Source organism: Tachyglossus aculeatus, chromosome 20, assembly GCF_015852505.1.
Source record: "Tachyglossus aculeatus isolate mTacAcu1 chromosome 20, mTacAcu1.pri, whole genome shotgun sequence".
Classification (NCBI taxonomy): domain Eukaryota; kingdom Metazoa; phylum Chordata; class Mammalia; order Monotremata; family Tachyglossidae; genus Tachyglossus; species Tachyglossus aculeatus.
The window spans coordinates 2,656,042-2,728,130 of record NC_052085.1 but is presented as its reverse complement, the minus strand read 5'-3'; the positions used below and the strand labels follow the sequence as shown (position 1 = coordinate 2,728,130).

Here is a 72,089-nt window from a genome sequence, read left to right as displayed (position 1 = left end):
GGAGACCCTTGAGGGTGGGAGACCCCACGACCCCAAGATCAAGAGAGAGGAGGCTGAACCATCTATTACCAAGTCTGTGGCCAGGACAGCAGTGGGGAAACAGCTGTGGGGCTGCCTCCTTCTTGTTGCTGTTTATCCTCTTTTTCTTTTAAATGTGTTTGTTATGCTCTTACAATGTGATAGGCACTGTACTAAGCGCTGGAATAGATACAAGTTAATCATGTTGTACACAGTCTATGTCCCACATGGAGCTCACAGTCTTAACCCCCATTTTATAGATGAGGGAACTGAGGCACAGAGAAGTGAAGTGACGTGGACAAGATTACGTAGCAGACAAATGGCGGAACAAGAATTAGGACACAGGTCCTTCTGATTCCCAGGCCCATACTCTATCCACTAGGTCCTGCTGCTCCTATAAATTCTCCCATTTATGCTCTTAATTTTTGATGTTGGCATTTTTTTAATGCTTCCTTGGTTTGTGATTTCTTTTCAGTGCTTTATCCCTATTTTCTAGGCCCCTGATCTCCCCTATCCAGATTTTGAGGCCCTTGAGAGACTAGGCCCCTGTTCTATCTGATAATCCTGTGTTTTCCTGTGTTTAGCACAGTACTTGGCTGTTGTGTTTTCTGTGCTATACCTCACTGGAGATGGACAGTACTTGAGAAGCAGTGTGGCCTCGGAGTCAGAAGGACCTGGGTTTTAAGCCCAGCTCTGCCTCTTGTCTCCCGTGTGACCTTGGGCAAGTCACTTAACTTCTCTGTGCCTCAGTTTCTGTCTTGTCTTATGCTGTCGGGTTGTCTCTGACCCATAGCGACTCCAAGGACACATTCATTCATTCAATTGTATTTACTGAGTGTGCAGAGCACTGTACTAAGCGCTTGGGAAGTACAAATCGGCAACATATAGAGGCGATCCCTACCCAACAACGGGCTTTCAGTCTAGAAGACACATCTCTCCCAGAATGTCCCACTCTCCATCTGCAATCGTTCTGGTAGTATATCCAGAGAATTTTCTTGGCAAAAATATGGAAGTGGTTTACCATTGCCTTCTTTCACGCAGTAAACTAGAGACTCCACTCTTGACTCTCTCCCATGCTGCTGCTGCCCAGCACAGGTGAGTTCTGACTTGTAGCAGATGGCCTTCCCCTCTGTAGCCACTTCCCATTCTAGGAATGGAATGGGTATGCCAGTGCCTGACTCTCCCTCCCATAGCTGAGACTGCTAGAGTACTGGAAACTCCCCAGGTGTGATCCTGAGAGGGGGTGCCTCAGTTTACCTCATTTGTAAAATGGGGATTGAGACTGTAAGCCCCACGTGGGACAGGGACTGTCCAACCCGATTTGCTTGTACTCACCCTAGTGCTTAGTACAGTGCCTGGCATATTATAAGCGCTTAACAAATACCACAATTATTAATTCCCACCTGTGTGTTCTTTCTCAGTATTTAGTTTGATTCTGTGCATCCAATAAGTGCTTAAATAAATATTATTACTACTAATATAGAGGGGCAGTACGGCCTAATAGATACCACATGGAACTGGAGCCAGGAGACCTGGGTTCTAATCCTAGTTTGGCCAATGGTCCATTGTGTCCCCTTGGACAAGTCACTTCACCTCTTTGGGCCTCAGTTTCCTCACCTGTTAAATGAAGACCAGAGACATGCTCTCCCTCCCTCTTAGTCAATCATTGGAATTTATTGAGGGCTTACTATGTGTGGAGCACTGTACCAAGCACTTGAGAGAGTACAGTGCAGTACTTTTCACTTCTCTTTACCCTTTCCTGTATTTACACTCCTTGGCTGGTTTTCTTTTTGCTTAGCAAATCACAACTGGTAGGACCCTGCTCTTTTTAATTCAAAGCTCCCTCCAGGTCCTCTGGCAGGACTCCTTAAGACTGAACTCCCTATTTTCTCAAGCCGGGAAGAAGGAGGGAGAGCAGGTCTTCTTCAGAGAATTATTGAGCAGCAAGAGGTGGAAAAAAAGAGGGCTAGCATTCTCCCCCAGAATCTCCACTATCCTTTGGAAGAAGGAAGGTGTTAACATAAGACAGAAGAGAGCTGCTCATGTACCTCACATTAGCAGACAATATTGCCTTGATTGCAGACAACACACATGAATTGAACTGATAAAGGAATCTCACCATAAAAGCCGGAATGAGTGAAAATTAACTTTAACAAAGTAACCAACTATGCTCCGGAGACAGGTGGAAGAAACACACTGCACACTTTGTGGATGTCAGAGACACAAAGTAGCAAACTGTCCAAGCCCATCACCGATACTGGAAGTGATTAATAAACACTTAGGGAGACATTCATCAGGCAGCCCACTGACAATGACTGACAATGATGAAAAAGGAGCATGTTTTTCTTGATAGGTTTCCCTGAAATGCTCATTTAGTCTTTTTTGATAGACTTAAATGTTCAGGTATTCTCTCTCGATAGAAATTGATTCCGGAAAGCAAAAAAAAGACTTGTAGAGATTTAAGCTATTCTGTTCCAGTAGAGAAATGTCCTATTTGTTCCCTTCTTCAATGAATGGATTGAATTATACAATAGTTCCAACGGTCATTTCTTGAAGAGTGAAACAAGATTGTTTAGATGATATCTGGCTGAATTGTCAGTAGAGAAGACAATCCTCCCAAGAAGTGTCTTCTGAAATAAAGTTCTTTCCTAGAACAAATATTTTTTTCACTTAATAACATTTAACAATCACTCTTCCCCCTCCTTCAAAGCCCTACCGAAGGCACACTTCCTCCAAGAGGCCTTCTCAGACTAAGCCCCCTTTTCCTCAGCTCCTCCTCCGGTACAAGTCACCTCGACTCGCTCCCTTTCCTCTCCCCCCGCCCTACAGCATTTAATAATAATAATAATAATGGCATTTTGTTAAGCACTTACTATACGCAAAGCACTGTTCTAAGCGTTGGGGGGATACAAGGTGATCAGGTTGTTCCACACTGGGCTCACAATCTTAATCTCCATTTTACAGATGAGGTAACTGAGGCTCAGAGAAGTGAAGTGACTTGCCCAAAGTCACACAGCAGGCATGTGGTGGAGTCGGTATTCGAACCCACGACTTCTGACTCCGAAGCCCCTGCTCTTTCCACTGAGCCACGCTGCTTCTCTGCTGTGAGATATATACTTCTCACTTAAGTATATATCTATCATTCTATTTATTAACATTGATGCCTGTTTACCTGTTTTTTGTCTGTCTTCCCCCACCCTTCTGGACTGCGAGACCGGTGTGGGCAGGGATTGTCTCCCTTTATTGCCGAATTGTACTTTCCAAGCGCTTACTACAGTGCTCTGCACACAATAAGCGCTTAATACGATTGAATGAATGAATAAAAAAACCCATAAAAAAACCGGTTAAACTATGAGTGAGTTAACTATTTACTGAGTCCCTAGCCAAGGCACTAAAGAGGGGAATCCTGCGGGAAAGCTGGGTCGGGGCAAGTTCATTTCCATACAATAGGATTTGTTTATTCTAGTTTACATACATGCTTTTCCCAGGCAAAGCTCATTAAGTGTGGGGGGGAAGCTGATTAAATGCAAGGAAACCACTCACTGGGGGCTCAATTTGCACGTGCTAATCATCTACCGGAAGCCCACCTGACTTTGGGAAAAGCCAGAGAGGAGATTCAGGAGGAAGCGGGAATAAGGAGGGCAGCCACTTCTGAATGGGAATCTCCCTAGAAAATTGCCGTAGGAGGGGGTAGGCATTTTGTGTCTTGAGTGGGAAGAGTTTCTCTGCTTTCCCTGACTGCGAATGTGGGCCCTCTGAAAGTTACCCTGCTCAGAAACAAGAGTCACCCCTCCTCCTCCAGAAACAAGGACCATCTTATTCCTGAGGTGAAGGCCATAGGAGCAGCCAGGAGGAGTGGAGTTCACTGAGGAGGTGGCAGGATTCCGCGTCTGGAGTGGGAAAAGTTTCCCTGCCTTCCCTGACTGCAAATGTGGGCCCTCTGAAGGCTGCCCTGCTCAGAAACAAGAGTCACCCCCGTCCTCCAGAAACAAGGACCATCTTATTCCTGAGGTGAAGGCCATAGGAGCAGCCAGGAGGAGTGGAGTTCACTGAGGAGGTGGCAGGATTCCTCGTCTGGAGTGGGAAAAGTTTCCCTGCCTTCCCTGACTGCAAATGTGGGCCCTCTGAAGGCTGCCCTGCTCAGAAACAAGAGTCACCCCCGTCCTCCAGAAGCAAGGACCATCTTATTCCTGAGGTGAAGGCCACAGGGGCAGCCAGGAGGAGTGGAGTTCACTGAGGAGGTGGCAAGATTCCTCGTCTGGAGTGGGAAAAGTTTCCCTGCCTTCCCTGACTGCAAATGTGGGCCCTCTGAAGGCTGCCCTGCTCAGAAACAAGAGTCACCCCCGTCCTCCAGAAGCAAGGACCATCTTACTCCTGAGGTGAAGGCCACAGGGGCAGCCAGGAGGAGTGGGGTTCACTGAGGAGGTGGCAAGCTGAAGTGGACTGGCCAGGTAATAATAATAACGGCATTTATTTATTTTTTTAATGGCATTTATTAAGCGCTTACTATGTGCAAAGCACTGCTCTAAGCGCTGGGGAGGTTACAAGGTGAGCAGGTTGTCCCACGTGGGGCTCACAATCTTCATCCCCATTTTACAGATGAGGTAACTGAGGCACAGAGAAGTGAAGCGACTTGCCCAAAGTCACACAGCTGACAATTGGTGGAGCCGGGGTTTGAACTCATGACCTCTGACTCCAAAGCCTGGGCTCTTTTCCACTGAGCCAAGCTGCTTCTCTATTAAACACTTATTAAACATTTATTAAACACTTACTATGTGCAAAGCACTGGGGGGATACAGGGTGATCAGGTTGTCCCACGTGGGGCTCCCAGTCTTAATCCCCATTTTACAGATGAGGGAACTGAGGCACAGAGAAGTTGCCCAAAGTCACACAGCTGACAAGTGGTGGAGCCGGGATTTGAACCAACGGCCTCTGACTCCAAAACCCGTACTTTTTCCACTGAGCCACGCTGCTTTTGAGGTAGGCCCCAGTTGGGTAATCCCAACGGAATGGTTTTAGGAGCCTTTGGCTGAAAGGGGGAATTGAATATGGTAGTAGAAACAGTTTGAGGTTTAGGGATAATTGGCTTGTTTTGGACTCCTGTACTGTTTGTTAACCGCAGGAATTGTGTTGGGCACTTAAAGGACTGAAGTGTAAAAGCTGGGGTGTATTTGAGAAAGAGGAAAGTAGGGAGGGAGAGAGCTGATTGAGTGTTTTATATAATAATAGTATTTGTTAAGTGCTTACTATGTGCCAAGCACTGTTCTAAGCGGTGGTGGGGGATACAAGGTAGTCAGGTTGTCCCACTTGGGGCTCACAGTCTTAATCACCTTAATGAGGTGACTGAGGCACAGAGAAGTTAAGTGACTTGCCCAGAGTCACACAGCTGACAAGTGTCAGGGCTGGGACTAGAACCCATGACTTCTGATCCCCAAGCCTGTGTTTTTTCCATTGAGCCACGCTGCTTTTAAAGCAGTTTTTAAAGCCAGAGGTTGATTGTCTTGTGCTTAGTACAGTACCTGATACATGGTAAGCTCTTATAACACAATTATTATTATTATTACTAATGAAATGAGATCCCTGTCCTCAGGAATCATACAACCTAATAGCATGCCAGCACCCAACTCTCCCAGCCACCTAAAAATATGGCAGTAGCAATATACAATATATCTAATCATAACAGGCATTCATTTCACTTCTCTAAGTAAAATGGGTATATTATAGAAAACATAACTATTTTTCCTTTGTGCTTGAAGACCTGTTGACTGTGAAATCACTTTCTTTGTGTGAAATCGGTCCTAAGTATCCTAACCAACCTCATGCTATGGAATTTCGGCATGTTTTTCCGATGCTGCCAACGCTAACTTGTTTTGTGAGGCTGTCGTCTATGAAAAACACGATTCAAGTTATGGTGTGGTAGAATAACTGAAATTCATATTCAGGTCTTGTGTGGGTGAGTCATGGAGCAGGGGTTGGTTAACCTCCTCCAAGAGGCCTTCCCAGACTGAGCCCCCTTTTTCCTCTCCTCCTCCCCGCGCCCTACCTCTTTCCCTTCCCCACAGCACCTGTAGATATGTTTGTACAGATTTATTACTCTATTTTACTTGTACATATTTACTATTCTATTTTGTTAATGATGTGCACTCAGATTTAATTCTACTTGTTCTGACGATTTGACATCTGTCCACATGTTTTGGTTTATTGTCTGTCTCCCCCTTCCAGACTGTGAGCCCGTTGTTGGGTAGGGATTGTCTCTATATGTTGCCATCTTGTACTTCCCAAGTGCTTAGTACAGTGCTCTGCACACAATAAGCGCTCAATAAATACAAATGAAGGAATGAATGGCTGTGTTGAAGGTGACTAACTTCTTACTGAGCACCTACTGAATGTAATGTTTTGCCCAAAATACTTGAGAAATAGAACTGGAGCTCAAGGTCTGTTCCCATTAAATGGATTGTGAGCCCTTTGTTGGGTAGGGATTGTCTCTATCTGTTGCTGAATTGTAGTTTCCAAGCGCTTAGTATGGTGCTCTGCACAGGGTAAGCGCTCAATAAAATGTCAGCACTTAGAACAGTGCTTTGCACATAGTAAGCACTTAATAAATGTCATTAAAAATACGATTGAATGAATGAATTAAATGGTAAGCCCCTTGTGGGTAGGGGCAGTGCCTTGTGCTTCTGCTATACTTCTCAAGCGCTTAGTATAGAGTATTGCACTCAGTAAGTGCCATTACCATTACTACTAGCGGGAAAGGACCTAGTTGAGGGAGAAATCCTGAGAGGAGGAGTTTGAATAATTATGGTATTTAAACTGTGTCAGGCACTGTACTAAGCGCTGGAGTGGGTCCAAGCAAATCGGGTTGGACACAGTTCCTGTTCCATGTGGGATTCACATTTTACAGATGAGGTAATTGAGGCAGAGAAGCGAAGTGGCTTGCCCAAGGTCTCACAGCAGATGAGTGGCGGAGTCAGAATTAGAACCCATGACCTTCTGACTCCTAGAATGGTGCTCTGTCCACTAGGCCATGCTGCTTCTCAGCTTAAATTGGCAGCCTCAAAGTGGGAAAGAAAGCCCGGGTCCAGGCTCCTTCTTGTCCTATGGAGGAACATCAGAAAATGAAAATCAGCCTTATTAAAAACCCAACTTCCTCCAAGAGGTCTTCCCTGATTAAGCCCTTATTTCCTCTTCTCCCACTCCCTTCTGTGTCAACTTTGCACTTGGTTTTACTCACCCCTTCCTCAGCCCCACGGCGCTTGTGTAACTACCCATAACTTATTTATATTAATGTTTGTCTCCCCCTCTAGTCTGTAGGCACCTTGTGAGCAGGGAATGCGTCTACCAACTCTGTTAAAATGTACTCTCCCAGATGCTTAGTACACTGCACCCAGTAAGTGCCCAATAAATATGATTGATGGATTGAATTGGGGAAGAGAGGAAGTAGTGGCTGTGCTTCAGCTCACCAAGCACGGCCAATGGACATAGAGGCCCAGCCTGGCCCTCAGAGGCATGAAGTCACTGGCCTTTGCCATCAGTGGTCCCCAGCCCTCAAGCCTGGTGCAGAGTGGCAGCGGGACCAACCCACTTTCCCTCCTGGCCTCCGTGCCTGGAGGTATTGTGCTGGCAGCAGCTGCTTCTGCAGCAAATCATTGTGTCGTCCCCCCCCACCCCAGCCCCCCAGCCCCTCTTTTGTCTATGGCAGCAGAACAAGGGAGAGCAGCCAGAACTGTTTTTTTTTTTTTTTTTTAATAAAGGGAGGATCTGAACTTCGGGGTGAACAGCTCCCTGACTGTTTTCAACTTCCTCTTTTTGGTTCCTGGCTCCCCGTGCCAGGAGCCAGGCATGGAGATTTGGAGATTTGGTCTCTCTGTCCCAGGCCCAAGAGCCCAGGGATTTGAGTCGGTCAGTGACAAGATGGACAGAAGCTAAGGCTTCAGCGCTCCTCCACACTTATTCTTTCTCTCCCTCAGGCTGTTTTCCCCCAGCCTGGAACACTCTCTCCACTCCAAAACTGCCATTCCACAGCTTTCTCCATCTTCAAAGCTCCTGAAATCCCACTTCCTCCTGGAAGCCTTCCCTATTCAATTTTCAGCACCCTGCATAATTCATTCAATTGTATTTATTAAGCACTTACTCTATGTAGAGCAGTATACTAAGTACTTAGGAAAGTACAATACAACAATAAACAGTGACATTCCCTGCCCTCACAATGCCAGCCAGAATGCCACCCTTCACTCTTATGTGGATTGCCCCCATTCTCAGTATTTGTATATGTTTGGCCAGTAATTTATACAGCTATCCCATCCTGATCCGTTCAATCAATCAATCAATCATATTTATTGAGCACTTACTGTGTGCAGAGCACTGTACTAAATGCTTGGGAAGTACAAGTTGGCAACATATAGAGATTGTCCCTACCCAACAGTGGGCTCACAGTCTAGAAGAAGTATTCACATTATTTCTTTCTATATCCTTGTCTTCACTCTTGCTTCCACTATTTATAAATAGTCCATCCACCCCACTACGTTGTAAGCTCCGTCATAGGTAGGGAATGGGTGTTTTTGCTTTTAGACTGTGAGCCCACTTTTTAGACTGTGAGCCCACTGTTGGGTAGGGACTGTCTCTATGTGTTGCCAATTTGTACTTCCCAAGTGCTTAGTACAGTGCTCTGCACATAGTAAGCGCTCAATAAATACGATTGATTGATTGCTCCTGTTGTACTTTCCCAAGTGCTTAAAACAGTGGCCCGTAGTCAATAAATTCCATTGGTTAGCTTGCCCACTGCATAGATCATCCACTGAGTGTACTGAAGCACATCGGATGCCCCTTTGCCAACCTACCTCACTCCCATACCCACCACTCACATTCACCAGAATCAGACTGGGGGGCAGACCAGATGAAAACCAGATTGTTTACAGGTGCCCTGAAGATGCTGAGTGGAGGCAGAGGGCGAACAGGAGTGGTGCAGTTTATCACCAAAGGACAGGCCACCTCCATGGAAGAGTCGAGGCATCTTGGTTAAAGTTACTGTTTTCAGAACCATGGAAGAAGGGCCTGGGTTCTAATCCCAGCTCTGCCACTTAGCTGTGGAATGACCTTGGACATGTTACTTCACTTCTCTGGGCCACAGTTACCTCATTTGCAAAATGGAGATGAAGACTGAGCCCCATGGAGAACAGGGACTGTGTCCAAACTGTTTAACTTGTAATCTACCCCAGTGCTTAGAACGGGGCCTGACACATGGTAAGCTCTTAACAAATATGATGATGATGATGATTTATTATTATTAGAATTCTAAGCCTGGAGCTGCTGGGATTTCATAGGATTTTGATCCCAGTTCCTGTCTTCAAAATTCAGGTCTGGGGACGGTGGAAAGGGAGAGGAGAGAAGCAGCGTGGCCTAATGGATAGAGCATGGGCTTCTGAGTCAGAAGGACCTGGATTCTAATTCTGACTTTGCCACTTGTCTGCTGGGTGATCTTAGGCAAGCCACTTAATTTCTTATAGTCTCCTATATAGTGTACTCTTGTCCTGCTGAGAGATACAATACATAAGCTATTTGTATAGCTAAAGGAAAAAAAGGAGGAAACCCCTCCCACCACCAACGTCCCTGCTCAGTTAGAGAAGCTGTGGTGTGGAATGGGGATTGTTGAGAAATGATCTTATCTGCCATGGCTTCTGTTTTCTACGTTCCTGTAACTTGGAGATTTGTCTCTGTCTTTTTTAAGTCCACTTTTTTGATAAATCTGTTCATAATTTAGCATTTTATTTATGCTCGTGCTAGCCCCATCTTAAAAATGATACTGTGGCAGCCCTCTGCCGCAGCTTTGCTTGGAAGATTTAGTGTCTTCTGCGTCCTGGCTGCAACTCTTGTTTGGGAGTCCTGCCCTGATGAATTTATGGCTTCTGCTGTTCATCTGTTGCACATCAGACCCCACCCATATCTTGTTGGGCCAGGGGTTCTTGAGCTGATGCTGAAAATCAGTTTCATGAGATGTGGACTCCATTTCAGTATTGAGTGGGGCAAGACTGTTCCAGAAAGGAGATGATACCTTGAAATTGCATTGGGTGTTTAAAAATGTTCCCAAAGCACTTTCCATATGTTATTCATTCATTCAATCGTATTTATTGAGTGCTTACTGTGTGCAGAGCACTGTACTAAGCGCTTGGGAAGTACAAGTTGGCAACATAACTGGTTTCAGCCTCCCAACATCCCTATAAAGTATGGAAAAAAGGCAGGTATTATTAGTTCTATTTGTATTAATAATAATATAATAATTGTGATTAAGTACTTACTATGTTCCAGGCACAGTCATCATCATCATCAATCGTATTTATTGAGCGCTTACTGTGTGCAGAGCACTGTACTAAGCACTTGGGAAGTACAAGTTGGCAACATATAGAGACAGTCCCTACCCAACAGTGGGCTCACAGTCTAAAAGTCCTAAGCTTTGGGGAAGATCCAAGCTAAGCAGGTTGGACACAGTCTATGTCCCACATGGGCCTCACAATCTTAATCCCCGTTTTACAGATGAGGGAATTAAGGTACGGAGAAGTGAAGTGACTTGCTCAAGGTCACTTGGCTGACAAGTGGCAGAGCCAGGGTTAGAGCCCGGGTCCTTCTGACCAAGGTCACCCAGTGGGTAGAGTTGGAAATTTTATTTTGTTAATTCTGTAGAGCGTAAGGTCTTTGCAGGCAAGGAACAGGTCAGTTCCCTGTACTATGCTTGGTACGAGGCATCACACCCAATGGGTGTTGAGTACATGCTATTATTGTTACCACTACTTCTGCTATTTGTCCCAATTCCATGCTTTTTCCACTAGGCCATGCTGCCACCCCAGAGATGGACAAAACCCATCTTCCAACCTCACCCAGAAGACAGGAGTTCCACCCACTAAGGTCAGTCCTTAGCTCACAGTACCCTGGGCGGATTGGTGGAGAGCGTTGTTCGAAATGCTTTTTGAACAATCCCCCAGGACCCTTAGGTGATGATGGTGTCACATGTGCCATGCCCTCCTCTGCAAAGCTGGGCTTCCCAGTGAAATGGAGGGGCCTCTCGCCAAACCAAGGCCTAGGTTGCTTTTAACTATCTGCAAGGCTGTTCTGCTGTCTGAGTAGTATCTTAGAGGGGAAAAAAAATCCCATCTCCTCTTCCCTATCCGCCCATGCAACTTGCTGCCTGTGCTAGAAGTTGCATATAAAAGGCACACTTCCCACTGTCACATAATAGACGGTTTATTCATTAAATTCCACTTCGGAACCAGAATACAAACAGCAATTGCAATGAATCGCCATGGGCAGAGAGGAGGCATATTTATCAAGAATGCTCATTTCGGGAGCCTGGAAATGCCTCAGTGACCGTGGCTTTCTTTCTTGGGTTTCAAAGTATTTCCCCTCCAGTCAAAAACTTCAGGAAGGAACCCACCACTCCTTCTTACTTCTATGCAAAACTCATCCCTCCTGCATGGGGAAGGGAAGATGGGGCAAGAGGATTCAAGTAGCAAAGTGACTCCAGATTCATTCATTCAATTGTTTGAGTGCTTACTATATGCAGAGCATTGTACTAAGCGCTTGGGAAAGTACAGTATAACAATAAACAGATAAATTCCCTTCCCACAAAGACCTTACAGTCGCCCCCTTCTAGACTGTGAGCCCACTGTTGGGTAGGGACTGTCTCTATATGTTGCCAACTTGTACTTCCCAAGTGCTTAGTACAGTGCTCTGCACACAGTAATCGCTCAATAAGTACGATTGATTGATTAGAGGGAGCCAGATAAAATGAAAACTCCTCGAGTGTGGGGAACTGAATTATCTGCGATTGTTGATTTGGTCGCTTATTGTTCTTGGGCATTCAATTTTAATGCTCTGTGAATCTGTTTACCCTCCCAGTGGACCATGGGCCCATGGACCGAGCCTGTTCTGTTTATCATTACCGCAGCATTTAGCCCAGTGCTGCAAGCATAGAGCATGCTTAATATGTACCCTTAGTATAGTGTATTCTACTCCTGCCCTTGTGACATTTCAGGAGATGAGCCCCGGGAGACCTTTGGGTCTAATTGGGGCCACCTCCCAAGGGCCAGGAGTTGGAGAAATGAACATCGTTGATGATGATACCTCTTCCCTGATTGTCCCAACTCCCCAATTGTAGCCGACTCAACAATCTCCACTAGCCCATCTGTGTTTATAACAGCCCCTTCACTTAAGTATGGATATTAAATTGTACTTTCACTCATCCTTACATTTCATCCTGGCGTAGTTGTTTAACTTGTTTCAGTGATTTGACTTCTCCAGTTGTAAATATCTTTACATCTGTCTCCACTGTTAGAGTCTGAGCTCCTTGTGGGCAAGGAACGTGTTACTTGGTGGCGTTCTCCATCTAAGACAGTGCCTTGCACCCAATATAAATACCCTTACGAGTACCACCTCTATGAGCCATTTGAGCATTACAGCCTCTACATGCATACCAACTTTCCCTGCCCAGATCTTTTCCAAGTGTTCCTGCTGGGGGGCCACTCCAAGGATGCAATTTTAAACACGAGCAGGCCCCCATTTGCTCCCCGAGGCCATTTTTTCCCGAGTGCAGAACTCGAAAAATACACATTTTGGGGGGGAAATCTCCAGATTGCTTAAGAATCAGCAGGACACGCTACCCCGCCACAATAGGGCCACTTTGATGTGGATGCAGTGGCGGGCCAGGATTCCAAGGAAAAACTCTGAATGTGAATTTAGCTAGTTTTGGATAAAGACGCCTTTCAGCGTCAATAAACACCATGAATGCAGCCGCGGCAGAGTTACAACTTAATGAGATGAGGGGAAGTGCACCGGGTCAGATCCTATCTCCCGGCCTCTGTCATGCTAATCAGCTGGGCAGCCTGCAGCTGAAAAACTGCTGGAATTTTTATTTGCATTTCATTTTCTTGGAAGGAAATTGACCCAGATGGCCCACAAAGGCACTAGAAGACTGGCAAACCGCGTAGTGCTGCACACTTTTCCGAGGGTCTGCGCTTGTCTGCCCATCCCTCTTTGAGCGCCCAGTATAAAAGGCTAAAACAGCGTAAGGGAATTGATTTCATGATTTTTTTTTAGATAATTTCCCCCAGATTTCAGAAAGGACCTCGAAAAACTAATTTAATCAGCCGGGAGCTCAATAGAAATTAAGGGGAAGAAAAGCTGAGATAATGAAAGAGGTGGTGGGGATTTTTGCTGTTGCTGGTGGGAACCTTTCTTAATTAGGAAAAGTTTAAAAACTAAATGATGTTAATGGAGGCGAGCATAGGCCTGGATTGTGCGGGCCCAGCACCCCGAGTCAAGCTCGGTGATGGATGGCCAGAGTAGTTAATCTTCCCCAGAGAAAGCTAAAATGTCAGGCCGGGGTCCCCCTGCCCACCTCCTCCCTCCCCCCCTGGATTTCTTTTTCCATCTGTGTGGGACCTAGGGGGAAGGGAGGGTTTGGGGATGAAGGAGAGGCCAATCATCATCATCATCAATCGTATTTATTGAGCGCTTACTGTGTGCAGAGCATTGTACTAAGCGCTTGGGAAGTACAATAATAATAATAATGATGGCATTTATTAAGCGCTTACTATGTGCAAAGCACTGTTCTAAGCGCTGGAGAGGTTACAAGATGATCAGGTTGTCCCACGGGGGGCTCACAGTCTTCATCCCCATTTTACAGATGAGGCAACTGAGGCCCAGAGAAGTTAAGTGACTTGCCCAAAGTCACACAGCTAATTGGCGGAGGTACAAGTACAAGTTGGCAACATATAGAGACAGTCCCTACCCAACTGTGGGGTCACAGTCTAAAAGGGGGAGACAGAGAACAAAACCAAACATACTAACAAAATAAAATAAATAGAATAGATACGTACAAGTAAAATAAATAAATAGAGTAATAAATATGTACAAACATATATACAGGTCAATGGGCGGCCCCACCCCACTGCCGCTTCCAACTAACTTGGAGGTTCTTTCAGGTGAGACTCTGCCCTCAGCAAGCCCCCCGTCAGTGCTTTCAAGTAAAGGAGTTTCAAGTGGATCAGACTTTGGCAATTAGACTAGAAAGACCAAGTGCCCTAGCCCCCTCCTGCCAGCTGACGGGCTAACCTGCCCAAGCACCTCTGAGAGGAAGGGGAGCAGAAGACAGAGGGCATGAACAGTGCTTGGCACATAGTAAATGCTGAACAAATGCCATCATTATTATTATTATCAGTTACGCACCCGCCCAGAGAGCCTTACCGAAGGCACATCTAGACTGCAGACTCGCTGTGGGCAGGGATTGTCACTGTTTATTCATTAATTCATTCATTCAATCGTATTTATTGAGCGCTTACTGTGTGCAGAGCACTGTACTAAGCGCTTGGGAAGTACAAGTTGGCAACATATAGAGACGGTCCCTACCCAACAGTGGGCTCACAGTCTAGTGTTTATTGTTGTGGTGTTCTTTTCCAAGCATTTAGATGGGGTTTTATAGCCTACCTCTTATAGAGGGAGAAGGGAATGGGGTGGAGGGTCACTCTTCAGCTGTAACAGAGGAAGTTCTGACTGCTGTGGCAAGGAAATGGCCAAAAGAATAATGCAGGGGGAATGGCGAGAGTCAACACAGGTGACAAGGAAAGAGATTCGGACAGGAATTTTTTTGGTTGAAGCAGTAAGTGCGGAGGAACTGCAGGACCGAAGAGGCAACCAGAGAAGCATTTGTTCAGCTAAATGAGATTGAACCTGAGTGGGATGCGTGGAGCTGAGATCAATCAGTCAATCATATTTATTGAGCGTTTACTGTGTGCAGAGCACTGTACTAAGCGCTTGGAAAGTACAAGTTGGCAACATATAGAGACAGTCCCTACCCAACAGTGAGCTCACAGTCTAGAAGGGGGAGGACAGAGAACAAAACCAAACATACTAACAATGATCCCAGATCTGGTCTGGGATGCGGGATCTGGTTTGGGAGATGGAGGAAGAGCAAACGTGAGAATTGGAGGCCATTAAGGCCCAAGAGGCCAGCAAAAGGGCAGGAGGAGAAGGGAAAGCTTGGATGCCAGGTTGTCTATTGGACAATGAAGGCAAAGCTGTGTTGGCAGAAAAGACCATGAGATTTTAACAGACGAAGGTGCTGGTATCCACCCCAGCACTTAGTTCAGTGCCTGGCATATAATACCTACTATTATTACTTACTACAATATTATTATTATTATTTTGAATGAGTGGTGGGTTTTTTTGTTTTTTTGAAAAACAAGCAGAGTGAAAATTCAAGGAAAATAGCAAAAGGCATTCTTACAATTTATGGGGATTCATTCATTCATTCAGTTGTATTTATTGAGCACTTAGTGTGTGCAGAGCACTGTACTAAGCGCTTGGGAAGTACAAGTTGGCAATATGTAGAGACAATCCATACCCAACAACGGGCTCACAGTCTAGAAGGGGATGTAGAAGAGCGGAGAAGCAGATGTAGAAAAGCAGCATGGCCTCTAATGCTTAGAACAGTGCTTTGCACATAGTAAGAACTTAAATGCCATTATTAGTAGTAGTAGTAGTAGTAGGTAGGGCATGAGCCTCGGAGTCAGAAGGACCTGGGTTCTAATCCTGGCTTTGCCACTTGTCTGCTGTGTGATCTTGGGTAAGTCACTTCACTTCTGTGCCTCAGTTTCTTCATCTGTAAAAATGGGGATTAAAACTGTGAGCCCCATGTGGGACATGGACTGTGTCCAACCTGATTAGCGTGTATGTACCCCAGCGCTTAGCACAGTGCCTGGCACATAGTAAGCTCTTAAATTCCCTTTTTTTTTAAAGCGTGGAACGGTTTAGTGAACAGCGTAAGGTGGACAATGAGAAGGGCAATGAGAGAATGATGGGAATAGTAGGGGTGGGGGAATGTGTGTCTTGATTTTATGTTTTTATTCATAAACTTCACTGATTTTTATGAACTGATTTTATAGGGTGGTGATTTAAATGGAGACCTTCATTAGGACCGAATAAAGAGCTTTCACCCCTCTGGTCCAGTGGAAGCAACCCGACTTTGGGAATCAAGAGATCTGGAGGTAGGGAACTATCTTCTCAGGCTGTGCCATCAGTGGTCGTGGTTTATGAAAGGAGAACACATTTTGTTTTCATTAACTTCCCCCCACCCTAGCCCCTGACACCTCCCAGAGAGAGAATAAGTGTATGCGTGGAATAGTTAAAGATCTTAAACTGCTATAAATGCCAGTAAGAAACACCACAGAACTTTCAAAATACTTTAATCTGATAAGTCTTCTGAAGTCCGTTTCAGTCAGAGGATGAGAGGAAAGGGATCATGAAAAGAAATCTATGACAACACAATACAGGCGGGCTATTTATCATACTAAAAGCTAGCCCGCACTGCATTCTGTCCTCAGGAAGGGTAAACGGGCTTATTCAGAGAGGAGCTAGGGCGTCCATCAGAGAAAGAACACGCATAAGCCTTCCTTTTCTGCTGGGTCACTAGCTTTCAGTAGGGGTTTGGGAAAGTCACCTTTTTGAGGTCTATTTGTTTCCCCATCTGTAAAATGGGGCTGATGGTCCATTTCCTCTGCACTTCCCAAGGAAGTGAATTAGGTCAAGGCCCTACCTAACTTCTGTACTCATACTTACCTCCAGAGGACAATGTCAAGACACTCAGCTGGTGCCCCAATTAATCACTAATATTGAGTTCCTTTTGCAGTTCGGAGCACTGTGCTGGCCGCCTACTGCCTGAGTGCTTTACTGGGCTCCTGGATGTGAGCACTGTACTGGATACCCACTCTGGGCATAGCGTGCTGTAATTTTTTTATCTGTAATTTATTTGTATTGATGTCTGTCTCCCCCCACTCTAGACTGTAGGCTCGCTGTGGGCAGGGAACATGTCTGTTGGATTGTACTTTCCCAAGTGCTTAGTACAGTGCTCTGCACACACTGAGTACACAATACAATTTAATATATATGAAATTCATTTATTTATATTAATGTCTGTCTACCCCTCTAGACTGTGAGCTAGTTGTGGGCAAGGAATGTGACTGTCGTGAGATTGTATGCTCCCAAGCTCTTAGTACAGTGCTTTGCACTCAATAAATACGAGTGAATGAATGAATGCTCTTTTGAGCATCTAGGAGAGCACTATAGAGGTAAAAGAAACAATTCTTGCCTCCAAAGGAACTTGCAGTCAAACAGGGAAGTCACAAAATAATTTAAAGATAGGCGCAAAAGGGGCATGAAATAGTAGGCAGATAGAATTCACAGGGCTTGAACTGTAATTCAGGCTCTTCCCATGAAGAATTCACCTAGGCTTGCAGATAGGTCGGCATTTATAGGCTTACAAAAAAATGGTACTGCATCATTTCCAGCAGCCCTTTCCACCTTCTGTATGACAGAGACATGGCTATGGTAAAGACTGAGGGGTTGGAAGAACATCATATTCCACAGACCAACCAATGAATTGTATTTATTGAGTGCTTGCTGTGGGTAAAGCACGGTACTAAGAGCTTGGGAGCATACAAGGCCAAGCTGCTCAAATATCTGGTTTCTCATACAGTACTTTTTAAATCTCCAAAGTGCTTTCACGTCAATTCTCATTTTACTCTCAGGACCCCTTTGTGATGGAGAGAAAGGCGTTTTACAGATGAGGAGGTTGAGGCTCCTTCCTCAGTCTCACCATATTCAGCAATTTCTTCAGACTCACCCTCAGAAGAGGCCATATTTTCAATAATAATAAGGATTTCCAGGAAATTTTTCAGAAGTACTACTTAAGGCTTGTGGGGACATGTCCAGGAATTTTTTTTTCCACTAAGCCGTGTATTTGGAAGAAGACTTTAGTTTATCCTGAAAGGATTCTCTTTCTAGTGGGAATCTGCACAAAGATGCACAAGAAATCGAGCATCTTATTAGCAATTTCCATTTTTCCCTCTTTAGAAATGAGCTAGTCTGAGGGATTTTTTTTATTGTGTATGAGTTTTCACACACTTGAGCGTTTTTCTCCCATTTGTGAGGTTTTTTAAAATGTCTGTCTCCCTCGTTAGATTGTAAGCTCCTTTTTGGGAGGAATCATGCCTTCTGCTTCTACTATATTCTCCTAAATGCTTAGTCCAGTACCCTGCACACAGCAGTGCTCAATCAATGCTCCTGAGGGTAGATATTCATTATGCAAGAAAAAAGTGGCTTGTCAAAGCGTGATTATGTGGTAATTCCAGGAGGAAGTGAGAACTGAGATATTAGTGCTCTGTCACTCCAAAACAACAGGCCTATTGAGTTCATAACTTTATGAATTTCTGACAAAGGGCTATACACTGGAGCAAGCCTCTTCAGTGTAGAGCCCAGGCCAGATCAGTTCAAGGTGGAACTGTTTAAAATTAAAAAAAAAAAATTCCTATGGAGCTGGTCAAATCCTTTTACAATGATGTGACTAACTAGGAAGAAAAATCAAGGTCACCCCAAGAGACTCTGTACTTTGATTTTTTTTTTTTTTAACCAAATTCTAACAAACCCCCTAGGCCTCCCAATCTGCTCTGTATGCCGAGGCAAAATTTGGGTGTATCTTTTCCAGCCCCATGTCAGACTTCAAACAGCTTTAAGATGTCCTCTCCTTCGACACCAGATAGTTCAAGGAAGCCGAAAAGTACTCCAGAGAAGATTTTGTATGGGAACTTTAACTTCCCATTCCATTTGACTTTTGGTCTTTAAAATACAGGTCAAATCAATGAATTTAATGAAGGCCATTGAACACAATGGCCTCGCCTTGCATTTTGACCCACATAAAAGAGAGTCAGTCCAGGTCACAAAGCTTTAGCAGAACTTTAAGTGGTTAGTACACAAATGTGACAGAATGTTTAGAATCTCAGAGGCTTGCGAGGGCTACTGACAAGCAGTTAAAAGTATTTGAAATAGCTGCATGAATGAACTTTGATAAGGTAGCACTTTTGTTTTCCACTGTCTCTTTCTCTTCATACTAAAACTCTCCCAAAAGAACAAGTCAATGAATGTGAAATGTGGTGTCAGTTTTACTGGACTCTGGACTTCTTTCAGCCTTGTGGACTTTTTGTGGTGGATTCATGCTATTTAGAAGTCTTCTTCCCTCCAAGTTTCCCCGCTCTCAAACGGCAAAGTTTCCATTTGCTCCTGTCCTGAGTCTTTTTAAAAAGGTGCTCTCGCCACGAAGAGCTCTGTAGGAACTGGCCAGTCCTTCCAGTGAAAACGACCGAGGTGTGATAAAAATTTTTCTTTTTTTGGCCTCTTCTCGACCTTTGGATTTTGCCAGGAGTAACTAATCATTTCTTGATGTAGTGGCTGAAGAGGTCTGGGATGGGGGTGTGGGGGAGAAGAGGAGGAGGAGACGGAGGTGGAGACAAGGGGAAGGTGTCCTGCCCGTCACGAGGTTATTTCCCCTATAGTCTGAGTCCTGTAGAGTAAGCGGGCCTTCTCCTTCCAACCATCCGGGGCCTTCAGATTGGGGGCCCAAACCGAATCGTTGAGAAATGCCAACGGGCACGGCTTTGATGGAAGGCGGTGTCCGAGGACAGGCTCCCCCTCGCGAAGTGCCATCGGTCTTTATTTTCTTCCGCGGCAAACATCAATCCCGCTAGTACGAGTTCTTAAAATTTAACGGGCTGCACTGTGCCCCCACATTGTTTGGGAAAGTTTCCGGACCAGACGGCAGGTGTGCATTGTGACATTTATCAGGGGTGGGCACGTTCAAGGCGAAAGCGGGCCCTTCTAAAGAGCCATGTGTTGGTTTCACAGGGTTTCATAGTTCCGAGATTTGCTAAATATGCTTTCGGGGGGTTTTCTCAGTAAATCTCTATAGATAGATTTTTATTGTATTTTACCCCTTTTGTTTGGTGTTTTTTTTGTGTGTTTGGAATTTCTCCCGTATTCATTGACTAGTAACTTTCTGTCACCCATCTTTGACTTTTCTCCTTACATCTGCATTAAAGCTGTCATTTACTTCTGCCTTCCCCCTCCTCTCGATATTTGACAGCAAAAAGCCTCCGTCCGCTTTTATCCCTTTTTGTTCACATTATGACATAACCTGCGCAGTGTGGCCCAGCTCCCCAATTCTCGTATGTAAAATTTGCAACATTTTTTGAGACGGGTCAATGCCCATTTTGGGGATCCTTTTCTCTATCTGAGTACCGTGTTAAAACTTTTTGCAGATGTGCCCTATTCAGGAGCAGCCTGTGGCTGCATGCAGAGATGGGGGAAGAGAAGAAAAGGCCTTCCTATTTTGTGATTGCCATAGTAACTCAAACATTGCCAATGTGTTGTTCAGTTTGGTAGGCCACTGCCAGCAAATCTGGTTTCCTGTGCAATCAAGCCCTCTACTGGAGATCACGGCTTGGATGACACAGGGTTACGGAGAGGACAGTGTGCTTGTTAGCCTGAAATTAAGCATTTCACTTTAAAATAATACCCATTTGTATCCATTTTGTTCAACATAACAACAGCTGCTGTCCCCGGAGTGACAGACTTGCCTTTTTCACCAAAGCTTCATATGACATTTATGAATGAGGCTGACTCCATTCATTTGCCGTTTGAATTCACAGTCGTTATTTTTTGCCATTTGGTTTTTTTCCCCTAGCATGTGGGTGATATTCAACATTATTCATATAATTATACACACACAGTAGCGAAAGAGGGGGGAAAAAGGCGGCTTTGTTCCTGAAGTCCCTTTATAAGCTTTTTCTGTGGAGAGATTTTTTCAAATAGGAAAGGAAAATACCTTGGTTAGATTTGTTATGACTTGAAGGATACTGTTCTCCTCGAAGAGGCAGGAGCTGGGGGAGGGCAGGTTGGGAGGTAAGTTGTGGATTGTCACTTGGTTATCATTGGAAGCTAGAAAACTCAAATCCAGAGTGGCCAGAAGGAAAGGGGCAGAGGGACTGTAGCGGTATTAAGTGCCTATCGTAGGCAAAGCAATTAGACTAAACGCTGAGAAAAAGTATCCAGAAAAGTGAGACCTAGACTAATAATAATAATAATAATGGCATGTATTAAGCACTTATGTGTTAAGTTCTGGGGTGGATACAAAGTTGTGAGTTTGAACACAGTTCCTGACCCCCCCAGGGTTCCCAATCTATCTTATTCTCTTTTTTCAGATGAGGAAACTAAGGCCCAGAGTGTTTAATCAACCAATCAGTGGTATTTATTGAACACATACTCAGTGCAGAAAACTGTACTAAGTGCTTAAGAAAGTACAACACAATAGAGTTGGTAAATGCAATCTCTGCCCATAAGGAGCCCGCAGTCTTCAGGAGGAACATGCAAACTACAGGATGAAGTGCCTTGCATTGCAGGTAAGTGGAAGAGCCAGGACTGGAACTCACGTCACCTGACTCCCAATCTCAGACTCTTTCCACTTGACCATGCTGCTTGCTAAGGAACGTAACTCTCCTGAAATGGTCATTTAAAAGTTTTTGTCTCCCAAATCCAATTTTTTCCTCCCCAACCTACACGATGTCACCTCGATAAATGGCAAGTTCTTACTGGAAACGGAAACGAATGTTCCGTCACTCAGTACAGGTGGGTCCAGGTTTTTAGAAGGCCCCAAAGAGCCATATTCTTTGCGCTGTTGATAACGGCAGTTGTGATGACTGCTCGTGATCAGTGAAACAAGTGCCTTAGAGAACGTAAGATGGCAGTGGCAGAAAGTGATGCAGTGCTTTTCTCCCCAGAACCCTCGATGCTTCTTTAGGCCCTGCTCCTGCTGAACTAACTTACAAATCAAATAATCCAACACAGACAGCTACAAATTCAGGAAACTGCCATGTAGAAATGCAAAAAAACTAAAGAAGAATGGCAAATGTTTTGAATGAGCTGTTGCATTTATTTTCTCCTTCCAGCTGTGGGCCTGCTGCTTGACATCCATGATACTCATTTATTTATTTTTTTGGATGATATATATAAACCTGAGGCACATTTACAGCCCGTTCCAAAGGTTTAGACCCAGGGCAAGTAGTGTACCCTAAAACCTTCACAATAAAAAAGGAGGCACTTGAATAAGGTGGAAGCAGAGAGATGGGAGCATTGTGCAATGTACCCAGTGGCCCATGATCACGGCAAGTGTATAAATAAAGTGGTGGAGAGGAAAGAGATTTGGAGAGAATGAGACTGGCCAAGTGGAGGGCAAAGATTGTAGAAAAATGATTTCTTTCACTGATTCATTCAATCATATTTATTGAGCTTTTACTGTAAGCAAAGCACTGTACTAAGTGCTTGGGCGAGTACAGGACAATGACAAATAGACACATTCCCTGCCCACAACAAGCTCATAGTCTAGAGGGGAGAGACAGACATTAATTTAAATGAATAGATAAATAAATTAGATCTATACCTATGTGCTGTGGAGTTGGGAGGGAGGATGAATGAAGGAGCAAGTAAGAGCGACGCAGAAGGGAATGGGAGAAGAGAAGGGATTAGTCAGGGAAAGCTTCTTTCTGGTTCTTTACATTTGACTTATAAGGTTTTATTATTTTCACTGAATCCCTGTAGTTGTCTAAAACATTCAGGAGCATTGAAGAAGAATTTTGGAGGTATTGTCATTTCTAAAAAAAATGCCCTTCTTCAGCATTGCCCTTCGGTTTGAAGATGGGTGAGGGTGAGGTTGTATCCATGCTGGTGAAACAAACTCTCTTGCAGAAGGTGCTGGCCTTGTAACTGCAGAGAGGATTAGGCCAAACCAAAAATTTCAAGAGCATCTATCAGAGGAGGTCACTTTGGTGACCCCATTCTGTCAGTCTCCCTAAGGACATGCTAACCTGGGACATATCAACCTTCTTGGTTTTCAAATATCTGCCTGGGCATCTTTGGAAGGTAGACAACATGGCCTAGAGGAAAGAGCATGGCCCTGGGGAACAGTAGTCCTGAGTTCTCATCCTGATTCTTCCACTTAGGAATATTAGTATTTAGTGAGCGCCTACTTTAGGGCAGCACACTGAACAAAGTGCTCAGGAAGTTCAAAACAAACACGTGACACATTGGCCTTCAGAGAGCTTACACTCTAATGTTTCTTGCCTGCTCTGTGACCTTGGGCAAGATGCCTAACTTCTCCATTGTATCTTTTATATTGTACTCTCCCAAGCTCCTAGTACAGTGCTGTGCACACAGTAAGTGCTCAGTAAAAATGATTGACTCTGCCTCCATTTCCTTATCTGTAAAGCCTGTTGTGAGACCAGTGTGGGACAGGGGCTGTGTCTGATCCTGTATTATTCCAGCTTTTTATGCCAGTGAAACTTGCACTAAATGGAGGTTTTTCCAGGTGCAGATTAGTCCATCCTTCCTCTTCTATTACAGTGTTAGTCTCTTAAAAGATTTGGAACAATTTTTTAGTCTCCTTGAGTGTGCACTCAAAGCACAGGTACTGGTGAAGCAGCCCATGTGTGGCAACTCAGACTCAAATGGGCTCATAGGCCATCTTGGCTTTATAATTGCCCTTTGCTGTTTAGCTGCTGTGAATGCCAGGCATTTAATCACTTGGCTCCATTCAGATGATGAAATTTGGGATCACTCTGTGATATTTTTATCTCTCTCCTCTATTAAATTGTAAGCTTCTGAATTGTGCCTTGTACTTAGTACAGCCTAAGTGCTTAGTACAGTGTATCATATACTTAGGCTGTACTGTTTAGTACAGTGTATCATATCCAGTGGGTGCTCAGTCAATTCCATTACTAATATGAGAAATACTGTGCAGTGCATGTAGAAGATCGTGAGCCCCAGTCACAGGGACTGTGTCCAACTCGATTTGCTTGTATCCAACCCAGTACTTAGTACAGTACCTGGCACATAGTAAGCACTTAACAAATGCCACAATTATTATTATAGAAGGCATATTGTACATTCATCATCTCTCAAAAGGCACTTAATTTTGGTATTTGTAAAGTGCTTACTTTATGCCAAGCACTGTACTAAGCACCGGGGTGGGTACAAGATAATCAGGTCCCACATGGGGTTCACAGTCTGAACAGGAGGGAGAACAGGTATTGAATCTCCATTTTGCAGGTTAGGAAACCGAGGCCCAGAGAAGTTAAGCAACTTGCCCGAGGTCGGTGGAAGAGCTGGGATTAGAACCTCGGTCCTCTGACTCCGAGGCCTGTGTTTTTTCCACTTGGCTATCCGCACCACTTAATGCAGCCTTACAGGCACTGATGTTCCCTCAGAAGTCCTTAACCACCAATCAGTCATCATTGTACATGGGACACAAGTCAGAGTGTACCTGGACTGTTTCTTTTAATTTTTATTCCTTTTACCAAGTGTTTACTATGTACTAAGCACTGGGATAGATGCTAGAGAATCAGAAGAGGTACAGTGCCTGTCTTAAATGGGGTTCACCATCTTATTCAGAACAGTCAGAATCTAATTTGTCAGAAAAGTGGGGTTTTAAAAAAAATTTTGTTTATGTGCTAGGCACTGTTCTAAGTGCTGCGGTGCTTGACACATCATAAGTACTCAACAAATACCATAATTGTATAGTCCCCTAGTGATAAAAAGGCTTCAAGTTGGAGGGTCTGAGAAAATAAAAACATTAAAATAGATGAAAAGGGAAATTTTTTCAAGATATTAGGCATTTTGACTATTATTGGAAGTCAGAAGACCTGAGTTCTAGTCTCTATCATGGACGCAGTCTTTCTATCAGCAGTGTGATCTTGGAGCCGAAAGATAACTCTACCACTCAAGGCAAAACAGATTCTATCTTCCGCTTCCCTCAAGTCTAGCAGGCCTGTTGGGTGTCAGAGGGCAGAGTTAGGATAGTATTTTGGGTGTGTTTCTTTACAAAGCTGTGCTAGTGCTCACGTCCTGTTGCACTGCAGTGCTCTCTCCTAATATTCAACTCATCCCCAAGACTTCCGTGAGTTTTTTCAGACATGGTTTTGAGAAAAATTGGGTCACCTTTCTTCAGCCCCTAAGATAACATGAGTCAGGGTCTGCAGGCACCCTGAGCTTGTAGGAGAGACTTTACTTGTTTTTCCTCCCTCCCGTGTGCTGCCTGCGTCATGGACATTAAGCCTAGTTCCACTTTTTTGTGAGTTGGAGCTAAAGATGGAGTTGAAAAACAACATTTTACACCTTACCTGCTTTAAGGGTGTCTTCTCTGGTTAGTCTTCCTTCTCCTCCTTTGAAATGTAGGAAGAATATTTTCTTTTTCCAGTGATGTTTCTGCCCGTTTACACCTCATTTTCCAGGCAAAGCTTAGGCAGCATGGACTAGGGGAAAGGGCAAAGCTGGGAGTTAGAGGACTAAGATTCTAGTCCCAACTTTGGCTCAGTGGAAAGAGCATAGGCTTTGGAGTCAGAGGTCATGGGTTTGAATCCCAGCTCCGCCACATGTCTGCTGTGTGACCTTGGGCAAGTCACTTAACTTCTCTGAGCCTCAGTTACCTCATCTGTAAAATGGGGATTAAGACTCTTGAGTCCCCCATGGGACAACCTGATCACTTTGTAGCCCCCCCAGGGCTTAGAACAGTGCTTTGCACATAGTAAGCGCTTAACAAATGCCAACATTATTATTATTATTATAAACCTGCTTTGTGGCCTTGGCCAAGTCACTGAACCTGTTTCAGCCATCTTTCCTCATCTGTAAATGGGATAAAGTACCCGCTCTCCCTTCTCCTTAGACTGTGAGCCCCTTGGACTCTCACTCCCTTCCATGAAGCCCTTGGATGGGGATTTGCTCCCCTTATTCACCCCTCCCTCAGCCCCATGGCACTGATGTACATATCTCTAATTTATTGATTTATATTACTGTCTATCTCCACCTCCAGACAGTAAGCTCGCTGTGGGCAGGGAACGCGTCTGTCAACTCTGTTACATTGTACTCTCCCAAGAGCTTAGTACAGTGCTCTGCACACAGTAAGCACTCAAGACTGGTTGAGGCCTTGAGCACAGGTTTTTCTTAATGGTATTTAAGTGTTTACTATGTGCTAGACACTGAACTAAGTGCTGAAGTAGATACAAACTAATCAGGTTGGACACAGTCCTTGCCCTACATCGGGCTCACAGATGAGGTGATTGAGGCCCAGCAAAGTGAAGTGACTTACCCAAGGTCACACAGCACCCAAGTGGTGGAGCCAAGATTAGAATTCAAGTCAGAGGACTTGACTCGATCCACTAGGCGATTCTGCTTCTCGTTGAGCTTCTTCTGCCTGTTAGTTTGGTGTATCCAGGATGGGGTTGGGGAGGAGCCTCCGTGAATACCCCATTCATTCAGTCGTATTTATTGAACGCTTACTGTGTGCAGAGCACTGTTCTAAGGACGGATCACTTCCAGTATCTTCACCAACCATTTGGGGTTAGTGTAATGGATCGCAAGTAAGGGAAGAGACTAGAACCCGCCCCCCAATCCTTCCCCATTTGGCCCCCACCCCAGTCCTTTCTCAGATCTAGACTGCAAGCTCATTGTGAGCAAGGAATGTGTTTTATATTGTACTCACCCAAATGCTTAGTAGAGTGCTCTGCACACAGTAAATGCTCCGTGAATACAATCGGCTGACATTTCTTTCGTAGCTTGCTATGGCCACTAAAGGGTTAAATACTTGAGGTGGGATAAACTTCACTGAAACTCTCTGCTGTAGTGAGCAGGGTTATATTGGCACCTGCATTGGCCCCTCTTTTGTTGATTATAATGGCACGTCTTCATTATTGTTCTAATACTCCTTTACAAGGAAACCATAATCTTCCCCTGGTGCAAGTGACAGCCACAATGCTGAGATGTTTTTATTTTATTTTTTTTTTGTCCCCCCACCTCACCCCCTGCCTCTCCCTTCACCCTCTATTGTTGCCATAGTGATGCCGATACCATACTGCTAGTGCGGGGCAGTTTCTGTACTGTACCGCCCCTGGGCTGATTGTTTAAACCCGTATTATTCTACTGTTCTGAAGATTTACATTTTTAATGGCTCATTTATGTAATCCCATAAATAAAGTAGCAGAAAAGCACCCCGCACAAATGAGGGAATCCGGGTTTGAAAAAGACTCCTGAAGCAGGTCACCCAAGGTCTCAGCTGCAGGACCCTTGATTGGTATCGAAGATGTCGCCACCGTGGCAGTGGGCTTAAGACCACCCAGTCTGTTCCAAAATGGTGCGTTACTGAGGAATAGTAGGATGGTGCTAGAGTTCAATCTCCCCTATTTATCGGAGAACAGAGTTCTTCTGCAAAACCCGTTTCAGCCTGTCTCATTTACCTTATTGCTTTGACAGCTGCACCTCTTGCAGTAAAGTTTAGATGATTAGCTTTTTCCCTCCTAGCAGCTGATGTCGGCCCCCTTCTCCCCCCCCCCCCCCCCCTTCTTCTTAACCAGTATATTCCTGGCGCTGCTAAATTCTCTCTAAAGAATCTGTGAATTCAGGCACCTGCCTCAAGAATTTGTTTTACAAACAACAGTGAGGGCAGAGATAGTTTAACAATCCACTGTGTGCTTCTCTCCATCATTTCTCCTTTTTTTTTCTCTTCCCCTGCCTCGTGAAAAAATCCCTAATAAACCATCCCTCCCCTAGGGTGGCCTGAATGAATTAAAAGCAAATGAAGAAAACAGCTAAAATTGTCACACTAGCACCTGTCGATCAATCTTCCCCCTGCTGTCGTCTTCCCTCCCTAGCCCTCTTCCCCACCATAACAGCAGCATCTTGAACTGCTCAACTCTTGTGTGAGTGGATTAAACCATTGCATCAAATGGCTTTTAATAATAATAATAATAATGATGATGGCATTTATTAAGTGTTTACTATGTGCGAAGCACTGTTCTAAGTGCTAGGGGAGGTTACGAGGTGATCAGGTTGTCCCACAGGGGGCTCGCGGTATTAATCCCCATTTTACAGTTGAGGTAACTGAGGCACAGAGAAGTAAAGTGACTTGCCCAAAGTCACACAGCTGACAATTGGCAGACCTGGGATTTGAACCCATCACCTCTGACTCCAAAGCCGGGGCTCTTTCCACTGAGCCACGCTGCTTCTCCGTGGCTCAAATATACAGACTTTTAGAGTCTGTATATTTGGCTGTGCTACGCACTGTCCTAAAGAATAATAACGATCATTCTGCCTTATGCCGGATTCTTCCGGATCTTCCATGGAGTATATTTCTACTTCTGTGGGTTTGTGCTGAGTGTCTTGTAACATAGTGGGCATGTACATTGCTGTATAGCTTGAGCTGTATGTGAGTGTGGTACTGGAATATTACTAAAATACCAGTATGCAGTTATACATCTCTGGGTTTATAGAATATGCTAAATACCTAAAACAATACTAATGCTACTTAAGCAGCATGATTTAACCCCCAAAGTGAGACATGGATATCAATTCCCAACTTGCCACCGAGTGTGTCCTTAGATGATGATGATAATAATAATGATGGCATTTATTAAGCGCTTACTATGTGCAAAGCACGGTTCTAAGCACTGGGGAGGTTACAAGGTGATCAGGTTGCCCCACAGGGGGCTCACAGTCTTCATCCCCAGTTTACAGATGAGGTAACTGAGGCACAGAGAAATTAAGTGACTTGCCCAAAGTCACACAGCCGACAGTTGGTAGAGGCGGGATTTGAACCCATGACCTCTGACTCCAAAGCCCGTGCTCTTTCCACTGAGCCACTCTGCTTCTCTTAGTTCAGCCACTATCTTGGGGCGAAGAGAGCCAAAGCCGGTTGTTGGCTCAGAGGGTTCTGGGGAAAATTGCTGATCTGACTTTAAAGCTTGTCCAGCCATGTAGAAGTGCCTTGCAAAAGCAAAGCAGAATCATTAGTTTGTATTTTTACCAGAAGCGTTCACAGGGCTGGAACAGATGAGACGGAGTCCGTAGAATTCTGAATTTGCCATTATCCTCATCAGTAGCAGTAACAGTGTTTATTCATTCAATCGTATTTATTGAGCGCTTACTGTGTGCAGAGCACTGTACTAAGCGCTTGGGAAGTACAAGTTGGCAACATACAGAGACGGACCCTACCCAACAGCGGGTTCACAGTCTAGAAGGGGGAGACAGACAACAAAACAAAACCTATTCACAAAATAAAATAAATGGAATAAATATGTACAAGTAAAATAAATGGAGTAATAAATATGTACAAACATGTATACATATATATAGGTGCTGTGGGGAGGGGAAGGAATTCATTCAGTAGTATTTATTGAGCGCTTACTGTGTGCAGAGCACTGGACCAAGCGCTTGGGAAGTACAGGTTGGCAACATATAGAGATGGTCCCTACCCAACAACGGGCTCACAGTCTAGAAGAGGCGCTCAATACACGCGATGGTTTGCCCTGCCCGCAGTGATCGCTCAATGGATGCCATTGATTGATTAACAGAGGCCTTCAATCATTGTCGTATTTATTGAGTGCTTACTGTGTGCAGAGCACTGCACTAAGCGCTTTTTTGAGCGCCTACTGGATGCAGTGCACTGCACTAATCCCTCTGGCACCTGACATCCCTTCTCTGCCCATGAGGAGCTTCCTCCCACTCTAACTGGGATTCTGTTTTTCCTGAATGTCTTCTGTGCGTAGAGCACTGAGCTAAGCACTTGGGAGGGTATGATGAAAGGAGAAGACAGTCCCTGCCCAAATCAAGTCACTCAGTTCTGCTGTAACCTATGTTTTCACTGCACGTGTTTGCTAGACCATTGTTGGGGAGTCAGCAAACATTTGCCTGGCAGCGCAAGCCTGCCTGGAAACAGTCCACATATACGTATCCGTGATGCAGTGAATACTACAGCATAAGTTTCCCTCCTGTGTTATAGGAGAACCAAAAGGTCCCTTATTGTACTAAGTGCTCGATAAATACCATTGGTTAACTTTTTTTTTTCCCAAACTGGAGCTATAAACTCCCCGAGGGTAAATCATGCACTCGTCCAAGTGCCTGTATGTTGTTTTGTACACGTCTCAAAAAATACAGTTGTTTGATTGATCCAAGCTTGGAAGAACATAATAGAGTTAATATTTATGATCTGACATAAAGGAGCTTATCACTGCTTTGGACCCAAGGGCATGCAACTTTCTGCAAAATGTTGGAATGTATTTAAGCCTCAGTTTCTCATCTTAGAAATGAGAATCGTAATAATTCTACATAAATACTTCCCAATGGCAGTGTTTGACAGAAAGCGGCTTAACAAATATCACTGAAGAAATGGGCTTGGGGAAACAGTATTCATAAATGATCTGTGAAGAAAAACATTTTAAATGTATTGATTGGATTTAGGAATTCTACCATAATTTACTCCTTTGCAAAGTTCTGAAATGAGGGCTTATTAGAGACCAATTTAATTACATTTTCTTTCAGTTGAACAGCAGGACATGTCTGGCTATCGTTGCGTGCTTTCACTGAGAACCAAACCAATAAGAACATGTTTTAGGAAAGGCCACATCATCTATATATTTATAAGATTTAACTACCTGTAAGTGCTCTCATGCTCTAATTTTCTGGGTTTTTTTTTCTGTTGAGTGTACAAACATTTGCTGTACTTAGAAGAATATTCTTTGGAAACCTTTCCTTTTTTAAAAAATAAAGTAACGTATTCAAAAGCCTGAAATCAACAGATCATGTAAGTGCTTGGATTGTAAGATGCTCCATTAGACTGTAAGTTTCTAGAGGATAGGGCATCTGTGCTTTTTGCTTGTGGTGCACTCTCCCAAGGGGTGAGTACAGTGCACAGTGCTTTGCACACAGTGCTCACTGAGTACCATTGATTGACCAGATATTTTCTAATCGTCCCTTTGGCCATCTTCTCATTCTAGCTGACCTTTTTTCACCTGGATATTTTCATAATTCCTCGTGTTTTCTCTTGGACCTCTTCATTTTATATGTTCTGGGATATTTTCCTTGTATTTTTCAAAGCTAATGGTGTGCCTGCTTTTACTGTTGGTGTTAATCATATTTATTGAGAGCTTACTGTGTGCAAAACACTGTACTAAGCACTGTTCTCAGCTGGTAGTAGTTATGAAGAATTCCCATTCTTTCTGAATGTGGGTCCTCTCCTATTTTAATCTCAACCATCTTGGAGCCACTTCCTGGATGTTAACAACTTCTGTCGTCATCCCCGATACTTCCCACTGTACAGTTTCACTTTTCTATTTTTCCCAAATTTAGGTAAATTAAGCTTGCCATACCAAAGCTTTTCTTTACATTTTCTTGTCAACCAGAGGCACAGTCTGAAGTTAAGATGGGTGTTTCTTCCTACGCCAGACCCCTCTAGGAGCCTGTTGCATCTTGACAAACACAGTTATTTTCTGTGTGCAAAATATAAATGCAGATCTATTCCTGAAAATCATTTGCTCGAAAAGAGCCATTCCTTTCTTGATAGAAGTATGCCTGTCTCTCCTCAGTAACTGACAAAGACCCAGAGGCAGCAATAGAATCCAGGACTTAAAACCCCTTGAGGTTTGCTCCCTCGATCAAACCAATGCCATCTAATAAGGTTATTGATATATCATCAGGTGAGTCCGAAGATGCTACTAACATTCACAGCATTTGATTGTGACCTTTCTTCAGTGGGTAGGCCTGCCTACTATTGACATAACTTCAGTGAGAGTGTTTCTTTGATTTGTATAAACCGGCATTTAATCAGAGAGAGAAAAGTGACTCAAACTGAACAGTAGTAAAGCCCTCCCCACTACCCTGGGGGATAGGCAATAAACAAAATATTTCAAAACTTCCTAATCGAATTCCAGGTACTTTTGCCCTTCGTTTTTAAGAAGGAAAATCTCACTTTTGGAATTTTCCAAATCCTGGGCCGAGAAATTGGACAGCTCCATCAGGCCCTTTTAAAATACTCTAATTTTTAGAGTGATAGTGAGATATGTATCTTGGGCCAGATCAATTTGGAGGGTTCCAGAATCTACCATATTGGAACTTGTTGCTTGAACACAAGTATTATTTTTTGGCTTTTGAACATGTTCTAGGTTTGGGATTTCCTCTGAAGCAGCAGGGCCCTTCACTAGCAGTCAGTTCAAGCAGATACCACCCCAGCATGGACAACTCTTAAAATGCTTGCAACTTGTGTAATGAAAGCAAGTCATTTGAAGCAAGCATTTTAGATGGTAGCGTCCCTTCCTTGTGGGAAAACGTTCTCTTTGTTTCCAGTCCAGGTGTAGAATTGTTACTGCCATTCTGCTGTGGCATCCTCCAAAGGAAATTTGTATTGTGCCATGGCCTTTTTCGTGAGATAAAAACTCCGTACGGTTGGAAGCCACCCTGCTCCTTCCTGGAGAAAGAGGGCAGAGCCTCCCCATAAGCTAACTTGCAGACAAGCACAAAAAACCATTCTGTTGGGGGGGTAGGGTGAGGGCAAGGACGGTTCCCCTCCTGCTACATAGGTCCATTGATCGAGAAGCATTTACATCTTCTTTGTTAACGCATTTGTAGAAGAAATTTCATAATCGTGGGTAACTCTTGTCACCACTGAAACTCTGACCGGACAGCCTGGGTCGTTAGGACCACTGTGTTGAGTCTGCAGCTAGGAAGAAAAGGAAAAAAATCTTTTTCTGCTTTTTTTTTATAAAACTTTCATCGATCATACATCAAATCTGTCAGGTTTTTTCATTGAAGTTCATGGTTTTTAAGGTTCATTGTAAATAACTCAAATTGATTTTACAAAAGAGGAAACAAAGCCATTCCCTGATGTTGAAAATCGCACACTGTAATAATATCCCGTGTTCAGTGCGCTTTCTCAAGTCATTGAGAGGAGGAAAAAGGGGAGGGGGTGGAGGAGTAATGAAGCGTTCATCAAATAAAAATACTCTTTAGCCAAAGCTGATGCTTCGTCCTTGACTAAGGTTTAACTTTTTTTTAAGATAAAGAACTTTTAACTTTCCTACATTAGCAAATGCCACATTGTGTACATAGATTGAAAATTTCCCCTTTATCCCTCTCCTAGTAGGGTAGAAAGGTGTTAAGTATTTCACATCTTCATAATAGAAGAAAGTCACCTGGTTGGATAGGCAGTGAGGAGTCTCTCCACCTCTCCTTGTTCCCTAATAATGGCAGCATATTTTTATTTTATCCCAACCCCCTCAGGAAGCTAGCAATATCCAGGATTGCTCACTAGTCCACGATTATTCGAATCAAACAGTCTCACTGAAGTTATATCAATAGTAGATGGGCCAACACACTGAAAAAAGGTCACATGTTGTGAACATATACTGTTTAAGTGAACATATACCATAATCACCATCATCTTCTCTGGATCAGATATGGTGGTGCCAATCGGTGACCAGATTGTTTTGTTACCAATCCTTTTTGTTTCATTATCGACTCCCTCTTCCCACCCCTCAGCTTCCTCCCCCTCCACCTCCTTTTAAATTCCCAATTCTGCTGCTATCTTTGCTCTTCGGACAGCAGATGGAGGTTAGGAAGTCTCAGGAGCCTCATTACAAAATCCCTCTTGTGCCTAATTAACACTGTCAAGGCTAGTTGCAGAGTGTGGGTAGGTTTGATTGCTCTCTCTTTTGTAACTTTAAAGAAAAGGCAGCACCGTCAACCTCAAGACCACCTGGCAATCCTGGCTTCCTTGGTGCTTTAGAGGTTTAAAGTCAGTTTGGGTATCTAGCTATTGTACTCTTCCTCCTTTTACATAGATCATTGGGGTTTTTGGTTGCCTATAGAGTTGTCCTTTGGAACAGAGTCACTGCTGCTGACTCTGAGACCATAATCCTGGGAGTGAGTGTCCGGATAGAGTCTCATGCATAGTTGCACTTGTGGCCACTAAGGCCATTCAGGGGACCATTGTGCAGATGCCAGTGTCTTAGAGGGACAGCCGACGGCCAGTTGAGTTGTTTGTGCAGTCGTGGTGTTGGTTTGCACTGAGCCATCCACTTTTGGTTGCTCCCGAACCAATCAGTTGTATCGAGCACTCACTGAGTGCAGAGCACTACACTAGATGTTTGGGAGAGTACAACAGAGTTAGTAGACCCATTCCCTACTCACAACGAGGTCACAGTCTAGAGGTGGGGACAGATATCAATATAAATAAATTACAGATATGGACTTAAGTGTGGAAGGGCTGAAGGAGGGGTGAATAAAGGGATCATGGCAATGCAGAAGAGAATGGGGAAAGAGGAAATGAGGGCTTAAGTCAGGTAAGGCCTCTTGGAGATGTGCCTTCAATAAGGCTTTGAAGGTGGGGAGACTAAGTGTTGGATATGAAGGGGGCAGTGGTGGGGGAAAGGGGGTGTGTTTTAGGCCAGAGGCAGGTTGTGGTTGAGAGGTCGGTGGATAGGATTGAGGTACAGTGAGTAGGTCTGCATTAGAGGAGCAGAGTGTGCGGGCTGGGTTTTAGGAGAGCAGTGAGGCAAGGGGATTAAGTGCTTTATAGCCGATGATGAGAAGCTTCTGTTCGATGTGAAGAACCAGGAGGAACAGTAGCCTTGTTATTTGGCTTTCTCTTGGTAGTTTTATTATCATCATCCTCAAAGGCGCTTCTTGAGGGCCTATTGAGTGCAAAACACTGGACAAGGAATCAGAAGGAAAGAGTCTGTTCTCCCGCACTTTGAACACCTCAAATGAAACACATCTGAGGCCTTTCTCCTTATAACGCTTGGATCACACTTTATAGTAACCATAGGTTCAGTGGGAATTAATAGGTTAGGCAGTAGGTGGTTCAAAGATGCCACGTTGACTGAGATTTTTCAGTGCAAATTCCCATATCAGTACTAATCCTTTGCCCACCCTAAACACTCATATGTATTCAATTACATCACAGTGTTTCGAAAAGCAGCATGGTTTAGTGGAAAGACCACAGGCCTGGGAATCAGAGTTTCTGGGTTCTAATCACAGTTTTGCCACTTACCTGCTGTGAGATCTTGGGCAAGTCACTTAATTTCTGGGCCTCAGTTACCTCATCTGTAAAATGGGGATTAAATCCTACTGCCTCCTGCTAAGATTGTGAGCTCCACATGGGATAGGGACTGTGTCCAACACGATTAACTTGTATCCACCCCAGTGATTAGAACAGTGCTTGGTAACATAGCACTAAAGTACCAAAATTATTATTTCATCCTGACATTTGTACCAGTACCATTATATCCTTGCTCTTCCTCCTGTTCTCATTGTCTGTAAGTTATTTTTTTGTCCTTCCTGTCTCTCCCATAAGGCTGTAAACCTCCCCAAATCTGCTAGACCCCGGCTCTCTGTTCAAAGTCCTCCTAAAATCCCATCTCCCATAAAGTTTTCTCCCACTGAATTCCCAATTCCCCAAGTCATAGCAACCCAACAGCCACTTGTAGTGTTTGATTCTACATTCAATTGTTTATTCTCTTTATTTGTAAATATGTTGTATGTCTGTCTTTCACTTTTGAATATAAGCCCCTTTGGGCAGGGCTTCTTTTCTTGCTTCTGCTGCAGTTCCCCAAGTGCTTAGTTCAGCTTAGCAACTCTCTGACGTAGGCACCTTTGACGAACCTTTGCGTTTCAGAAATGGCCTTTCTTCTGGGCAGAATTATTATTTTACCTGCCATTCTTCACCTGTAATTTGGTTTTTGTTCAAAACTGATGTGTAGTGGTCATTATGGATGAAGCAACTTCTCTGAATTTTTGGGTGGATATGAAGTTAGTCATAATTGCACTGCTCTAAAGGTTAGTTAACATGCCCAAGTTTCAGTAATGAAAATATGGAACATATTCAAATGGCATGGTTCAGCTTTATTGTTACTCTTTTGAAACAAGAATCCAAAAAAGAGTTTTCAAACTTTAAACCATCTCCAATAGAAATGTCAAGGCATTTCAACTGAACATAAATTAACACAATTATCTAGCTCTCTGTGCGGTTGCACTTTGGTAAAGTCATACTGACATTCAGAATTGTATCATTAAAAACACGGCAAAATTGGAAAATTGCCTACACACACTTGGCTGAGATACAAGATTGTGAACAACTTGCACTGTGACACTACTTTAAGTTTTCAGAAGAAAAACTTGTAGCGCTGAATGAGAATTCCCAGCAGTGAACAAAGCAGGATGTTTGTAGCTGATGAGGGTTAGGTTTAAACTGCCATTCCCGTTTCCTCCTCAGACTTCTTCTGAAGAAAAATCTGAACCCAGAAAAAATTCTTGCATTTTATGCCTGAAAGTTATATCATTTCCATAGAATTGTTCAGAGGGCACAGGGAGAAAAGCTGAGATGAGTATCCTGTAATTTATCCTAAATTCTAGCTCTAATGTCAACTTGAAATAGTCTCCAATATTTACACGGAGAAATGAAAGTTCTGTTGTCGTCAATCTATTTCTTGGTCAGAGGGGTTGGAGCACTGAAAACTGTCCGAGGCCTAGGAGACTGCCAAGCCTTTTCTCTTCTCCATTTAAAAAAGTCAGAACTGAAAATCAACAATCCAGAATGTAGAAATTCCACCTTGCTCCTCTTAGGCAGGCTTCAACTGACCATATTAAAAATACAGTACTTAGGTACTTCAACTCTGGAAAAACCCATCAAACCTGCATTTGCTGACTTTGAAACTAACTTCCACTGGAGATGGAAAATGAACTACTGAAATACGACGAATTGGCGCTAGGCCCGTTTTCAGGAGGAAGAATTACTAAGTCATTTGAACTTAACAGCAGCTGACTCTTTAATAACACATCTGTCATAAAATTCATTCTCGGGATGGTTTTCCTGCAGCCAGAGACTCACCGAACAATTTTCTCCACTTAAAGAACATCGCTCCCTTCAAAACTGAACTGCAGTTTACTGTGGGTAACAGTCTTGCCTCCTCTTTTCCGCCTCTTCATCGTGTGTTCGATCGCTTTTCGTACTTCTCCTGGCTGTTCCGCTTCCTGGGAGGAGAAGGGCAGACCCTTTGCCGAGGAGGGACGTTGGGCTTATAAGGATGAGTTCTATGTTTCTTTGGGTTTTCTTCTTCCTCCTTCCTGCCCGATCGGGATTCCTCATTGTCTCTCTTCAGCTCGTGGTCTTGCTCTTTCTGGGAGGGCAGTGTGTTTTTAATTGTGTTGATCAGAAATCTTTTATTGGCACCGGCGAGGGGGCACTTCATCCTACAGAAAAAGCCACAAAACAATATCAGGAGACAAAGCACCTTCCCAACAGAAAACATCTTCTACGCCTGAATATCAAAATTGGATATTTTGAATTTTGAGGCGAAAGATTAACCCCTTTCTTCAGGCTTTCAGCTTTCCTTGTATGCCACCTAGTGTAAACTTAGAGTAAAGTGGGCCACGAAAAAAAAAAAAGAGAATATTCAAGACCTTTGGCTTTTATCTCTGAGTCTGTCTGGACAACTGCATTCCTGAAACTGCAGCACATTAATGCAATCAGGAAGGCACACCTGGTCCACAGTCCTTGTAAACCGACATTAAAGTGCATGTCCGATTAGCCGCATCTTTAAACATCTTATCCTTAAGTAAAATTCCCAATCTATCCAAATCTGTGGTTCACATAGAACACTCGTAACATATTCTTTGGGGAAATCACAAAAATTCTCCAAAGAGCCCCTCCAGGATGCTCAAGCAATATTCATTCATTCAATCGTATTTATTGAGCGCTTACTGTGTGCAGAGCACTGTACTAAGTGCTTGGGAAGTACAAGTTGGCAACATATAGAGACAGTCCCTACCCAACAGCGGGCTCACAGTCTAGAAGGGGGAGACAGACAACAAAACAAAACATATTCACAAAATAAAATAGATAGAATAGTAAATATGTACAAGTAAAATGGAGTAATAAATATGTACAAATATATACAGATGCTGTGGGGAGGGGAAGGAGGTAAGGTGGGAGGGATGGGGGGGAGAGGAGGGAGGGGGCTCAGTCTGGGAAGGCCTCCTGGAGGAGGCGAGCTCTCAATAGCTCTCAATATGATTTAGTAGGCCTAGATATTCTAAAAATGTTATTCTAACATTACATCAATTATTTTTTGAAAAAATGATGAAAATTCCATTTAAGAGCAGTTGACTTCCCAGCTCATTGCATTTCCTGTTTCCCACTTTTTAACCTTGTAGCCTTTCCTTTTCAAAAGCTTATTTTGTTTTCTTGAGCAGGCTCTGGGCTTTGTTTCCCATAAATTGTAGATGTGGTGGGAGCTAGGGTAAAATAACTTCACCCAGCAAAGGAGGAAACAGTTGACCAGTGATGCCCTATTTTCTTATTTTTAGCTTTTTTAAAAAATGGTATCTGTTAAGCACTTACTATGTGCCAGACACTTTACAAGCGCTGGGGTAGATACAAGATAATCAGGTTGGACACATGGGGCTCACTGTCTCAATCCTTATTTTACAGATGAGGGAATAAGTTTATGGACTTGCCCAAGGTCACACAGTAAACAAGTGATGGAGTGGGGATTAGAATCCAGATCCTCTGATTCCCAGGCCTGAGCTCCCCACACTCCCCAACATACACACACTCTCTCTCTCCCCCCTTCTCTACCGGATCCCATCTAGCCAGTCTTAAAGTAAAATGGAAAAAAAAGCAGCGTGACCTTGTGGATAGAGCCTGGGAATCAAAAGGACCTGGGTCCCAATCCCGGTTCTGCCACTTGCTGTGTGACATGTGAGACATGCTGTGTGACCTTGAACAAGTCACTTCACTTCTCTGTGCCTCAGTTCCTTCATCTGTAATATGGGGATTAAGACTGTGAACCCTATGTGGGACAATGGATTGTGCTCAACCTGAGGAGCAGCATGGCTCAGTGGAAAAGAGCCCGGGCTTTGGAGTCACGGGTCATGGGTTCAAACCCCGGCTCTGCCAATTGTCAGCTGTGTGACTTTGGGCAAGTCACCTAACTTCTCTGTGCCTCAGTTACCTCATCTGGAAAATGGGGATTAAGACCGTGAACCCCCCGTGGGACAACCTGATCACCTTGTAACCTCCCCAGTGCTTAGAACAGTGCTTTGCACATAGTAAGTGCATAATAAATGCCATCATTGTTATTATTATCTACCCCAGTGCTTAGCACAGTGACTTGGCACATAGTAAGCGCTTAACAAGTACCATGAAACCGCCCCCCCAAAACCCACCTGCACTATATGTAACTGGCCCAGGACTCCCCCCACCCTCTTCAAACCCATGAGGGTCAGTGAGAGGTGGTGGTGGGGAATAATAATAATAGCATTTAAGTGCTTACTATGTGCAAAGCACTGTTCTAAGCCTTGGGGAGGATACAAGGTGATCAGGTTGTCCCACGTGGGGCTCACAGTCAATCTCTATTTTACAGATGAGGTAACTGAGGCACAGAGAAGTGAAGTGACTTGCCCAAAGTCACACAGCTGACAAGTGGCGGAGCGGGGATTTGAACCCATGACCTCTGACTCCAAAGCCCGGGCTCTTTCCATTGAGCCACGCTGCTTCTCTTCTTTGTAGCTGACTTTGTAGCTGAAGTGAGGAATGCTGGGTGTCGGCCAAGGGGCAGATTATCGATCATCATCATCAATCGTATTTATTGAGCGCTTACTATGTGCAGAGCACTGTAATGCCATTCGATCTAATGCCATTCAAACCTCACCCAGTTGGGCAGGGGACAAGGGGTTTCGCTGAGCAGCAGCAGGCATGTGGGAAGGCGTCGTTCCATGCAGCTGGCAATGGAAACCTAAGAGGTGACTCAGGATGGGAGAGAAAATAGGAAAGGGCAGAAGCAGAGCGGGCCACACAGGAAAGTGGTTTCCACGCAAATCAGTCAAGTATTGAGCACTTACTATGTGCACAGCAATGTCCTAAGCGCTCAGGAGAGTACAATACAGACAATTCCCTGCCCATAATACATTCTAGAAGATTCAAAGCGTTGACAGGGAGGGAACTCTGCGAACTCCAGCTTCGACACTGCCTAAATCCACAGTCCTTCCCTGTCATGGATGGGGGCCTGAAGAATTATCATTATTCTCTTAACACTTCTTGAGTCAGGCCAAACCCTACACATGCATCCTCCCCGCCTGCTTCCTTCTCCTCCCCAATGACAATTAAAAATACATGCTTAAAATGTGTGAAGCCCTGTGTTAAGCATTGGGAAGGATGCGTGGATACATTGGTACTTTGTCAAAATCAGTACACTCAATTCTCCTAGAACGCGTTGCAGAATCCTGCTCTAAGGAAAGCTTGCACTGTAATAATAATAATAATATTTGTGGTATTTAAGTGCATATTAAGAGTTCGGGTGTACAGAGTAGTGTTCACCCATCCTGATGATTTGTGGTCACGCATCAGCAGTTGGACAATTCATTCATTCATTCATTCAATCTTATTTATTGAGCACTTACTGTGTGTAGAGCACTGCACTAGGCGCTTGGGAAGTACAAGTCGGCAACATATAGAGACAGTCCCTAACCAACAACGGGTTCACAGTCTAGAAGGGGGGAGACAGACAACAAAACAAAACGTGTAGACAGGTGTCAAATTTGTCAGAACAAACAGAATTAAAGCTATCATCATCAATCATATTTATTGAGTGCTTACTGTGTGCAGAGCACTGTACTAAGCGCTTGGGAAGTACAAGTTGGCAACATATAGAGACAGTCCCTACCCAACAGTGGGCTCACAGTCTAAAAGGGGGAGAAAGCTATATCAATCAGTCATATTTATTGAGCGCTTACTGTGTGCAGAGCACTATATGCACATCATTAACAAAACAGTAAATATGTACAAATAAAATAAAGTAATAAATCTGTACAAATATATATTCAATCGTAATATAAATAAAGCGGGCCAAGCCCAGACAGGGCTCCCACTGTCAGATGAATGATGCCTAATTTCCTAGCTGCAGTCAGCTGCTCTGGGCACAACACTGTACGAAGTTCCTGGGAGTGTACAGCATACAAGATCTCTGCCCTAAAGGAGCTTACCATCTAGCAGAAAGCACTCGCTTTGGGAGAACTGAGTACAGAGACATAAAAATCTGTTTATGCTTGGTTTGAAGATAAGGCCAGCAATGAGAGAGGGAGACTGTGTGTGTGTTTGTAGGGGGGATGGTGGGGAGACTGGGGGCTGAGTGACCAATGGTTCTGACAACAATATGTACATCCAAAGACCGGCTTCTGTGGTAGAATAAAAGCAGCCAATGTCTTTGAGGGGATGCTGAACAAACTGAAAGCCCCCCTCTAAATTTCCTTACTTGCTGGGTGGGAGGGAGAATGCTTTCACATGGCGGTTTGCACTTATAGCCGGCTGTGGCATTCAGATAGCGCTGCTGCCATCATCATTCATTCATTCATTCATTCAATCATATTTATTGAGCGCTTACTGTGTGCAGAGCACTGTACTAAGCGCTTGGGAAGTCCAAGTTGGCAACATACAGAGACGGTCCCTACCCAACAGTGGGCTCACAGTCTAGAAGGGGGAGACAGAGAACAAAACATATTAACAAAATAAAATAAGTAGAATAAATATGTGCAAGTAAAATAGAGCAATAAATACGTACAAACATATATACATATATACGGGTGCTGTGGGGAAGGGAAGGAGGTAAGGCAGGGGGGATGGAGAGGCGGAGGAGGGGGAGAGGAATGAGAGGGCTCAGTCTGGGAAGGCCTCCATCATCAATCATCCTTACTGAAGGCACATCTCCTCGGCGCTTAGTACACTGCTTGGTACTATTCTATTGATTTTATTTTGTTAATATGTTTTGTTCTCTGTCTCCCCCTTCTAGGCTGTGAGCCCACTGTTGAGTAGGGACCGTCTCTATATGTTGTCAACTTGTACTTCCCAAGTGCTTACTTAGTACAGTGCCCTGCACACAGTAAGCGCTCAATAAATACAACTGATTGATCTCCTCCAAAACACCTTCTCACACTAGGCTTCCCTTTTCCTCTTCTCCTCCTCCCTTCTGCATTACCCTGACTTGCTCCCTTTGTTCTTCCCCCCTCCCATCCCCCCAGCACTTATGTACAGATCTGTAATTTTGTCTCCACCTTCTAGACAGTAAGCTCACTGTGGGCAGGTAACATGTCTGTTTACTGTTGTGCTATACTTTCCCAAGGACTTGTACAGTGCTCTGCACACAGTAAGTGCTCAATAAATACAAATGAATGAATGACTCCCCAGGGGTGGTCATGGCTGAAAAGGCTGGTGTGATTGACAGCCATAAAGTTGGTCCTTTGCTGGGCTGTGGCATCTGTAGCACTTGGCCCCGTTTAAATCCTGCCTCTAAAGTTTCACGACCTTTGCGAATACCGTGTTCGATTAGGGCCGCCCGCCACGCCAGGCGCCATCGGGAATGTTACCGGCAGGTACCGGGCCCCCGCAGACACATTCTCCTCCTTCCCAGCTGTCTCCAAAAGGGGGTCTCCTGACTCCTCTTAAAACCTAACCCCCCTCCAAGCATCTTGGACCCCATCCCCCTTGTCACTTCTTAAAAAGATTCCCTCTCCCCTCCCCTCCCTTACCGCTCCCTCCAACCTTTCCGTCCCCTTTGGCTTCTTCTCTTCGGCCTTTGGAAGTCCATGTCTTCCTCCTCCAGAGAAAAACTCGATCCCCACCGCTCGCTCCAGGTGCTATCAACTCATCTCCCTGCCCTCCTTCCTGTCGAAACCACCTGCTGCCTCCACCTCCTCCCCGCTTGCAATTAATTAATTAATTCAATCAATCATATTTATTGAGGGCTTACTGTCACTGTACTAAGCACTTGGGAAGTACAAGTTGGCAACATATAGAGACGGTCCCTACCCAACAGCGGGCTCACAGTCTCGATTTTTTTGCTCTTTCCTGTGACCCTCTGTCCAATCACATCACTGTTTTGCTTCAGTGTACCCCTTTTCACAATTCTGATCTCACCCACAGCTCTAAAATAACATCTGTGGAAAATGAGGCAGAGTCAGTGTCCTAAAATAATGATAATGAGGATAATAATAGTGGTATCTGTCAAGCGCTATGTGGCAAGCACTGGACTAGATACCTGATAATCATGTAATAATAAATAATAAATTAATAAAAATAAATAAAAATAAAAAATAAAAAATAAAATAATAAAAATAATAATTTTGGTATTTGTTAAGCGCTTACTGTGTGCCAAGCACTGTTCTAAGCACTGGGGGAAATACAAGGTAATCAGGTTGTCCCACGTGGGGCTCACAGTTTTAATCCCCATTTTCCAGATGAGGTAACTGAGGCACAGAGAAGTGTCAAAGTCACACAGCTGATAAGTGGCGGAGCTGGGATTAGGACCCATGACCATGTAATAATAATAATGGCATTTATTAAGCGCTTACTATGTGCAAGGCACTGTTCTAAGCGCTGGCAGTATACAAGGTGATCAGGTTGTCCCACAGGGGGCTCACAGTCTTCATCCCCATTTTACAGATGAGGTAACTGAGGCCCAGAGAAGTGAAGTGACTTGCCCAAAGTCACACAGCTGACAAGTGGAGAAGCCGAGATTTGAACCCATGACCTCTGACTCCCAAGCCCGTGCTCTTTCCACTGAGCCACGCTGCTTCTCAATGATTTAGAAACCTACATTTTCAATTCAAAGGCTTTAATAAACCCATATAACAATAGTTTTAATTAAGATCACAGACCTCATAGGGATTACAAGTCCTAATTGTCTACTGTTGGAGACATTAAAGATCTAGAAAATGGGTTACAACAGGCCCCAGACCACATTAGGGGCCTCTCTGAGGGGCAATTTCAAAAGCTCTTCTCTAGGCAAAGTTGGCATTTTCAAAAACGGGACATCACCCATGTTATACGGGCACAAAACATCGTGAGACGAGGTCAAGCGACTGCCACTTTGTAGAAGTTGCCCAATTTGGCCAAAATTGTCCCGCAACTAGGGTGACTCTCCGAGGGCTCCTTAATGCTTCCCTTCCCGCGTTGCTCCAGAGCTGTTGTGTTCCCAGGTCTGTGATAATCCGCTCTGCTTGAAAATGACAAAGGAAAAGGGAAAAGCTATTTTCTCTGTTCTTGAGTCTTGCTGCCCTGTGGCCTTTGTCAGCTTTCCCAGTACGTATGACCATATCCCTCAGACCCTATGATCTGAAGCATCAATTTAACGTGCTTTGAGGGTCAGGTGGCAGGAGCAGAAGGCGAAACGGCCTCTGAGGTGACCGGAGAAGACCCCTCACTTGGGCCACTGATGTCTGTGAGCCGCTCGGGTTGCTACCGTGAGGAGGTTTGAGCTGATATCTCAGCCCATCGGGGCCCCTCTTGTCAAGAATAGCTTCTCCAGTGATCCCTCTTTGAAATACATCCAAGCAGCTTCAGAGCCAGAGTGTCACTTTCCTTTTAGAGGAAGAGAAAGACGAGCACCCGATGCTCATTTTCTTCAGTTCCGTAATCTCTTCTTGTCCCACCTCACCGGGGGAGAGAATTCATCTGGGAGTCCTTTGGTGGCCAGGGACCATGTCTAATTCTTACCTTGATATGTTTCCCTAGCGCTTAGCATAGTGTTTTGCCCAGAATGAACACTTAATAAATACTATTACTACTATAGCTGCTGCTACTAGAGCTTGCCTCCAGCTCACCCACAGGGAATAAATCCACTCGCATACAACACTCTTGGTGATTTTTAAAAAGCAAGTCACAGAGGAGCTCCGACAGCCCCAAGGCCTTCTACTTCATGCTCCATTCTCCCGAGGAGAAGCCAGCAATATTCTCCTCCAGTGGGATAATACGGAGTTAAAAAATAATTACAACTGAATGAACATGTGTCCCAGGGCTATGAAGTAGAAATGCAGAAAGAAGAGTGGGATAAATGGGAGTAAAAGACTCTTTCCACCAGGCCACGGGAAGCAGCGTAACCCAGTAGAAAGAGCACGGACCTGGACGCTGCCCCTTAACTGCTCTGTGCCTCAGTTTCCTCAACTGCAAAATGAGGAATACCTGCCCTCCCTCCTACTTAGACGGTAAGCCCCATATGGGACAGGGACTGCATCTGACCTGATTGAACTTGTATCTTCCCCGGTGCTTAGAACAGTGCCTTTGACCCACAGTAAGCACTTAACAAAAGAGCATAATTAAATAGCGAGCCACGGCACACTTAGCGATTCTAATGTTCATGGATTGGCCCTTTCACTCCGGGAAATTTGTCCAAAGATGCAGGGGATGGAGGCATTCTACATTTTGAATCTAGAAATAATCCAATGTAGGCAAGAAAGCAGACTCTGGGCCATTCTTTCTCTTTCTGCCGGTCTTTCTCTGTCTTCCCCCTTTTTTTCCCACTTAATTTTATGGTATTTGTAAGCACTTACTATGAGCCAAGCACTGGGGGTAAATGCAAGTTACTCAGGTTGGACACAGTCCACGTCCCACACGGAACTCACAGTCTTAATCACCATTTTACAGATGAAGTAATTGAGGCATAGAGAAGTGAAATGTCTGCCCAAGATCACTTGGCAGAGCCAGAATTAGAACCCAGGTCCTTCTGACCCCCAGTTCCATGCCCTACTCACTAGGCCACACTGCTGCTTCCCTTCCTCCCCTCCCAGGAAAAGGCTCTCCAGTCTCACTATTTAGAGAGACAGGACCTCAGGAGCAGGATTGCAGTTCCCACCCATTCCCAGTTACTTCCCACCCATTCCCAGTTAATTCCCACCCATTCCCTGCTACTCCCGCCTGCTCTCTTCTCCTCTCATATATGGCCTGAAAGTGAGTAAACACAGAGAAGAGGTCTCTTTTCAAAATGATTTATTATGGTATTTTGTGTGGCTGAAATGCACACCCAAAGTAACCAATCTGCATTGTTAGGTGTTGATCTGCAGAATAATGCATTTGCTTTTTCAAGAGCAGTAGTCATTTTCCCCCCTCAAAATTATCTGCAAAAACATTCTAAAATTAGGTAATTCTTGATCTACAGATCAAGGCCCCTTGGGGGGAAAAAAAAATCACACAAACTCAGATGGAAATCTATTATTCTTGTTAAAATAAATGGGAAACTACTCAAAAAGGCCGGGGAGGGGAATCACATTCCAGATGGAAGTCTGCAGGTAACTTTTTGCCAGAGCAGAGAGAACTATAACTACACCGGAAAAGAAAAAACACTGGAATGGAAATGCTTTCTGCAGCTTAATGTTTCAAGCTCACATAAGAAATTTTTCCTTTAAAATTTATTTGCCTCGCTTTAGATAAAACCTCACTTTATTCTAGGGGTTGGCCCAAACGCTTGCGCAGACACACACAAGTATGTAAAAAAGTGTCGCCATTCAGGTTCCATAGTCAGTCAATTGTGTTTATTGAGTGCTTACTGTGTGCGAAGCACTGTTCTGAGCGCTTGGAAAAGTACAATATAACAATAAACAGATACATTCCCTGCAGGCTGGCTCGGAAAGGTCCACCCAACTTGTACTTCCCAAGCACTTAGTACAGTGCTCTGCACACAGTAAGCGCTCAATAAATATGATTGATTGATTGATTGATTGAGGAGGGGAAAGGGCAACAGATTTGGCCCCAAGGAGAGAAGTCACGGGCTAAACTAGCTTCATTAAAGGTGGGGCCGGGGACATATTTCCAGTCCTCCATACTGGTTTTGCCTCATCCAACTCTAGATAATGGTGGTGAAGCCAAGAATAGATAACTCAAGGCATGCATCATACGTACAGTGCTCCGCACATATCAAGTGCTCAGTAAATACCGTTGATTGATTGATTGATAAGGCCTAGGAGAAAAGGGAGAACTAGTGGGAAATCTGAGGCAAATAATCCAAATTCCCCCTCTCTCTTGTTCCGGGGGGCAAAAACCGTAATCGGCTTCTCATGTTAGGATAGGAATACGGGTCACAGGTGCTAACTGGAGGTGGGTGCCACAGGGTTATTGTGAATTAACCAGAACAAATCTCGGGTGTAAAGAGAAGGAATCCTGTGAGAGGGACCAAACTAATAGCAATAACGACGGTGGCGGTATTTGTCCAGCACTGTACTAAGTGCTTGGGAAGTACAAGTTGGCAACATATAGAGACGGTCCCTACCCAACAGTGGGCTCACAGCTACTCTGGTTGAATCATTTGAATAGATTCAGTCAATATGCTACATAGAACAAGAAGGGGAAGTGTATGTCAGGTATTTGGGTTTGCGATAAAGGGGTATAAATGAGGAGCTTTCAATGCCAGGACTGTACGTACAGCTCAAACTCCATTCAGCTCAGAAATAGGAAAAAAAATCAACACAACCAAACCGAAGGACCATGAAATACCGAGGGAGTTCCGATCGTATCACTATTAGAGAAGCAGCGTGGCTCAGTGGAAAAGAGCCCGGGCTTTGGAGTCAGAGGTCATGGGTTCAAACCCCGGCTCCGCCACTTGTCAGCTGTGTGACTTTGGGCAAGTCACTTCACTTCTCTGTGCCTCAGTTCCCTCATCTGGAAAATGGGGACTAAGACTGTGAGCCCCCCGTGGGACAACCTGATCACCTTGTAACATCCCCAGGGCTTAGAACAGTGCTTTGCACATAGTAAGCACTTAATAAATGCCATTATTATTATTATTGTGGAGTACAGCTCTTTGAGATTGTTAAAAACACATAAAAAAATTAAAGTATGAGTAAATTTTGATTTTTTAAAAATTCTAAGTCAGTGCATTACATCACTTAATACCGAAATGCCTGAAGGACTAAGAACAAATCTTTGTGTGGCCTAGGGGAAACAGCATGGGCCTGGGAATCAGGAGACCTGGGTTCTAATCTTGGCTCCGCCACTTGCCAGCAGGGAGACCCTGGACAAGTCACTTAACTTCTTTCTGCCTGTTTCGTGATCAGTAAAATGGAGATTTTCTCCCTCTCACTTGGACTGTGAGTCCTACTTGGGACAGGGACTGTGTCTGACTTGATTATTCTTGTCTCTACCCAAGGGCTTAGTCCAGTGCCTGGCATGTAGATCTTATCAAATACCATTTTTTAAAAAATGTACTCCAGCTGAAAAACTATTTTTAAAAAATCTAATCCATCGGCTTTGGAGTCCGAGGTCATGGGTTCGAAGGGCTCCGCCACATGTCTGCTGTGTGACACTGGGCAAGTCACTTAATTTCTCTGAGCCTGTTACCTCATCTGTAAAACGGGGATTAAGACGGTGAGCCCGACGTGGGACAACCTGATCACCTTGCATCCCCCCAGCGCTTAGAACAGTGCTTTGCACATGGTAAGCGCTTAACAAACGCCATCATTATTAATAAGCTTCTTTTTCTGCCATCTTTTCCATCACACTCAACAAACAATACTCCCAGGGTTTGCTGAGCCTAAATAGCAGTTCAGAACTCCAGTGTCACTGTTGACACTCTCACCCTGCCCGATGTCCCAAGGGCCACTGTGTGCTGAATTGTGTGTCCGTATTGTGACCACGTTGGCCACAGCATCCCAAGGCCCCGATGGCCCACAGACCGAGGGTTTTCGGTTTAGGATGCAGCTTCCCGCCTGCCCCGTGGGGCAGCCCCAGGGTGCTTCCTCAGTTTGCTCAGGACACGCGCACGACTGCCTGCCGTGCTAACCCATTACCCACTCATGAATTCCAAGCTTTAAATTCAGGGCAAGTTATCTAGATGGAAAGGAAACTCTTAAATTCTTTGGTTATTTAGGAGTCTGGAAAAACATTTCACCTCTCTGAAATTTAATTTGCCCCATTAGTGTAATCGCTGCACCTCACCCTCGTCTCCTGACTCCTCACCCACCCTGGGTGGCCTGGAAATCCCACCCTCTTCATATCCGACTTCATACTTCAAGCGCTTAGTACAGTGCTCTGCACACAGTAAGCGTTCAATAAATACGATTGATGATTGATGATGATCTGACCTGCACCTTCGTAGCCTTATTAAAATCACATTTCCTCTAAGAGGCTTTCCCTGACTAAGTCCTCAGTTCCTCTGCTCCCTCTCCCTTCTGCATCACCCTTGCACTTGGATTTGTACGCTTTATTCACCCTCAGCCACACAGGACTTTATGTACCTCTCCGTAATTTATTTATTTATATTAATGTCTGTCTCCCCACCTAGACTACAAGCTCTCTGTGTGCGGGGAACGTGTCCACCAACTCCGTTATATCGTACTCTCCCAAGCGCTCAATAAATATGATTGAATGATCTTGCAGAAGTGGTTTTGCTTCTGGGGCCCCCTCCCAAGTGCTCAGTTCAGTAACTCAGCACTCAGATGGCACTTAGAGTAGGGACCGTCTCTATATGTTGCCAGCTTGTACTTCCCAAGCGCTTAGTACAGTGCTCTGCACACAGTAAGTGCTCAATAAACACGACTGATTGATTGATAGTACAGTGCTCTGCTTACAGTAAACGCTCAATAAATACGATTGAATAAATAAATACAATTGGTTGACTGAACTGTTGTGTAATGAGCACTGATAGAGCTCTGGGGCACACCAACATGAGCGGTTACAAAATTGTGAACAATCGTTCTTTATATATTCTAATATGCAAATATTTGCTCATTTCCTTGGGGTTTGTTGACAACTTACCATCCCATTGGTCCCATTGTTTCAGCTCTGGTTTTCCCACGCTTTGCCTCCTTGAGAAGTTCTTCTACGGCCTTCCTAAGTGTGAACAAAAGGGAAGATATGAAAAACACATCCACCCACCAGGTTTTAAGGTTGGCCGTTGAGAAATAGGGGTGAAAACAGGGTGGCCCATCGCCTGGTACTACACTGTGTTACTAGACTGCACTGTCAGTCTGGTTTTCGGCTTCCCTGTCTCCGCTCTGGGTCGGATTCAGGCCCGGACCCCTTCGTGCCACCTTCACTCCTAAGTGATTGAAGGATGAAGGATACGTCTTTGAGTAGCCTAGCAGAAAGAGCATAGGTCTGGGTGTCAGAAGACCTGGGTTCTAATCCTGGCTCTGCCACTTGCCGGGTGGGAGATCCTGGACATGTCACTCAACTTCTCAGTGCCCGTTTCCTGACCTGCAAAATGGACCTCCAAAACCCCCCCGTCCCCCTCTCCATCCCCCCTATCTTACCTCCTTCCCTTCCCCACAGCACCTGTATATATGTATATATATTTGTCCATATTTATTACTCTATTTATTTTACTTGTACATATCTGTTCTATTTATTTTATTTTGTTAGTATGTTTGGTTTTGTTCTCTGTCTCCCCCATTTTAGACTGTGAGCCCACTGTTGGGTAGGGACTGTCTCTAGATGTTGCCAACTTGTACTTCCCAAGCACTTAGTACAGTGCTCTGCACACAGTAAGTGCTCAATAAATATGATTGATTGATTGAGATGAAATACCTATTCTCCCTCCCACTTGAATTATGAGTCCTATTTGGAACGGGGGCTACGTCTGACCTGATTATTCTTCGCTGCTGAACTGGGCAGATTGGGCCTTGGGCCTGGGGGGGGATCCTCCCCCATTTTCCCTACTGAGAGCTCACCTCCTCCAGGAGGCCTTTCCAGACTGAGCCCCGTCCTTCCTCTCCCCCTCCTCCCCCTCCCATCCCCCCTTACCTCCTTCCCCTCCCCACAGCACCTGTATATATGTATATGTGCTTGTACGTATTTCTCTATTTGTCCATATTTATTCTATTTATTTTATTTTGTTAATATGTTTTGTTCTGTCTCTATCTCCCCCTTCTAGACTGTGAGCCCACTGTTGGGTAGGGACCGTCTCTATATGTTGCCAACTTGGACTTCCCAAGCGCTTAGTACAGTGCTCTGCAATCAATCAATCGTATTTATTGAGCGCTTACTGTGTGCCGACAGTAAGTAGGTCTGCACACAGTAAGCGCTCAATAAATACAATTGAATGAATGAACAGAACCCAGCTAATACTGTTTCCAGCACTGAGCGATGTTAGGAAGCAGTTGAGGAAAACCCCACTTTTGGCTGGCGCTGCAGGGAAAATTTGGAGGGAGGAAGGCTTCCCTCTCTCTCAGGTATTAATTCACCCACTGAGAGGGAAAGCGATGGAGACAGAAAGAAGCCGATAAAGAGAAGAGAAAGCCCAGACCTTAGGGTCTCCATAAAAGTCTTTGCAGGTTTCAACTAGTTACAGAGCCTCTCGTTCTCTCCCGGATAGAGCTGTCCTTCCAGTTTGAGGATTACACTCTTGATGGGGAGATTTCCACCGTGTGTAGGTGTGACCGAAGAGTCACGCACAACCGACCATTTTTTCCGCACTAGACTGTCACAACTGCCACCGTCGCTGCCAGATATCAGCTTTTATTCTGCCCCTTTGGGAATCCTACCTCCCCAGAATATCTGCTCTAAGAGTCAGGCTCACAGCACTTATGTCCCTATCCTGTTACCCAGCCATTCCCTGATCTGTCATTTATTTTAATTCCTATCTACCTGACTAGATTGAAAACTCTTTGAAGCCAGGAAGGGTCAGGAAGAAGAGGCCAGGCCTGGGACTCGGAGGACCTGGGTTCTAATCCCAGCTGTGCCACTTGTGCGCTGGGTGGGCAGGTCACTTATCTTCTCTGTGCCTCAGTTGACTCATCTATAAAATGGGGATTAAATCCTACCCCCTCCGACCCTGTGAATCCCAAATGTGTATGTATGTTTGTACATATTTATTACTCTATCATCATCATCATCAATCGTATTTATTGAGCGCTTACTATGTTCAGAGCACTGTACTAAGCGCCTGGGAAGTACAAATTGGCAACACATAGAGACAGTCCCTACCCAACAGTGGGCTCACAGTCTAACTTGCCCAAAGCCACCCAGCTGACAAGTGGCGGAGCCGGGATTCGAACCCATGACCTCCGACTCCAAAGCCCGAGCTCTTCCCACTGAGCCATGCTGCTTCGTCGTTATTATAAAGCGGACCCCCCCCGCCCGTTAAAAAGTTCAACGAGGGGCCGGCCGAGCATATCTATTCTATTTATTTTATTTTGTTAGTGTGTTTGGTTTTGTTCTCTGTCTCCCCCTTACCTCCTTCCCTTCCCCACAGCACCTGCATATATGTATATATGTTTGTACATATTTGTTACTCTATTTATTTATTTTACCTGTGCATATCTATTCTATTTATTTTATTTTGTTAGTGTGTTTGGTTTGTTCTCTGTCTCCCCCTTCTAGACTGTGAGCCCGCTGTTGGGTAGGGACTGTCTCTATGTGTTGCCGACTTGTACTTCCCAAGCGCTTAGTACAGTGCTCTGCACACAGTAAGCGCTCAATAAATACGATTGATTGATTGATTGACAAGGGACTGTGTCCAACCCGATTATCTACCCCAGAGCTTAGTGTCATGCCTGGCACTCGATAAGGGCTTAATACCATAATTACCAAATCCATTGTACGGTATGTACGGTACTCTCCCAAACAGTAACACGGCTCTGAATATAGCAAGCGCTCAATAAAAACCGTTGACTGATTGATCGAATGAATGCAAACCCATCGTGTCTGCTGATGGTGTTTCTTTCTAGAACACAACTAAGCTGGGCTGAGTTTCAATTTCATTTGATTCGAAGCTGTTGGAAAGAGCACGGCGTTGGAAGTCAGGAGACCTGGGTTCTATTCCTGGCTCCTCCCCTGGGATGCTGTGTGGTCTTGGCAAGTCAAATACCCTCCCCGGGACTCAGTTTCCTAATGTCTAAACTGGGGATTAAATACTGGTTCTCCCCCTCAGATAGTGAGTTCCAGGTGAGTAAGGGACTGTGTCAGATCTGATTGCTCTGTACCCACCCCAGCATTTAGCACAGCGCTTGACAAAAAGTGGTTAAAAAAAATCAGGGGGTACTTCACTGTACCGATTCTGTTTTATTTTAATAATAATTATGGTATTTGTTAATTGCTTACTATGTTCTAAGCGCTGGGGTTGGTACAACCCACGTGGGATTTGTCCCACGGGGGTCTCACAGTCTTAATCTCCATTTTACAGAGGAGGTAACAGGCACAGAGAAGTTAAGTGACATGCCCAAAGTCACACAGCTGACAAGCGGCGAAGCCGGGATTAGAACCCACGACGTCTGGCTCCCAAGCCCGGGCTCTTTCCACTAAGCTACGCTGCTTCTCTTTTTACCTTCCCAAGCTTCTAGTTTAGTGTTCTGAACACAGTAAGCACTCAATAAATATGATTGATTGATTGTATCTTTTTTGTGTTCCCGGTCAGTCAATCGTATTTACTGAGTGCTTACTGTGTGCAGAGCACTGTACTTAGCGCTTGGGCGAGTACACTATATTCATTCATTCAATCGTATTTATTGAGCACTCACTGTGTACAGAGCACTGTACTAAGCGCTTGGGAAGTACAAGTCGGCAACATATAGATATAACAATAAACGGACACATTCCCTGTCTGGTTTCTCCCCCAGTTCCTCCCTATATGCTCCAGTCTACCCCAAGCAGCTGCTTGGGTATCCTGCTACCCATCATCAATCAATTGTATTTACTGAGCGCTTACTATGTGCAGAGCACTGTACTAAGCGTTTGGGAAGTACAAATTGGCAACATATAGAGACAGTCGCTACCCAACAGTGGGCTATTCTCGTCATTGTTCTGGGTGGATTGACTGCATTCCAAGATCTTCTTGTTTATCTTCTGTTCTAGCCATTGTTATTATTACATTCCAAGATCTTCTTGTTCATCTTCTGTTCTAGCCACTGTTATTAATTATTACATTCCAAGATCATCTTGTTTATCTTCTGTTCTAGCCATTGTTATTAATTATTACATTCCAAGATCATCTTGTTTATCTTCTGTTCTAGCCATTGTTATTAATTATTACATTCCAAGATCATCTTGTTTATCTTCTGTTCTAGCCATTGTTATTAATTATTACATTCCAAGATCTTCTTGTTTATCTTCTGTTCTAGCCATTGTTATTAATTATTACATTCCAAGATCTTCTTGGTTATCTTCTGTTCTAGCCATTGTTATTAATTATTACATTCCAAGATGTTCTTGTTCATCTTCTGTTCTAGCCATTGTTATTATTACATTCCAAGATCTTCTTGTTTATCTTCTGTTCTAGCTATTGTTATTATTATATTCCAAGATATTCTTGTTTACCTTCTGTTCTAGCCATTATTACATTCCAAGATCTCTTGTTTATCTTCTGTTCTAGCCATTGTTATATGTATATATGTTTGTACATATTTATTACTCTATTTTACTTCTACATATCTATTCTATTTATTTTATTTTGTTAGTATGTTTGGTTTTGTTCTCTGTCTCCTCCTTTTAGACTGTGAGCCCACTGTTGGGTAGGGACTGTCTCTATACGTTGCCAACTTGTACTTCCCAAGCGCTTAGTACAGTGCTCTGCACACAGTAAGAGCTCAATAAAGGTGATTGATTGATTGATTGTTATTAATTATTACATTCCAAGATCTTCTTGTTTATCTTCTGTTCTAGCCATTGTTGTTATTACATTCCAAGATCTTCTTGTTTATCTTATGTTCTAGCCATTGTCATTATTACACACAGGTGATATTGATGAAACCGCTCAAAAAGTTAGATGAAAGGGAGCCAGAGACCCTGGGTTCCCATCCCCGCTCTGCCACTTGCCTGCTGTGTGACCTCAACTTCTCTGTGCCTCAGTTTCCTCGACTGTAAAATGGCAATTAAATACCCATTGTCCCTCTTGCTTAAACTGGGAGCCCCATGTAGAACAGGGACTGTATCTGACCTGACTGTCTCTACTCCAGTGCTTAGTACAGTGCCTGGCACATAGTAAGCGCTTAACAAATATCACAGTTATTATTAAATCCAAATCAATCAAATCACACCCCCTCCCTGGCCCCGCCCACACCAGGCCACACCCTCCTCCTTGGCTGTGCCCAATCAAGTCACAGCCTCCCCCTGGCTGTGCCCAATCAGGTCACACCCTCCCCCTGGCTGTGCCCAATCAGATCACACCCTCCTCCCTGGCCCCGCCCACATCAGGGCACACCCTCCTCCTTGGCTGTGCCCAATCAAGTCACAGCCTCCCCTTGGCCGTGCCCAATCAGGTCACACCCTCCTCCTGGCTGTGCCCAATCAGATCATCACCCCCTCCCTGGCCCCGCCCACATCAGGCCACACCCTCCTCCCTGGCCGTGTCCAGTCAGGTCACACCCTCCTCCTGGCTGTGCCCAATCAGATCATCACCCCCTCCCTGGCCCCGCCCACATCAGGCCACACCCTCCTCCCTGGCCGTGTCCAGTCAGGTCACACCCTCCCCCTGGCTGTGCCTAATCAGATCGCACCCTCCTCCCTGGCCCCGCCCACATCAGGCCACACCCTCCTCCTTGGCCGTTCCCAATAAGGTCACAGCCCCCCCCGGCAGTGCCCAATCAGATCGCACCCTCCTTCAAGGCCCCGCCCACATCAGGCCACACCCTCCTCGGCCGTTCCCAATAAGGTCACACCCTTCCCCTGGCCCCGCCCACACCAGGCCACACACTCCCCCTGGCCGTGCCCAATCAGATCGCACCCTCCTCCCTGGCCCCGCCCACACCAGGCCACACCCTCCTCCCTGGCCGTGTCCAATAAGGTCACACCCTCCCCCGGGTCGTGCCCAATCAGATCGCACCCTCCTCCCTGGCCCCGCCCACACCAGGCCACACCCTCCTCCCTGGCCGTGTCCAATCAAGTCACACCCTCCCCTGGCCGTGCCCAATCAGATCGCACCATCCTCCATGGCCCCGCCCACATCAGGCCACACCCTCCTCCTTGGCCTTTCCCAATCAGGTCACAGCCTCCCCCTGGCCGTGCCCAATCAGGTCACACCCTCCCCCTGGCCGTGTCCAATCAGGTCACACCCTCCCCCTGGCCGTGCCCAATCAGATCGCACCCTCCTCCCTGGCCCCGCCCACATCTGGCCACACCCTCCTCCCTGGCCGTGCCCAATCAGATAATAATAATAATAATAATACTGATGGTATTTGTTAAGCGCTTACTATGTGCAAAGCACTGTTCTAAGTGCTGGGGGGGGAATACAAGGTAATGAGGTTGTCCCACGTGGGCCTCACAGTCTTAATCCCCATTTTACAGATGAGGTGACTGAGGCTCAGTTAAGCGGAGCAGGGATTCGAACCCATGACCTCGGACTCCAAAGCCGAGGGTCTTCCCATTGAGGCACGCTGCCCAATCAGATCACAGCCTCCTCCCTAGCCCCGCCCCAATCCGGCCCCACCCTACGGAGGCCCCGCCCACCCCGCCCCGCGCCAATCAGGCCACACCTTCTTCTCTAGCCCCGCCCACCTCCCCCTGCCCGCGCCAATCAGGCCCCGCCTCCCTCCCCCCCCCCCGCGGCCGTTTCTCCCCCTCCCCGCCGGTGTTAAGGCCCCCCCCCGCCCCCGGCCCCGTGTGCGCGTGCCCGCGGCGCGCGCCCTGGCCGCCCCGGCCGGCGGGGAACGACGGCCGCCATTACCTCTCCAGCTCCTCGTCCTCGGCCATGGCGGGCGAAGGGGCGGAGGAGGAGGAGGAGGAGGAGCCGCGGCGGCGCGGCGGCGAGGACCGGCTGAGGGGGCGGTGCCTCGTCCTCCTCCTCCCCTTCCTCCTCCTCCCCTTCCTCCTCCTCCCGCGTGCCTTGGGCACGCCCCCAATCCCCGGCCCGGCTCCTCCAGGACGCCCTCCCGGATTAAGCCCCACTTTCCTCATCGCCCCCTCCCTGACTTATTCATTCATTCATTCATTCATTCATTCATTCAATCGGATTTATTGAGCGCTTCCCGTGTGCAGAGCACTGGACTGAGCGCTTGGGAAGTCCAAGTCGGCAGCATCTAGAAACGGTCATTCATTCATTCATTCATTCATAGTCATTCATTCATTCAATCGTATTTATTCATTCATTCATTCATTCATTCAATCGTATTTAGTGAGCGTTTCCTGTGTGCAGAGCACTGGACTAAGCGCCTGGGAAGTCCAAGTCGGCAGCAACTAGAGACAGTCATTCATTCATTCATTCGTTCGTATTTATTTATTCATTCATTCAATCGTATTCATTCATTCAATCGTATTTATTTATTCATTCATTCATTCATTCAATCATATTTATTGAGCGCTTCCCGTGTGCAGAGCAGTGGACTAAGCGCTTGGGAAGTCCAAGTCGGCAGCATCTAGAAACGGTCATTCATTCATTCATTCAATCGTATTTATTCATTCATTAAATCGTGTATATTCATTCATTCATTCATTCAATCAATCATATTTATTGAGCGCTTCCCGTGTGAAGAGCACTGGACTAAGCGCTTGGGAAGTCCAAGTCGGCAGCATCTAGAAACGGTCATTCATTCACTCATTCATTCGTATTTATTTATTTATTCATTCATTCAATCGTATTTATTCATTCATTCCTTCATTCATTCAATCGTATTTAGAGAGCGCTTTCCGTGTGCAGAGCACTGGACTAAGCGCTTGGGAAGTCCAAGTCGGCAACATCTAGAGATGGTCATTCATTCAGTCGTATTTATTCATTCATTCCTTCATTCATTCAATCGTATTTAGAGAGCGCTTTCCGTGTGCAGAGCACTGGACTAAGCGCTTGGGAAGTCCAAGTCGGCAGCAACTAGAGACGGTCATTCATTCATTCATTCAATCGTATTCATTCATTCATTCAATCGTATTTATTTATTCATTCATTCATTCAATCGTATTTATTGAGGGCTTCCCGTGTGCAGAGCAGTGGACTAAGCGCTTGGGAAGTCCAAGTCGGCAGCATCTAGAAATGGTCATTCATTCATCCATTCATTCGTATTTATTTATTTATTTATTCAATAGTTTTTATTCATTCATTCATTCATTCAATCGTATTTATTCATTCATTCCTTCATTCATTCAATCGTATTTAGAGAGCGCTTCCCGTGTGCAGAGCACTGGACTAAGCGCCTGGGAAGTCCAAGTCGGCAGCATCTAGAAACGGTCATTCATTCGTTCATTCAATCGTATTTATTTATTCATTCATTCATTCAATCGTATTTATTCATTCATTTATTCAATCGTATTTATTGAGCGCTTCCCGTGTGCAGGGCACTGGACTAAGTGCTTGGGAAGTCCAAGTCGGCAACATCTAGAGATGGTCATTCATTCAGTCATATTTATTCATTCATTCATTCATTCAATCGTATTTATTGAGCTCTTCCTGTGTGCAGAGCACTGGACTAAGCGCCTGGGAAGTCCAAGTCGGCAACATCTAGAGACGGTCATTCATTCATTCGTTCAATCGTATTTATTCATTCATTCATTCAATCGTATTTATTGAACGCTTCCTGTGTGCAGAGCACTGGACTAAACGCTTGGGAAGTCCAAGTTGGCAGCATCTAGAGACGGTCATTCATTCATTCAATCGTATTTATTCGTTCATTCATTCAATCATATTTATTGAGTGCTTCCCGTGTGCAGAGCACTGGACTAAGCGCCTGGGAAGTCTAAGTTGGCAGCATCTAGAGAATGTATTTATTTATCTCTATTTATTTATTTATTCTCTATTTATTTTATTTGTACATGTTTATTCTGTTTATTTTATTTTGTTAATATGTTTTGTTCTCTGTCTCCCCCTTCTAGACTGTGAGCCCACAGATGTTGCCAACTTGTACTTCCCAAGCGCTTAGTACAGTGCTCTGCACACAGTAAGCGCTCAATAAATACAATTGAATGAATGAATGAATATGATTGAATGAATAAATGAATAAAAAGGAGGGAAAACAGAACTGAGGCAATCAATCAATCAATCGTATTTATTGAGCGCTTACTGTGTGCAGAGCACTGTACTAAGCTCTTGGCACTGAGGCACTGAGCAGTTATTTGCTCCGGGTCACACACAAGCTTTTGGCAGATCCAAAAGCGCTTAGTCCAGTGCTCTGCACACAGTAAGCGCTCAATAACTACGATTGAATGAATGAATGAATGAATAAATAGGAGGGAAAACAGGAGAACTGAGGCACTGAGAAGTTATTTGCCTAGGGTCACACACAAGCTTTTGGCAGATCCAAAAGCGCTTAGTCCGGTGCTCTGCACATAGTAAGCGCTCAATAAATACGATTGATTGAATGAATGAATAAATAGGAGGGAAAACAGGAGAACTGAGGCACTGAGAAGTTAGTTGCCCCGGGTCACACACAAGCTTTTGGCAGATCCAAAAGCGCTTAGTCCAGTGCTCTGCACACCGTAAGCGCTCAATAACTACGATTGAATGAATGAATGAATGAATAAATAGGAGGGAAAACAGGAGAACTGAGGCACTGAGAAGTTATTTGCCTAGGGTCACACACAAGCTTTTGGCAGATCCAAAAGCGCTTAGTCCGGTGCTCTGCACATAGTAAGCGCTCAATAAATACGATTGATTGAATGAATGAATAAATAGGAGGGAAAACAGGAGAACTGAGGCACTGAGAAGTTAGTTGCCCCGGGTCACACACAAGCTTTTGGCAGATCCAAAAGCGCTTAGTCCAGTGCTCTGCACACAGTAAGCGCTCAATAACTACGATTGAATGAATGAATGAATGAATAAATAGGAGGGAAAACAGGAGAACTGAGGCACTGAGAAGTTATTTGCCTAGGGTCACACACAAGCTTTTGGCAGATCCAAAAGCGCTTAGTCCGGTGCTCTGCACATAGTAAGCGCTCAATAAATACGATTGATTGAATGAATGAATAAATAGGAGGGAAAACAGGAGAACTGAGGCACTGAGAAGTTAGTTGCCCCGGGTCACACACAAGCTTTTGGCAGATCCCAAAGCGCTTAGTCCAGTGCTCTGCACACAGTAAGTGCTCAATAAATATGATTGATTGAATGAATGAATAAATAGGAGGGAAAACAGGAGAACAGAGGCACTGAGAAGTTAGTTGCTCGGGTCACACACAAGCTTTTGGCAGATCCAAAGTGCTTAGTCCGGTGCTCTGCACACAGCAAGCACTCAATAACTATGACTGACTGAATGAATGAATAAATAGGAGGGAAAACAGGAGAATTGAGGCACTGAGAAGTTAGTTGCCCCGGGTCACACACAAGCTTTTGGCAGATCCCAAAGCGCTTAGTCCAGTGCTCTGCACACAGTAAGTGCTCAATAAATATGATTGATTGAATGAATGAATGAATAAATAGTAGGGAAAACAGGAGAACTGAGGCACTGAGAAGTTATTTGCCCCGGCTCACACAGAAGCTTTTGACAGATCCCAAAGCGCTTAGTCCAGTGCTCTGCACACAGTAAGCGCTCAATAAATATGATTGATTGAATGAATGAATAAATAGGAGGGAAAACAGGAGAACTGAGGCACTGAGAAGTTAGTTGCTCGGGTCACACGGAAGCTTTTGGCAGATCCCAAAGCGCTTAGTAAATCACGGCTCCGCCAACTGTCAGCTGTGTGACTTTGGGCAAGTCACTTAACTTCTCTGTGCCTCAGTTACCTCATCTGTAAAATGGGGATGAAGACTGTGAGCCCCCCCATGGGACAACCTGATCACCTTGTATCCTCCCCAGCGCTTAGAACAGTGCCTTGCACATAGTAAGCGCTTAATAAATGCCATTATTATTATTATTAGTAGCACAGTGCTCTGCACACAGTAAGCGCTCAATAAATACGATTGAATGAATGAATAAATACGATTGAATGAGTGAATGAATGAATGAATGAATGGGGAATCAGGCGAGTGACGCGGGCAGCCTCGGAAAGGGGCGGGGCGAGGAAGGGGCGTGGTCTTGGTGGTTCCGCCCCACCCGCCCTTCCGCTCTCTGATAGGCGGAGCCGCCAGGGGGGACACGCCCCCCTCCCCCGCCCCTGGGCGGTTTCCGATTGGCCGAGGCGGCGGCGGCCCCGCCCCTCCCCGCCCCGGGGCGGCTTGTGATTGGCCGAGGCGGCCGTCGGCTCGGCGGCGCTCGCCCGCGGGGAGGCGGCGGGGGCGGTTGAGGCGGTCGGGCAGTCTGGGCTGGACTTGGGCGCCGGCCGGAGGGCGCCGCGGAGGAGGAGGGCGGCGACGAAGAAGGAGAAGAAGAAGAACGGGAGCCCGGCAGCGGCAGCCCCTTCCCCTCCCCTCCCCTCCCCTCCCCTTCCCGGTGAGTAAGTTTTCCCCGGGCCCGCGCGGGGGTCCTGGGGAGGGCAGCCGCCGCCGCCGCCGCCGCCCTCGTGCTCCTCGCCTTCTGCAGTCAGAAGGCTCCCGTTTCCCTCCCCGTGCTCCTCTCCTGCCCAGTGTACTGTCCTCCTCCTTAGGCAGAGGGGAGCCCACTTTCTCCTTTCCCATGCCCCTCTCTTTGGGCAGAGGGGAGCCCCCACCTTTCTGCCCAGTGTCCTCTTCCCTAGGCAGAGGGGAACCCACTTTGCTCTTTCTCTCTTTGGGCAGAGGGGAGCTCACTTTCTCCTTCCCATGCCCCTCTCTTTGGGCAGAGGAGAGCCCACTTTCTCCCTTCCCATGCCCCTCTCTTTGGGCAGAGGGGAGCCCACTTTCTCCTTTCCCATGGCCCTCTCTTTGGGCAGAGGGGAGCCCACTTTCTCCTTTCCCATGCCCCTCTCCTTGGGCAGAGAGGAGCCCCCACCTTCCTGCCTAGTGTCCTCCTCCTTAGGCAGCGGGGAGCCCAATTTCTCCCTTCCCATGCCCCTCTCCTTGGGCTGAGGGGAGCCCACTTTCTCCTTTCCCATGCCCCTCTCCTTGGGCAGAGGGGAGCCCGCACCTTCCTGCCTAGTGTCCTCCTCCTTAGGCAGAGGGGAGCCCAATTTCTCCCTTCCCATGCCCCTCTCCTTGGGCAGAGGGGAGCCCACTTTCTCCTTTCCCATGCCCGTCTCCTTGGGCAGAGGGGAGCCCCCACCCTTCTGCCCAGTGTCCTCCTCCCTAGGCAGAGGGGAACCCACTTTCTCCTTTCCCATGCCCCTCTCTTTGGGCAGAGGGGAGCCCACTTTCTCCTTTCCCATGCCCCCTCTCCTTGGGCAGAGGGGAGCCCCTACCTTTCTGCCCAGTGTCCTCCTCCCTAGGCAGAGGGGAACCCACTTTCTCCTTTCCCATGCCCTTCTCCTTGGGCAGAGGGGAGCCCACTTTCTCCTTTCCCATACCCCTCTCCTTAGGCAGAGAGGAGCCCACTTTCTCCTTTCCCATGCCCCTCTCCTTGGGCAGAGGGGAGCCCACTTTCTCCTTCCCCATGCCCCACTCCTTGGGCAGCAGGGAGCCCCCACCTTTCTGCCCAGTGTCCTCCTCCTCAGGCAGAGGGGAGCCCACTTTCTCCTTTCCCATGCTCCTCTCTTTGGGCAGAGGGGAGCCTCCTCCTTAGGCAGAGGGGAGCCCACTTTCTCCTTTCCCATGCCCCGCTCTTTGGGCAGAGGGGAGCCCACTTCCTCCTTTCCCATGCCACTCTCTGGGCAGAGGGGAGCCCCTGCCTTCCTCCCCAGTGCACCCATCCTTGATCATAGGGGATCCCCTCTCTTCCCCCCCCCGTGCCACTCTCCTTGGGCAGAGGGGAGCCCCCACCTTCCTCCCCAGTGCACCCCTCCTTGGGCAGAGGGGAGCCCCCCATCACCCCTAGTGTACCCCTCCTTGGGCAGAGGGAAGCCCCCCTCATCCCTCCCCAATGCCCCTCTCTTTGGGCAGAGGGGAGCCCCCCATCTCCCTTAGTGCACCCCTCCTTGGGCAGAGAGGAATCCCTCTCCTCCCTCCTCAGCACCCCTCTCCTTGAGCAGAGGGGAACCCCCACCTTCCTCCCCAGTGCACCCCTCCTTGGGCAGAGGGGAGCCCCTTTCCTCCCTCCCCATGCCACTCTCCTTGGGCAGAGGGGAGCACCCCATCTCCCCTAGTGCACCCCTCCTTGGGCAGAGGGGAGCCCCCCCTCATCCCTCCTTATGCACCACTCCTTGGGCAGAGGGGAGCCCCTCTCCCCCCTCCCCAGTGCCTCTCTCCTTGGGCAGAGGGGAGCCCCCACTTTCCTCTCCAGTGCCCTCCTATTTGGGCAGAGGGCAGCCCCCTCTTCCCTCCCCAGTGCACCCCTCCTTGGGCAGAGGGAAGCCCCCCACCTCCTCCAGTGCACCTCTCTCCTTGACAGAGGGGATCCCCCCACCACTCTCCCCAGTGCACATCTCCACAGGTAGAGGGGAAGACCCTGCCAGCCCTCCTGACACCCCCTCCCCTGCCCCCGGGGGTCCTCTCCTCACCTCCACCCCTTTACTTCTGCAAAATTGGGAAAAGAGGTAGCTACCCCTGTCTTCCCAGCCCTGCCTGGGAGATAGATAGGGGTAAACGGAGAAGGGCTCTCTTGGCGAGGGCTCGAAGCTGGCATGGAGACCCGACTTGGCTGAGAGGGGGTGCGGAGGAGCATCGAGGCAAGTCTTGCTGCCAACGTGCCCGCGATGTCAGTGGCATTTTGCGGTGCCCATTGGGAAGGGGGAAAGAGCCCTCCTTTTTTTCCTTTTTTCCTTTGTGTGTTCTCAGAGGCCAGAGAGAAACTCCAGCCGACTGCGGAGTGGACAGTGTCATCATCTGTTGCCGAATTGAACTTTGCAAGCGCTTAGCACAACACCCTGCGTGCTCAGTAAATGCGACTGAATGAATGAATCAGTCAATCACTGGCATTTACTGAGCGCTCACTTGAGCAGAGCACTGTTCAAAGTGCTTGGGAGAATTTAATACAAGAGAAATGCTAGTAGAGAGCGAACCAAAGGGCTGACCCCTTCCCATGGCCTCGACCACTCTTCCAGTCCCCTCTTCCCGTTGCCCTTCTCAATCCCTCACCTAGGCTGGGGGTTGAAAGAGAAGGGGTGGCTGACACGTCCCCAAAGCCCCCGACACCAGCGCTCAATAAATACGCTTGAATGAATGAATCCTTCTAGGTAGTGCTCAGAGCAGTGGACACAAAGCACCTTTTCAAAAAGACGTCCCCCCTTCTCCACCGCCCGAGTCGTCCTTCTAAGTCACCGGCTGAGCTTCCACCCGTCCGTGTCGCGGTTCGCTGCCTGTCCTTTAAGTTTGTATGCAGAGTTACGAAGGCAGATCATCATCATCATCATCAATCGTATTTATTGAGCGCTTACTATGTGCAGAGCACTGTACTAAGCGCTTGGGAAGTACAAATTGGCAACATACAGAGACAGTCCCTACCCAACAGTGGGCTCACAGTCTAAAAGGGGGAGACAGGGAACAAAACCAAACATATGTGCGTGCATTTCTCGCTGTCTGGTGCTGAGCTGCTGATCGTCAATCGTATTTATTGAGCGCTTACTAGGTGCAGAGCACTGTACTAAGCGCTAATGAGCCTCGAAGTCTGTGTGCGTTGTCGTGGTGGGGGGAGAAAAAAAGAGTAGTGGGAGAGATTGTGAGTCCAGGAGGAAGAAAACAGCTGGGAGCTTAAACTTTTCCCCGTCTAGATGGGCTGTTTTTAGATGGCTACTGTGTGTTTGGGTCACTGGACTGAAATCGGGCCACCGGAGTTCACTGGATAATAATAATAATAATAATAATGGTATTTATTAAGCGCTTACTATGTGCAAAGCACTGTTCTAAGCACTGGGGAGGCTACAAGGTGATCAGGTTGTCCCACGGGGGGCACACAGTCTTAATCCCCATTTTACGGATGAGGTAACTGAGGCCCAGAGAAGTGAAGTGACTTGCCCAAAGTCACACGGCTGACAATTGGCGAAGCGGGGATGATGGCATTTATTAAGCACTGACCATTCATTCATTCAATTGTATTTATTGAGTGCTCACTGTGTGCGGGGCACCGTACTAAGCGCTTGGGAAGTACAAGTTGGCAACATATAGAGATGGTCCCTACCCAGCAGTGGGCTCACATGCATAACACTGTTCTAAGCGCTGGGGAGGTTACAAGGTGATCAGGTTGTCCCACTGGGGGCTCCCAGTCTCGATCCCCATTTTCCAGATGAGGCAACTGAGGCCCAGAGAAGTGAAGCGACTTGCCCGAAGTCACACAGCTGACAAGTGGCGGAGCCGGGATTTGAACCCATGACCTCTGACTCCAAAGCCTGTGCTCTTCCCACTGAGCCACGCTGCTTCTCTAGTCCAGCTGCGGTGCCACTTTGGGGGACTTGTTTGGTGGACTGGGATGAGACCTGACATCTTTTGGGGGGCAGGGAGGGAGGACGGCGGTAAAATCTAGCCGGGACCTGAATTACCAAATCTTACCTTCCTGGTTTGCCGAGACTGTCCTTTCTCTCAAAAGAGTTCGCTGTATTACTCTATTCATTTTATTTGGACATATTTATTCTATTTATTTTATTTTGTTAATATGTTTGGTTTTGTTCTCTGTCTCCCCCTTCTAGGCTGTAGGCCTGTATATATGTTTGTACATATTTATTACTCTATTTATTTATTTATTTTACTTGTACATATCTATTCTGTTTATTTTATTTTGTTAGTATGTTTGGTTTTGTTCTCTGTCTCCCCCTTTTAGACTGTGAGCCCACTGTTGGGTAGGGACTGTCTCTATACGTTGCCAATTTGTACTTACCAAGCGCTTAGTACAGTGCTCTGCACACAGTAAGTGCTCAATAAATACGATTGATGATGATGATGATGATGTGAGCCCACTGTTGGGTAGGGACCGTCTCTCTATGTTGCCGACTTGTACTTCCCAAGTGCTTAGTACAGTGCTCTGCACACAGTAAGCGCTCAATAAATACCATTAAATACGATTGAATGAATGTAGCCCAGGTCTGCCCTAGGGGAAATAAAACATGTCTGAATTTCAGTAACGCTGAAATGGGAAAAACCTTAATCACTTGACATTCTCCCCAAGTCTCTAATTGTTTCAACATGAATTTACTGTTTTCATGTGTTTTTCACACTCGTGGAAAACTTGCTTTATGTAGATGACAGACCAATTACTCTTGATACTTGTAAACTAGCTACTACAGCCTAGCCCAGAGCTGCTTTTTGCAACAGTTTTTTTAAAGCTATGGTGTATCAAAAGATATTTTTCGAGGGCACGCTGCCAGTCACGTGACACTTGAAGTCCTAGCTTTTTAACTCTCAAAGCGCTGGTTAAATAATCTTTTCATTCATTCAATCGTATTTATTTAGCACTTGCCCTGCACACAGTAAACATTCAGTAAATATGATTAAATGAACAAGGGCCCCGTAGGCTGGATATTATTTTACAGCTAGGAAAGGAATAACTGAGATCCCTGAAGTCACTGACCTGCCAGAGCTAAGGTTTTTTCTTCCAGATTTAAGATTTTTTCGGACCTGTTTCCAAGGCTACAAGGGAAAGGAGAGCACTCAGTTTCAGTGGAACACATTGAACTGCTTTTTCGTAACTGGGATTTTTTCCATTCCGTCTTTTGCCTTTCCCCAGGACTTTTCCTCCTATCCGCTTCCCATCTGTAGTTTGTTGCCTCTTCTCTTTCTTCATAACACCTGCCTTCTGTGACCTTATTCTCATTCATTTGTTCTCTTCTTCCCTCTCTGTAGGAGATGAAGAATGGAAAGGTAGCTTAATGAGAAAACTTTGTGGGGGAAGAAGGTATGACTGTTTCCTCCGGATCCATTTGTGGTTGACAGTATTAGCTCATTAAGGGCAGACGCTGTGTGTTTTTATAAAATCCGAAGAACCTCTGAGCCCACTCTGGGTTTATAAGCCAATAACAACAAATGATTAATTCCTCCACTGGTTTTTGGTTGCAAGTTGTTTGTTTATATGGAGATCTGCTAGCACGTCCTTTTAACTGCTTCCATTAAGTTACTGCCATGTAAGGATTTCCTCTCTTCTTCGAGTAGTTAAAATATAGGCACACATTTGTACATAAATCGATTTTCAGAGGCTGGCGCTGCAGTAGGCGTTTATTTGGAAAATACGTTTTGAGTGGTTGATGGATTCAGAATAGGAGGAAAATGGTTTTTCAGTTTAATTATTGGTTAGTGATTCTTATTATTACCTAATAATAATTGTGATATTTAAATGCTTACTCTCTCCCAAGCTCTGTGCTATCAGTCACGGTTCTGACTTGTCCTTTTGACCTGTCCTTTGGATCCGTTCCTTTGGACTTTGCTGGCGTTTAACATTAAACACACAATCATGCGACAGGTCAAGAACGTGTTACACTGTGAACTCCTTGTGGGTAGGGGATGGGTCCCCCAACTCTGTTGTACTCTCCCAAGCGCTTAGTTCAGTGCTCTGCACCCAGTAAACACTCAGTAGATCCCACTGATTTAGGAAGAAATTTTTATTGGCACTTGGAACCGGCTTTCCTGCCTACTGTAGAAGAAAGATCAAAAGTTCTGTAAACTGCTCCAACATATTATTTCCTTTGAATCGATAAGTTTTGTGTGCTTTGTTCATATTTTAGAGTAGCACTACAGGTTATTATTTTAGTAACCATTCATTTCATTAACAAATACCAACATTATTATTATTATTATTATTTGCTGTACTTTTGGCAAAAATTAAATTGCTCCAAGTTCCTCTTTAAGGCTTTAAGACAATAGGAGCTTAAATTAGATACAGTCAAGGGCAACAAGGTACTGCAATGTCACCCAAAAGTAATTTGCCCCGTCTCCAACTCCCCCCTCCATTCCGCCAGGGTTCAAGCACTTTAATAAATGATCAAGTATGAAATAAAACATTTAAAGCACAGGATCTGAAATCCTGGAAAAGTTAAACACCGAGCAAATCTATACTAAAGGTTTTTGAGTTCTGAACTGTAAGCACTTTAAAACAACCAACTCCTTAAAGCCTCAGTTTAGATCATGTTGCTGTTTCTGGGAGAGATGATTTCCTTGTTTCAAAGTCTCACGTGGATGCATTAATTCTCCTTGTCCCAGCTGTTTCATGGGCAGCCTTCTTTCTTTAATATCCTAAAAAGTGAATCGTAAGCATTTTAAACTCTTTTATCTCCTTTTTTGGTTATTTAGCAAGGAAGCTGTCTTTTCTGTTGAAAAATGTGTGTCTGCTGGGTTGTTCATCCATATTTAACCCCAGAATTAGCTTTGGAGATAAAGATCTGCAATGCTCGCGTGAGGAAAGGAAAACTTTGGTACGTTCTATTACACTGTTAACAGCAGTGACTATTGGAATTTTATACCGGTATAGTAGATTACATATTATGTAGATTATGTAGATATGTTGATTATGTTGCCAACTTGTACTTCCCAAGCGCTTAGTACAGTGCTCTGCACACAGTAAGCGCTCAGTAAATACGATTGAATGAATTACAGCTTGCTATTAATCCACTGCTGGATTAATGGATGACTTTGGGTATTTGAAAATTCATTTAACTTGCAACGGTAATTAACAGGACATGCGCTGATTTGTCGACTACGTTAGATTTGCAGTGTGTGTTGTGTACAGAAATTGTGGGGCCCTTTTGAGGGTAGATTAAAATTTTTCAAATGTGGTTATTTGTAATAATTACATAATTACCAGGTCACAAGGTCTGCGGGGTAATGAGATATGGTGATGCTATAGTAAATGTTGGGTTTTTGAACGGCTCTGTCAAGTTGAGCCATCTTAATCCACTACATCCGTGGGTTCTGCTAATTAAACAACTCCTTGCATCAAAATGTTCACGCAAACCTAAGAATTTCATCGGGAATTTAGAAATTTGATTTTACGTCTAGATGGATTTATGTGTTCGATTTGTAAGAAGGCCCCAGTACCCGCTTAGGGAGCAGTTCTTGGAGCTTTGAGAAGAACACTATGGAAAGCAGTTGGAAGTTGGTGGAAACTCTGTTTTAACAGTTTCCCATTGGTCTCACTTAGGAAGCAGAGCCAGAAAGGTGTTTTGTTCAAGGGAATGGTTATTTTTAAATAACAAAAGCTTTCACCTCTAGGTACTGATACTGTTCAGCCTTATCGTGGGAATTCGGGTGTGGCATTGTTGAGACAAAGGCTTCAAATGATTATCCAGAAGGGGAATGCAGGCAAGTTTATAGATTTTACAGATTCATATAGCAGCCACATTTGTCCGGTTTCCTGCATTTCTAAAAAAAAACCTGATTGTTATTCATGTGTAGTACAAGGGCCCTTCAGTTGGAAGATTATGCTGCCCCTGGGAAGATTAGTTTGTGAGTGGATTTTAGAAAGACTCTTGCACACTTTGCAAAAACCCGGTAATACTAATTATGGTGTTTAATGCTCACTATGTGCCAAGCACTGTGGTAAGCACCAAATGCCCCTATTCTGGCCCCCTGGTACTTGGGTGAGCTTTCTTCAGACACCAGTTGTTAAAAGCAGAAAGTTACGTCCTACCTATGACAGGACATGTGTGAGAATTGTTTGTGCAATAGTGGGGATGGTTTCCACCGAACCGTCCACACTCAGATGAACTCGATCTCATCTCTCTTGCTCCTTATTCCTTTCCCACATCATCCCTCCCACTTCATATCCGACAGACAAACATCTTCCCACCTTCAGTGCCGTATTAAAATGCCATCTTCAAAAGCCCTTCCCCGAATAAAGCCTCATTTTCCCTACTCCTTGTCCCTTCTGCTTCTCCCTTGCACTCGGTTTTGTACCCTGTAAGCACTTAGTATTCACCCCATAGCACTTATGCCCATATTGTTTTTTCTTTTAAAGAAAAAGAAAAAGAGTCTGGCTCCTCCTCTAACCTGTAAGCACCTTTTGGGCAGTGGCCGGGTCTACCAACACTTTTGTGCAGTACTCTCCCAAGTGCTTAGTACAGTGCTCTGCACACAGTAATTACTCAGTACCATTGATTGATTCACAAATGGCGATGGGTTGAGGGTTTTTTTTTGTTTTATTTTAATGGTATTTGTTAAGCACTTACTGTGTGCCGGGCACTGTACTAAGCATCATCCCTGTCCCACAGAAGGCTCGCAGTCGTAATCCCCATTTTACAGCTGAGGTAACTGAGGGACAGAGAAGTCTTGTCACTTTTCTGCTGTGTGACTTAGGGTGTCAGTTATCTCATCTGTAAAATGGGGGTTGAGATCGTGAGCCCCATGTGGGACATGGATTGAGTCCAACCTGATTAACTTGAATCTACTCCAGTGCTCACTACAGTGCCTGGCACATAGTAAGTGCTTAACAAATAGCATAAAAAAGCTATTTATAGCTACCAAACAGCCACATTCAATTAAGGAAGATTCTGGGTTGATCTCATTGCAATTTCCACTGCAGTGTAGTTTGCCCAGAATTTATTTTTCCACTTAATCCTCATCATGGGCTATGGAGTCAAGAGGCAGCACAAAGTTATTGGGAGGAAACCTGATAATAATAATAATAACAATGGCATTTATTAAGCACTTACTATGTGCAGAGCACTGTTCTAAGCGATGAAAAATGATGGCATTTATTAAGCACTTACTATGTGCAAGCACTATTCAAAACTCTGGGGGGATACAAGGTAATCAGGTTGTCCTATGTGGGGCTCATAGTCTTAATCCCCATTTTATAGATAGGTCACTGAGGCACAGAGAAGTGAAGTGACTTTCCCAAAGTCACACAGCTGACAATTGGCGGAGCCGGGATTTGAACCCGTGACCTCTGACATTTTCCTTTCATATTCCTCTTAGAGTTGGTTTACTATATTTGGAGGTAGCTTTCCTCTTTACTCTCTCATTCTGTTATCATCATTTTGACCGCTTCTAGACTAAGCTCATTATTGGTCGGGATCATATCTGCTAATTCTGTTGTATTCTCCCAAGCTCTTAGTCCAGTGCTCTGCACATAGTAAGCGCTCAATAAATGTCATCAATCGATTGATTGTGGGGCAACAGTGTCTGATGCTACGAAAGAAATTCATGAGAATATTTCAGATTTGACATATAGGGTTCTTGTTTCTAAAGTTCTTACTTCCCTTTGGAGTCCGATTTGGCTTCCGTGATCAACGCTGGTTGAGTTTTAAAGTGTCGCTTAGCTATTTTCTACAATAAATCAGAGACAGCATCAACAATCCTTATTTATACACAGGATGCCGAGAGTTGTACTGGGTATCCGAGTGTTCAAAATATTTTTTTTTCCTTTTTACTCTCTAGAGTTCTAGCAATTGTGTAGTACAGGTGAGCAAGCTCACAGATTTAGAGCAACAAATAATTTTCTGCAAAGATTCAAATTTCATTCTGTGGAGCTTGAGTGCAAGACCTCAAGCTTTCTGTCTCTCCATTTCTCCTCATTTTCCCCCTCTCCTCCCCACCACCGTTTTTTTTTTTTGGCTTGCAGTTGTCTCCTTAGTGCTACTGGAACGTAGTTTATTGCAGTTTAATATTCTTTATCTTTGCAGTACTGTTCAATTATTTTTAAAAATCAAGACAGTCCCTTTAGCTTGCTTTGGGAACAGGATCAATAAGCTAATTAAGATTTAGCTGAGGTTAATAGTCCTGCACAGAAGAAGGGGTGATGTATTCTACTGCACAGGGTACTTCTGCCAAATGTGTAATAAAAATACATTTGGAAAGGGGTTGCTGAGCTTGCACAAAGCTGGCACTTTCAAATTGCATTCTGCTTAATATTTATCAGAACTACTAAAAGGAATTAGTTCCCATCACAGGCCATTTGCTGACAATATTGAATTTCCCCAGTCCTCCTGACCGAGTCTCCTCACCGACATTCCTTCTGCCTTTCAGCAATGAATAATAGGTATAGGAGTGAATCCTGTGAAGGTCCATTTCTGATTTTGTACCGAAACAGAAAACTGCTTGCCTGGCCCTAAATTAAGTACAGCACATTCCCAGTGTCCCAGCCAGATCACATGTTTATCTCATGTCAACGTGAGCCCTGCCAACACATTTGTTTCCATTGTTTTATTTTTTAGAATTGAACCCTTTTTATAGTTCATGAAGATTATAAATGTAGCACTGAAAAAGCCCTTCAGGTGGGGGCTGAAAGGAATGCGATTTTATAGCACATATTTTTACAGTGAGCAATAGCTATATATAAAGAATGATTCCGAACTGAAAGATTTTAAGGAATTCAGTCTGCGGAAGATAGCAGGACCACAAAATGTGGAGCACAGTTAAATTGCAAGATATGGGTTTGAGTTTGTCTCATTAAAAAAAAGCCAGTTGCTTGGGGAAACTAATATTGATTGAGGTCATTCCAGGCAGGATAGAATTTTCTCTTTTCTCCTTGTTCAGGTTCAGTAAATATAATAAATCCAAAGGTGGTGACCAAGAAGAGCAAAAGAGACTGTCATGTAGTTCCTGAATTGTTTCATTACTTGATACAAATAGTATAATTAAATAAACAAATAATAATAAAATAAATGCCATACCCCATCTTACCTCCTTCCCTTTCCCACAGCACCTGTATATATGTATATATGCCTGTACATATTTATTACTCTATTTATTTATTTATTTATTTTGCTTGTACATATCTATTGTATTTTGTTAGTATGTTTGGTTTTGTTCTCTGTCTCCCCCTTTTAGACTGCGAGCCCGCTGTTGGTTAGGGACTGTCTCTATATGTTGGCATCTTGTACTTCCCAAGCGCTTAGTACAGTGCTCTGCACACAG

The 72,089-nt window shown here is 45.1% G+C and overlaps 1 protein-coding gene across 1 annotated transcript; it reads right to left on the bottom strand.

Moving 5' to 3' along the window:
* Positions 1-35,583: 35,583 nt before the first annotated feature.
* Positions 35,584-56,160, bottom strand: POLR1D (RNA polymerase I and III subunit D). The gene is made up of 3 exons (XM_038762169.1): positions 56,118-56,160; positions 49,277-49,351; positions 35,584-36,951 (listed from the first exon to the last, which is right to left on the bottom strand). Exons 1-3 carry the CDS (start codon positions 56,141-56,143, stop codon positions 36,684-36,686), a joined length of 369 nt encoding a protein of 122 aa, XP_038618097.1. The 5' UTR covers positions 56,144-56,160; the 3' UTR covers positions 35,584-36,683.
* Between the last annotated feature and the right edge of the window lie 15,929 nt (positions 56,161-72,089).

Coding starts and splice junctions, on each gene's coding strand:
- POLR1D (XM_038762169.1), bottom strand. CDS start 56,143: ATGGCCGAGGACGAGGAGCTGGAGAG. Junction 49,352..56,117: donor GAGGACGAGGAGCTGGAGAG/GTAATGGCGGCC, acceptor GTTCACACTTAG/GAAGGCCGTAGAAGAACTTC. Junction 36,952..49,276: donor ACAATGGGACCAATGGGATG/GTAAGTTGTCAA, acceptor CTTTTTCTGTAG/GATGAAGTGCCCCCTCGCCG.